At 45.0% G+C, this 72,089-nt stretch overlaps 1 protein-coding gene across 1 annotated transcript; it reads left to right on the plus strand.

Moving 5' to 3' along the window:
* The first annotated feature begins 7,403 nt into the window (after positions 1-7,403).
* Suclg1 (succinate-CoA ligase GDP/ADP-forming subunit alpha) lies at positions 7,404-36,761 on the plus strand. Its single transcript, NM_053752.2, is given in 9 exon segments — positions 7,404-7,512; positions 15,011-15,114; positions 19,967-20,083; positions 23,466-23,678; positions 23,922-23,979; positions 28,707-28,790; positions 30,017-30,168; positions 35,020-35,208; positions 36,546-36,761. Coding segments are annotated over 9 exon segments (1,041 nt in total). The 5' UTR covers positions 7,404-7,415; the 3' UTR covers positions 36,573-36,761.
* The last annotated feature ends 35,328 nt before the right edge of the window (positions 36,762-72,089 follow it).

Consider the following 72,089-nt stretch of genomic DNA (forward strand, 5'->3'; position numbering starts at 1 on the left):
CTAAAAAATGGGCACTGGAAAAAATTTCCTGAACAAAAAAAACACCAATGGCTTATGCTCTAAGATCAAGAATCGACAAATGGGATCTCATAAAACTGCAAAGCTTCTGTAAGGCAAAGGACACTGTGGTTAGGACAAAACGGCAACCAACAGATTGGGAAAAGATCTTTACCAATCCTACAACAGATAGAGGCCTTATATCCAAAATATACAAAGAACTCAAGAAGTTAGACCGCAGGGAGACAAATAACCCTATTAAAAATGGGGTTCAGAGCTAAACAAAGAATTCACAGCTGAGGAATGCCGAATGGCTGAGAAACACCTAAAGATGTTCAACATCTTTAGTCATAAGGGAAATGCAAATCAAAACAACCCTGAGATTTCACCTCACACCAGTGCGATTGGCTAAGATCAAAAACTCAGGTGATAGCAGATGCTGGCGAGGATGCGGAGAAAGAGGAACACTCCTCCATTGTTGGTGGGATTGCAGACTGGTACAACCATTCTGGAAATCAGTCTGGAGGTTCCTCAGAAAATTGGACACTGAACTGCCTGAGGATCCAGCTATACCTCTCTTGGGCATATACCCAAAAGATACCCCAACATATAAAAAAGACACGTGCTCCACTATGTTCATCGCAGCCTTATTTATAATAGCCAGAAGCTGGAAAGAACCCAGATGCCCTTCAACAGAGGAATGGATACAGAAAATGTGGTACATCTACACAACGGAATATTACTCAGCTATCAAAAACAATGACTTTATGAAATTCATAGGCAAATGGTTGGAACTGGAAAATATCATCCTGAGTGAGCTAACCCACTCACAGAAAGACATACATGGTATGCACTCATTGATAAGTGGCTATTAGCCCAAATGCTTGAATTACCCTAGATCCCTAGAACAAACGAAACTCAAGACGGATGATCAAAATGTGAATGCTTCACTCCTTCTTTAAAAGGGGAACAAGAATACCCTTGGCAGGGAATAGAGAGGCAAAGATTAAAACAGACACAGAAGGAACACCCATTCAGAGCCTGCCCCACATGTGGCCCATACATATACAGCCATCCAATTAGACAAGATGGATGAAGCAAAGAAGTGCAGGCAGACAGGAGCCGGATGTAGATCGCTCCTGAGAGACACAGCCAGAATACAGCAAACACAGAGGCAAGCAGGCCAGCAGCAAACCACTGAACTGAGAATAGGACCCCCGTTGAAGGAATCAGAGAAAGAACTGGAAGAGCTTGAAGGGGCTCGAGACTCCTTATGAACAACAATGCCAAGCAACCAGAGCTTCCAGGGACTAAGCCACTACCTAAAGACTATACATGGATTGACCCTGGACTCTGACCTCATAGGTAGCAATGAATATCCTAGTAAGAGCACCAGTGGAAGGGGAAGCCCTGGGTCCTGCTAAGACTGAACCCCCAGTGAACGTGATTGTTGTGGGGAGAGCGGCAATGGGGGGAGGATGGGGAGGGGAACACCGATAAGAAAGGGGAGGGGGGAGGGGGATGTTTGCCCGGAAACTGGGAAAGGGAATAACACTCGAAATGTATATAAGAAATACTCAAGTTAATAAAAAAAGAAAAAGAAAGGGTGGGGAGATAGCTCAGTCAGTAAGATGGTTGTCTTGCAAGTGTGAACATTTGGGTGCAATTTTCCAGAATCCATATTTTTAAAAATCCATATTTTAAAAAATTGTCTACATTTCTAGCCCTTTGAGGGACATTTTTTGGTATCACAGAACTTAAACATGACAGCCAATGTTTCCTTAATTGATATTGTCAAAAATGTCAGGGATGTCAAAACCTTGCTTGACATCCAGGGGTGAAGCCAAGGTAGGCAGTGAGGTGTGGTCTTGGTGGTTGGAGTAAGTGTTGAGAGCAGCTGACCATAGTCAGCACCCAGAGGGGCTAACAAGGGTTGGTCCAGATAGCGACCAACATGGGCTGTTGCCTGGGGCAACCAGAAATTAGAGAAATTACTCAGCAGACTTTTCTCTGAGGGAACAGTTTGATTCACTGGGGCTGGCATTCACTGTAGCCAGTGAAAAGCTCAGACTCGTTTAACTCTTAAGGACTTGCTAGAAAGAAAAGGAGAAAGAAAATTCTTACACATACACACAGAGTGGTTGCAGCAAAAGGCAGACTCCAATAACTTCATACATACAAATACATACATACACACATACGTACATACATATGGATGGACAATCATTCAGACATTGAACGGATGGAGCAAAGCTCTAGCAAGCAGGCTCAAAGCATTTTACATATACACATATACATATATACACAAATACATACAGTTAGATACATAGGAACATACATACATACATACATACAGTTGGTGGATGGAGCAAGCTCCAACACTATTTTTTTCTTCTATAGCTTATATATTCCAGCAAAATCTTTCAAGTAGCGTAAAATTACAATGTGATTACATTCTATTTTCCTTCTAGTGAATGGCTATGAAAAAGCAGTATGTTCACCAATGCCTTTACAAGAAAAAAAAATTACATAGTACAGGTAAAGAAGGCAAATTATTCCCAAGAACCCATGAACATTTATGACTAAGCAACTTGATACAGATTAACAAAGTGTGAGCAAGAGAGGTAGTTTTCTCAGCCAGTTCCTCTTAGTAGCAGGGAGCAATTTGTTGTTACAAAGAAAGGAGTAACTATTTTATTATTTATCTTCGAAGGTTCTTATAAGAATCTTAAATTTAAACTTTTCCACAAAAATCAGTCATATCTACTTTTAAAAGTTCCTCAGGATGTGTATCTACTTATCAGCACTTTTTAATAAATCATAGCAGGAAGCTGAGGGCAAACATGGGTCTAAAGAATCACTCATCAATCCAGCCATAGTGAGAGCCACGTCAGCCAGTGAGGCCACCAGCTCTGTTCCCTGACCATAAAGGGTCCCCAGCTTAACTATTAAGAGTGTGCTTTCTAAAGTTCAGATTCTGCCTGGGATTTTCTACATCAGAGTCAGTAGCGAAAACATCTTAACCTAGTCTCGTTTGCAATTTAAGTTTTCCAAATGCTTTCTAAGGGTGGTTGGTCATTGCTGACACTCTTCATTTCTAAGTTCTTTCCTAAGGTGGTGGTTAAATCATGGATCCGCTCCAGCGGCAATGTCTGAAAGAGATCAGGTATTATTACTGTGAATGACACAGTCCAGAGAGGGGCTGGAAGCCCCCTTAGAGCGTTCATGTAATTCTTACATGAAGAGAGATATGAAGGCAGCAAGCAGAGCAAAACTCCATAACAGCCTGAAATCCTCAGGACACATGGTGCACAGGGCAGGGTCATGCCTCTGCGAGGTGCTCCCACTGTGACTGTGCTAGCTGGTGGACTGAATTCCATGAGTTCTAAAGTCATTTGTCATCCCTCCTGCACAGCCCTCAGCGTGATATTGCATTATCTGATAAAGAAATTGAGGAAAGAAAATACAAACATCTGTACAAACTCATTCTTAACAAAATACGTCAGAAACACTCATGCCAATTATAACCCTTGCTTCTGTAGTGGGTCACGTGGCTTTAGATGGTATTTACAACTGCCTTCCTCTACCACCCAATCTGTCTTTTCTCGGCCCTCAGTAAGCACCTCATCAGGTCTTAGTTGTTTTCCTGGAGGAGTGACCCATACCTTTATCCCCCATGGGTCTGTGCCCTTTGTCACCCTGCCTGGATTGGGCTGTGGTAGTTTCCTTTGACTTTAATCTCAGGATATGGAAGCACCAAGAGATGCCCTACAGGATCTTTTGCGCTCCAGGCATACTTTTTCTTACCTCTGTTGTGGAGACACGATCCAACTTTCTCTTGGTAATCTGGGTTAATCACCCCTCCTAGCACTGCGTATTCCTTTCTTAGTCTGTTGTCTTACAGGCTTGTTCTATCTCCTGGCAGGAGTGCTCCCCTCTCTGAATCCAAAACTTAGAGGTCGACAGAACTTACCTTCTCCAGAACAAACTACTCCAGAAGTAAAAATTTTCCTAGTGTGTCACTAGGGGTGATAGCAAGTGGAACCATTCCCTCTCTGCTCTTTGATTCCTGGGCCTGGGGATCCTAGCTATAGGAGAAACCTAGATTATATTGCACATTGATTCAAAGCATGTACTTACTGTCTTCTGGAGAACCCTGCCCCGTCTTCCAGGCTGCTGCTACCTAATTGGCATTGTAAATTTGTGTCTTCAAAAGGTGTCTTTATTTCATTTTTCTACCAGACCAGCTGCTTCAGGATGGCGGGAAGCACAGTAAGATCAGCAGATTCCATAATCATGGGCCCACTGTCGCACTTCTCTGGCTGGAAAGTGAATTCTTTGGTTAGAAGCATACTGTGTAGAATACTATGTTGATGGATACAACATTCTGTAAGTCAATGGATGGTGGTTTTAGCAGAAGCATTACATGAAGGAAAGGAAAACCCAGAACAAGAATGAGTATCTATTCCAATAAGGACAAAGTGTTACCTTTTTCACAGAAGTGGTTAAATACAGTCGACCTGCCACCAGGTCCACAGACTGGTCACCCTGGGGAATGGTGCCATATCTGGGGCTTGGTATTGGTCTCTGGTATTGGAAGGTCTGGCACTAAATAGCAGTTGAAGCCAGGTCAGCCTTGGTGAGTGGAAGCCCGTGTTGTTGAGCCACTCCTAACCTTCATCTCTGCCACCATGGCTGCTTTGTTCATGGGCCCATTGTACAATTACAGCAATGGCTGGGGAAAGCAGCTGACTGTCCACAGAATGGGTCATCCTGTCTTCTTGACCTTTGGACTTCTCAGATGAAGTCACCTTTTGGCGAGCATTAACGTGGAATACAAGTATCTTCAAATCCTTTTATCAATGTACTTCTTACCCAGATGTCTTTCCACTAATTTTTCAATCATCTTCTTTCCAAGTCTCTGACCATCTAACCAAACCACTGGCTACAGCCCATGAATCAGTGAACAATTGAAAAATCTGGCCATTTGTGATGTTTTGTATATGCTTGGCCCAGAGAGTGACATTCTTAGGAAGTGTAGCCTTGTTGGAATAGGTGCGTCACTGTGGGCATGAGCTCTAATACCACAGTCCTAGGTGCCTGGAAGTGAATCTTCTCACAGCAGCCTTCAGATGAAGATATAGAACTCTCAGCCCCTCCTGCACCATGTCTGACTGGATGCTACCATGCTCCTGCCTTGATGACGATGGACTGAACCTCTGAACCTGTAAGTCAGCCCCAATTAAATGCTGTCCTTGTAAGAGTTGCCTTAGTCAAGGTGTCTGTTCATAGCAGTAAAACCCTAACTAAGACACCATTTATCCTTCCAAACAAACTGTAGTACCATGTATACTGCCCACTATGAAGACTTCCCTTCACTCGTGTCTTTCAGGGTTGTCTCAAAAAGTGTTTGTAATGCTGCAGCTGTCCTCTCGTGGGTGATGCCTGCATAATGTACAGAAACATCAATAAACCAGGCCCTAGTCTTCTCAGTCAGCTGATCATAGGTCTACAGCCATGAGGCTGTAGGTGCATGCTTGGTGGCAGACAGCATTGTAATGCAAGTGGAAACCATAGGCACTTGGAGAACTTCTTCATGTAGTTTGCTCGTGCCTTCAGGACCCGCGCAGGCTGGATCACATATACACCACTTGCATTTATTAATAAATTGCCACTGTGCACATCCTACTTGGCTCAGATAATTCCCAGCTCATGATGAACAGGTCAGGTTATGTAGTAACTTGGTGTCCCATTGTCAAACTTAGTCCCAATAGCAGGCCAAGAGCTGCCTCTCAAAGGGAGAATAGTCTACAGATGATGGTAGAGCCTTCCTTCAAGATCCAAAGGCCTCTTCTGAGATTCATCTAGAGGGGCCTGCCAAAGGCTCCAAGCAGCATCCCTGACTGCCACTGACACCTCAAGTACCACTGGGTCTGCTGGGTCACGTGGTCCAAGTGGTAGTGCAGCTTGTGCAGCACCTTGATCCTCCTGAAGAGCTTTCTCCTGCTCTAGGTCCACTCAAAGTTAGACATTTTCTGAGTCACGTGGTACATGGGCTGCAGTCACACAACCAAGTGAAGGGGATGCTGTATCCAAAATCCAAACAGGACCAGTAAACACTTCTTGGTGCTGCTTTCTCGGTGGTGGGAGGGACCAGGTGAAATAATTCACCCTTTTCATTAGAAGGAATATCTCTGCATGTCCCACACCACTGGACTCCTAAGGATTTCACTGAGGTAGAAAGCCCTTGCAGTTTGGTTAGATTTACGTGTTACCCATGAGTTCAAACTGGCTGCTACCCACTACTCACTGGGTCCAACCAATCAGCATAATGTTGTCAATATAATGCACACACACACACACACACACACACACACACACACACACTACAGATTTTGTTAAATAAATGAAACAAATGCTTAATTATTAAGAAAAGATTCGTTGAAATTTTCCTCCTTAAAATCATTGTTTACACTGGACCTATTTGAAAAAAAAAAAAAACAACTTTCCCACAAGGGTAGGATCTACAGGACAAGTCGACGTCTACAAGGAGCTTGTAGACGTGCCCAGTCTTAGACTGGTGCGAATTATAACGACGACCTTATTGAGCTAGAATAACTTTATTGATTATAATGATAAGGAATCTTAGGAACACGGTTTTAGACGAGAAACTTGGTGCTTTGGCTCCAGGACTTGCTGAGGTTTTAAAAAAGTGGAGTGAATAGTTTGTTCCAATAGGGCAAAAATTATCTTTGATCTCGAGTTGTAGTTAGGATTTTAGATAGAGGCATGCATACATTTAGCATTGTCGAAGGCAGTGAGTCAATTTGTTTAATAAAGAGATTCCTGCTTCTGGAAACTGTCAGCTAAGGGGCTTTAAGTCTCACTTTTTGTCCTTTCTTTGGCCTGCCGCTACTGCGAATTCGATCCCTATTACCAGGGGTAATTTCCGGAAGCTTACAGGGAAGGCAAGAGGAGTCTTATCTTCTCTGTAACAGGTCAGAAAAAACAAGGTGCAGGACCACGGTCTGGCACATAGCACTGCTCAGCGTTTGTCACTGCTTTTCCTGTGTGCCCACGCCAGAGTTTAAATCGCATCCAATACCTTCCCTTTCTGCATGCTGCTTACTCGAAAAATACATTTCCCACAGCACCACGCGCCGGCCGGGCCTCGCATGGGCTGTCCCTCACATTGCCGTTATGTTTATGGTTACCCAAACCCACATTTAGAGAAGAACAGAGCTACTTTCTGCTTTTCGAACGGCATCTTTCCTTTTCTTTTCCACCAGTGACGTTCTTTGTTTGAGAAGAGATTCCGAGAAGAACAAAATATTCGGGCTACTTCTCTAGACACCTTTCTGCGCGAGCCTGAGCCCATGCCGAGGTCCTGGGGGGGTCCTGAGAGTGTCATTGGGGGAATGACCGCAGCGGTAGTTGCTGCGGCTGCCACTGCAACCATGGTCTCCGGCAGCAGCGGCCTTGCCGCCGCCCGCCTGCTGTCGCGCACCTTCCTCCGTGAGTCGTGCCGGCGGGGCTCTGTCTTCCATGCTTCCGTAGGCCTCGGGCTCCAGGTCCTGGCCCCTGCGGTGCCCAGGCTCTTCCGGGCGGGCCCTGGAAGGAGGGAGCCACGGGTCCAAACGCTAGTGGCAGACCTCAGGGGTGGTGGGGGCTTTGTCCAATAGGGTTGTGGATCGGCCTAGGCACTGTCTGCAGAGCGTCCTTCAGACCCGGGAACATATTGTAGTCCCCACGGTGACGAGGGGTGAGGTGGAGGTGGCCTCTGGGCTGGCCCTTACTTGGAGCCAAGGGTGGACAGGTTCAGGATGAACTCTTCTGGGATAGTAAGCCTCCGGTTGAAGAGGCTGTATTTTGTAAGGAAAGGTTCTACATTTGGAGTTGACCGTTCTGTAGAGTGGTAGGGCCAACGGAAAGGTGGTTTCTACACCCAGAGTCAGCGTGGCCCCTTGCAGGAGCGTAGAAGCTGTGGGTTAGCAAGCACTTTCACCAATGATGTGTCGCTCTTTACGAGGCTCCAATGAACACTTAAGTTTCTGAGAACTAACCTCCCAGGATTGCTACTCTCTCAGCAATGCTGACACTTGAAAATTATTGCTACGTTCAAAGTCTCTGTTAGGTATGTTAGGAAACAACTAGAATCGGCCACGTCGTGTTTGAAGTCTGGCTAACCATTCATACGTGTATACATTCATTCGTGTATAGTAGTCTTTTTTTTTTTTTTTTTTAATGATTTCTTGATGGATGTGGTAGCCCAGGCATTAAATTCCTTCATTTGGGAGGCAGAGGCAGGTGTGTGGGTCTTTGTGGGCCTGGTCTACAAAGTAAGTCCCAGGATAGCCATAGCTGTTACACATAGAAACTTTGTCTCAGAAAAAACGAAACAAAAGAAACAAAAACCTACTAAACAAACAAACAAACAGCAAACACATCTCAGGTAATAGTGATTCGGAGACAGCGTGGTTTGTGAAGCACAGCATTGTTAGGCCTATCACTTACAGGAGAAATGATTGCCAATTAAAACTGTGATGAGTGATTGGTTGTCAGATTTATCCAGATCTAAGAGATGTTAAAAAGTAATGAGTGGCTTGGTTTCATTGTGCAGAGTAAGTGAGTCAGTTTACAACTCAGGAAAAGACACTCAAGCACCACTCTTTTCCTTGTGACATCTTGCTTCTTCTTGCATCAAATAGTAGGCGAGAGTATCCTAAAGTGTTCAAGGATAAGTGTGCACCTAGTAGCTGTACCTCATCGCCAGATCATTTGAGGACAAAGGTCTGACTTGATAACTTTGCCAATGCAAAAGCGTTGGGTCTATTTGGGAAAGTTTTTCTGGAGCTCCTTCTTGACCGATTAAAAGGATACTTGAATGTGTTCTAGATAGAAGGGAAGAAAGCGACTAGTTGTATCAGTAATTATGTGGTTGGTAGAGTTTGAACACTAGTGTGTTGGGTATGGGCCTAATCCAGCGTATTTGGAATCATTTGTGGGTTAAGATGTAGAACACCAGGTGTGCACACTGGCCAGTTTAATGGAACACCCATCGAAGAGTGGCTCACCTAGGCACCAGTGTCTTTCTCTGCTGGGGTCTTGCTGGTCCAAGACTCTGAACGAGCCTAGCCTCCATCCATAGGGTCTGCTGTTTTAATAGAATTTTTTTCCAGAAGAGTGTCTAGATGATTTGGTTCCTTAAGTTCATTCTTAGCAAAACTTGGCAACTGTCACTCCACAGAACTGAAGGTCTCTCTTCCTAGACTCCAAGATTGGAAGCCTAGAAGAGATTTAGCTTTCTGTTGCTGGAGTCATCTCAGACCTGAGTCATGCTATTAAAACTCTGAGGATCTAAGATCTAAACTAGGGTATTTTTGTATTAGTAATATTAGTTCTAAGGTTACAAGTGACTGTTTAATGTTTAAAAACCTCGAATTTGGCAGACCTTGGAATTCTCTCATATCTGCAATATTTCCATGCCACAGCAATGGCCATGTTGCCTTGCAAGTTGCTGCCTCCTCCCCTCCTCCTCCTCCTCCTGTTCCTCCTTTTCTTCCTGTTCCTTCTGCTCCTCCTCCTGCTCCTCCTCCTCCTCCTGTTCCTTCTCCTGCTCCTCCTTCTCATCCCCTTCTCCTTTTTCTTTCTTGTCACAAATTATTTAGGCTCTTAGGTTAAAATAACTAGAGATGATAGGGAATCCCACCTCCACCCCGTTCTTAAATTTTAGCTGGTGGCACATAATGTGTTGAAGTCCCAAGTTTTGCAGTGTTGATTTGAGTTAGAAAGATAAAAAGACAAACAGCCCTAGATACTACAGGGCTCTATTGGAGGGCAACTAAGAAACTGCTAAGCTGTCCTCCACCCCACACATTAATGACTTATGAAAGAAGGGGACAATCCTGTTGACATGGGAAGAATAGATAATGAAAAATGAGAATAATTTCTGATGAGAAAGTGTATGAATTTTATAAGCATCATTGAGATTGAAATGAAGTTTTAAAAGAAACCTAAAAGTTTACTAGAGTCTTTAACAAATATCAACCAGGAGTTACTGTAAATCACATCTTTCAGAATGGTTAATAAGAACAGGTATTATTTTGATCCTTAGAATTAGGATAGATGATGTCAGAAAGTAGATCTTATAATTCAGCTAGTTCTTCTGTTTTGCCTGGCAAATGAGGAAACAAACCCAGAAAATTTCCCAGGTGCTGTCAAGAATGCTGGAAGCCAGGTCTGCTGGTGTGTGCAGTGTCGTCACATGTGTGCAGTGTCGTCACATGTGTGCCTTGGGAAGCTTGAACCTCCATGTGAGAAGCAGGACCTTTGTACTCTTAGTGATCTGTGGAGGAAGCATCCGTCAAGCTGCTACTTGCCTTTCTCCTGTCTCTGCCAAGTTATACAGGCTTATTTGCAGACCCAGGGAGTGTGTGGAAAAGGAGACTCAACAGCGATCTTTCCCTTTCTAGTCTCTGTTGCTATTTACACCAAGGAACTCAACGTTTAAGAAATGGAAGCCTGTATCCAAATGCATTGATGTACCCCTGAGAGAAGTGACTTGATTTTCTGGCTTCATAGAAACACTGAAGTTTAAAATGATTTCTCCTAGGTGTAGCAGAATAATTTTGAGTTTGCCACAGGGCAGGTATTTTGTTGTTTGACCAATTTATTGATTTTTACTTTATAACATTTCTAAAATCTTGATAATTTCTCATTGGTGATACACTATAAAACATTGCATACACTATTTTCATACTTAGTGCTTAAAAACAGGAGTGCTTTAAATTTCACAAAACATAGTGCGTGTGATCAACTAAGCCAATAGTATGGAATGCATCATCAATATGAGTGAATATATAGTTTAGTATTTGAATAGTCAATTGGGGGTAAGTAGTTGCTGAGGTACTCCCATGTATTTAGGTCTATTATGTAACAGCTTCTTCTGCAATTAAAATACTTCATCTTGTAGGATGAAACTCCTTAAGCAGGAAGGTAAACATCTATGAGTAGTTTCAGGAAGTCCCTAAAACTGACCAGATTTACTGTTAGAGTAAGCAATAAAAGCTGAGCCTTCCCCTCAGACAGAAGGGAGCCAAGCCACAAAGACTCTCATACCTGGAAGAGGCAGAAACAAGCCAAGCTGCTTGGAAGAGGTTTAGACCAACTGAAGCTCCAGAAACGGGCATGCGCCAGCCTATTGAGCTGCTGCAAGTTGTGCAGGTTCCCAGCTTTATGAGATGTTATCCATCTCGGGTGGCCTTTAGTGCTGCAGCTATCTGAGAATCAGGTCTGTCCGGTCAGTAACCCCTCATCCGTTCTCCTGTAAGTAACTCCAGTAAACTTAGTGGTTCACCACATTGGACTTTGTTAGTGTTTGTACTTTGCTCTGTCCTGAACTCCCTATCTGGGATAAGTAGATGTGTGTGTTACATCTCCCCAGGAGAAGTTTTGTCACACAACAAGGTCTCTTCACTTGGGGACCACAATAGCCTATGTTTTGCATATGTATAATTCATGTTAGTGCTATGATAGAGCAGGTTTGAGTGTTCCCCAAGAGTTCCCATGCTAGGAGCCTCCAGTGAGGTGGTAGAACTCTGAGAGCACTGAGATCGCCGTACCTAGAGGGGATTATTGGTAGTCTGCCCAGGTCACTTCTCAGTGAGTTACCAAGCATGGCTGTCCCAAGAACTTGACCAGTGCCTTGGCATCCTGTTATTTCCCTTGGTTTTCTGCCATGTTATATATGGGCAGAGGGGTCCTCACCAGAGCTGGACAGATAAGGCTGCCCTAAAGTGTGAGCTGAACAAACTGGCTTTCTTTTAAATTCGTTACTTTGTTAAAAGTCAGTTGTTTTGTTAAATCAGCTGCAGGTGGGCCAATACAGCTAGTAAGTTTATATTTGTTAAATTCATGAATGCATATACATCAGTAAAGGAGGGAAAGGGGCATAGTTTTCAGAGTTGAATTGAGAAGTGTTTCTATGACTAGAGTTAGGTCATGGGTAAACTAATCTTAAAAGACCATGGTTCCAGTCCTACCTGGCAGATACCTTTTTCCCCAGTATTTACAGACCAGCCATCTTCTACGTGGTATAATTGTTACCTATAGGAGTTAGGGCTGACTGACAAGCCTGGCTCCTCTGTGAAAAGACCTTTCTTAGTACCCAGTCCCTTTCCTTGAGCATCTTATTTCAGTTTGTCCTTTTATAGTTTGTGCTTCTGGCTGTTTCAGAGGCAGGAGGTGTCTGTGGTGTAGGACCTGACTCTCTTAAGCACTCATGAACCTGTCAGAGCGGCCATTGATTTCTCACAGTAGTTGCTCTGCTCACACTGCAGCGGTGATAATGGAAGTAAGGAAGTGATTAGTGATACCCCACGTACTGTACCCTAGCCACTGATTTCCACGTTGTATATAAACTTTAATCTCACATCAGCTGGTGAGGTACATACTGTGGTTTTACTTTGAGATTACCCCATGCAAATGTTCCTCTGTGAAAAGATTCCCAGTTTATTTGTGAATGCTGCACAATCTGTGTGTGTAGAGGTCAGTTTATTTGTGTATAGAATGTGTATGAGGACAGCCAGTGAGATGATTCAGTGGGTAAAAGCACTTCCCACGAAAGCCAGCTGGCCTGAGTTCCGTCCATAAAACCCATGTAAAGGCGTAAGGAGAAAACTGACTCAACAAGCTGTTCTCTGACCTCCCATGCTGGTGAAGAACCAATCTCCCTCCCTCCCTCCACTCTTTCCTTTCTGTCTCTCATTCTCTTTTTCTCTTTCTCTTAATGCACACGGAAAGCATATCTCGCTGGACTTATTTTAAAGTGTGAGCCTTATACTCTCTCTTTTTAGGGCAATGGTTCTCAACCTTCCTTATGCTGTGACCCTATAACAGTTCCTCATGTCATGGTGACCTCCAACCATAGAATTATTTTCATTACTACTACTTCATAACAGTATTTTGCTACTGTTATTAATTGTAATGTAAATATTTGTGTTTACTAATGGCCTTAGTCTACTCTTGCGAAAGGGTCACTTAGCCCCTCCCCCCAAAAAAAGATTGGTTGTGACTCAGGTTGAGAACTACTGTTTTAGGGGAAGATTTACCTTTGTGCTAATGAAGGATTTCAGGAATGTAGCAGGCACTTTGATACCTACTGGTGTCATTTCATGTTAATGCCACACCCTTCCTGTGAGCAGCTATTAGCCTGTTTACAGATGGGAAGATCAAAAGTGAGGCCTTGATTGCAGTTCTGGGCCTGTGTAGGTAGGACATACACACCTGCACAGACCTGCTGGTTTCTGAAAGTGATCCCAGTTGCTCATGGGGACAGTTCCAAGGCTACACTGGGCAGTTGTTTGAGCTCAGAGGTGGCCCAAGCTGTGGCCCCTAATAGCTCTCGCCATCAGCATATTCTTGGTGGCCAGCTTCAGACTTTCCGCTGGCCTGCTGTTTAATTTAGCGTGTTCATTTTTTATCTTCATTGCTCTACTGTTATCGTCTACTGTGCTTCTTAGCCTTATCAGTATGTCCATGAGCTAAGGGCAGGGATGATCCGAGTGACAGCCCCATGCTCTGCTGCACAGTGCAGTGCGCTCAACCTTACAGGCTTTGAACCCCAGTGACCTGCTCAGGTCAGGTGCTTGGCTGTTCCCTGTGCCAGCACTGGGCTGCAGAGTGCACCCACAGCCCCCTGCTCAGCATAGTCTGGTCCAGGAGTACAGCTGTCTGTGTATGTGCAGGGCACTTTCTGAGAGGTACAGGCTGACGTCTGTCCTTCCTAGGTCTCCAGATATCTCTTCTGGAAGGTGCTTCTTCAGTTGTGGCCCAGGAGGTCTGATGACTGGAAAGCCCCTCATAATTGTGAGCCCTGTGCCCTTTGCACTAAATTTTGAAGTAAGAGTTGGTTGTAGTAGCTACTTGGACTTTCTCAGTCTCCCTTGAGGTGGGTTGCCAAAACTGACTTAGGTGTGTTGTTTTTCTTCTCAACTACTTTGGAACTCATCTTGATTTCTCTGCTTAATATGTGAGGTTCTGAATCCTACATCAGAAGGGTTCAAACAGAGTGATCTTGGGTTGTGTTGTAGCAAGATTTATACCAGGACTTGGTATTCCCTGCGTTGCTGTTACTGAGTAATAGCTAGAGCGTCTCCTTCATTCCTGAAGTATACCTCCTAGCCCAGCTGGTGTCCACAGGGGCTCATGGCCTAGTGGGGTGAGACATAACAAACATTAGTAGGAATGATTTCAGAGTTTAATTGAGACCATTGAATTTGAATCCCACGGTCCTTTATGGGGAATGAAAATTACAGATTTCAGCTTTTCTTTCTCAGTTCAGATAGTGCTAGAAGATTGTGCTTCGAGGTAACAAAGGGTCCTGGGTAGAGAGCAACTTCTTTATGTTTGTTTTCCTAGTTCACACCCAAATTCACCTGCCTTCATTTAAGACGTGGTTTTAAGTTGGCTGTGATCACAGTGTTGCTCTTAGATTAGAAGACTTTGTTTTTATTTATTTATTTTTTATTTTATTTTTTTTTAACTTGAGTATTTCTTATTTACAGTTCGAGTGTTATTCCCTTTCCCGGTTTACGGGCCAACATCCCCCTCCCCCCTCCCCTTCCTTATGGGTGTTCCCCTCTCAACCCTCCCCCCATTGCTGCCGTCCCCCACCAGTCTAGTTCACTGGGGGTTCAGTCATGGCAGGACCCAGGGCTTCCCCTTCCACTGGTGATCTTACTAGGATATTCATTGCTACCTATGAGGTCAGAGTCCAGGGTCAGTCCATGTATAGTCTTTAGGTAGTGGCTTAGTCCCTGGAAGCTCTGGTTGCTTGGCATTGTTGTACTTTTGGGGTCTCGAGCCCCTTCAAGCTCTTCCAGTTCTTTCTCTGGTTCCTTCAATGGGGGTCCTGTTCTCGACTTTGTTTTTAAAACATTGGGTCATTAAATTTAATTTGTGGTTCAGAAGTGTGGGGAGATTATAATGTTGTCATATTTTCTTTACTTCTCAGTGCAACAGAATGGAATACGGCACGGGTCTTACACAGCCTCTCGGAAAAATATCTATATTGATAAAAATACGAAGGTTATTTGCCAGGGTTTCACAGGCAAGCAGGTATGTGCATCTACTTTTTTATTTAAAGTGCAGACTATAGATGTAAAATCTAATGTCTTTTTTCAGTAACACAGAAATAGTAAAATATGATGGCACAGGACTGTACCGTATAGAAAGGGGATGTGTGTCAGGAAGAAGTCAGGTAGTGTGGTAATCCTGTAAAGTGGACATTGTGTTTAAACTCAGTTTGAGAATACACAGGAACCATAGTGTCAAAGACACTGTCTTTCAGCAAGTACAAGACTCCTGGTTTTCCTCCAACAGATTAGTGTTCCTTTGAGCACTAGGCAAATAGACTATGAAGAAAAGGTTGTGTTAAATGTGGAATCCACATCTCAGTGTGGAGACATACACAAATACAGAGACTCTCCAGAAAAGTGTGGGCAGATGAACCAGCACAGGACTTTTCCCACTGTGTCCTCTGCCTGGGGCGAGTGGTCTCTGAAGAAGCCAGAGGGTTAACTTGCCCTTGAGTATTTGAATTGGTTCTCTTCTCTTCTGTTCACACCTCCTCTCCCTACTTCTGTCATAGAATTTGCATACTTGAAATGTACCTACAATTTGATTTTGCAGTAAAACCATCATGAGGCTCCTTTCCCTCTTTCCAACCATTCTGCCCACCAGGAATCCTCTGTTAAGTTGGCATATGTCCTCCAGATTAAAAATACAGGTTTATTTCTGAGGAATGAGATGGTAAACTTCAGTATTTCTCAATTTAAAAAAAGTTACATAGTTATATAGTGAAGAGGTAGCCCTGGAGAGGACAGGGCTTGTATTTGCTTTTCGGACTTATTTCTTGTGTGTGTGTGTGTCTTATTACAAAGTCATGTACATGTGTTTTGTATTTATACAATGTGTCTCTTGCCGCATTGTACTGTAGGACTGTTCTGATACAATGTAATTCAGCAAAGGAGATGCAGGCAGTCTTAGAGACCAGCTTGTCAAGCCTTATCTGCAGGGTGCCAGCAGATGCCACCAGCTGTTACAGACACCATGTTCAAATACAGGCATCCTGACAAGGAAGATGCACATCCCGAGGTGGACCATGCATCTGCCTCCTCCTTTCCAGCAGGCAGTCTGATTTTGTGTATGTTATAATAGCATATAATTAACCTATAATCTAATTGCTGAGGAAGTTCATTATGCTTGATTTCTTTTTTCTGTTTGTTGAATGACATTTTGTATGACTTTTACATTTTGTGAAATGCTTTATGATATTCTTGTGACACTTTAACCTCTGATATTTTTGTAAGATGTCAGATATCCATGTATAAGCACTATTTGGAACTGAGTCTGCGTCCTAAATTAATGATTTATTAAAGTCTTTGCGTCTGGGGTTGGTCTTGCTATTGTTTTTGCCTCCTCAACCACCTTCTTTCCTTCCTTCTTTCTTTCCTTCCTTCTTTCTTTCTTTCCTTCCTTCCTTCTTTCTTTCTTTCTTTCTTTCCTTCCTTCTCTCCTTCCTTCTTTCTTTCCTTCTTTCCTTCCTTCCTTCCTTCTTTCCTTCTTTCTTTCTTTCTTTCTTTCCTTCCTTCTCTCCTTCCTTCCTTCTTTCCTTCCTTCTTTCCTTCCTTCCTTCTTTCTTTCCTTCCTTTCTTCTTTCTTTCCTTCCTTCCTTCCTTCTTTCTTTCCTTCCTTCTCTCCTTCTCTCCTTCCTTCTCTCCTTCTCTCCTTCCTTCTTTCCTTCTTTCCTCCTTTCTTCCCTTCCTTTTTTCTTTCCTTCTTCCTTTCCTTCCTTCTTTCTCTCTTTCTTTTTCTTTCCTTTTTTGTTTTTAAAAAGAGTCTCCATATATAGCCCCAGGTAGCCTGGAACTCACTATAGTTCCTGTCTTTGAACTCATATAGATTTGCCTACCTCTGCCTCCTGAATGCTAGTTTTCAGATCTTTTAGTTCTCTCCAACTAAGCTGTTTCTCATTCACCTTCCTTGAGTTTTCATTTTTAGTAATTGTGATTTTTAATGGTCTCATTTTTTTGGTTGGACATTGAGCTGAGAGCCACAGAAGCTTGAGGATTGACACACTGGTTGCTTTCTTGTTCACATAGATGAGGAATGCTGTATGGTAGGGTTGATTCTAGCCATGAACATTGCCAGTGGGTGCTGCAGGATTTCTTTTCTGGCTCTTAGGGGCTGCAGAAATTATTCCTATTCTAAACTGTGTACTGGCTGGTGGTAACATGAAAACTATGGGAACGAGCTTATTTGGAATGGAAGCATTACTTTTATTTAATAACACAGTAGGACTAAAAAGATGGTTTCATTAGCATTTACCTGAAAGTGTAATCCGTTACCTGGAAGTCTAGGCCATTGCTTCTCAGACTCTCTGGAGTAAAAGGATCTGTTGATCTAATGTGATCAGTACTTTTGTGAAGCCCAGTAAACCTTAAAGAAGTTCCACACTGCTTGCAAAGATTCTCATTATTTCTTAATGATTTTTGTCATTCTCTCACCTTTGGGATCTTTTCCTTCTGTCTTGCTCATCTGTCACTTTTGATCAGCTGCTCTGTAGACTGTACATGGAATAGCACTGGTTAAAGAGAGAGTGCAAAGCACTGACTGACTTGTGGCTCTTTCTAAAACTCCCATCAGCAGCTTCAAACTGGTTGCTTAATTTGAGTTTGCTAGTAAAACGAGAAGTTTACTTGAAAGATTTCTAAAGTCCTTAGAGCCATCATTTTTATGCATTGAATAATTAAGAACTTGCGTAGTTGGCTCATCAGTGTTAGGTCCCTGTCCAGTGACCACGCAGACCTTTTCACTGTTGATCGGTCGCTGTGGAGTGTCTGCTGTATGTAATGTGTTAAATTAGGTGCCATATCGCAGCAAGAACAGTGGACAGACATTACTGTCTTCAAGGACTGTGCCTCAGCTGAGAGAAGGACAAAATCCATGACTAAATGAGGTGGTACACTACAAAGTATGATCACTACGGAAACACAAGCCAAGGGAAGGGACAAGAGTGTCCTGTGTGGAGTCATGTGGTTGGCATGGGGGCCAAGATTTTATATCAGTTGGTGGGGAAGGTTTACTTTCAGAGTCAGGATGGAAAGGATATGTGTGAGTGAATCATGCACAGTGCTCAGCAAGGCCGGCAAGCAGGCAGCAGACGTCAGGCAGGCAGGCAGGCAGGCAGGCAGGCAGTCAGGCAGGCAGGCAGTCAGTCAGTCAAGCAGTCAGGCAGGCAGGCAGGCAGTCAGGCAGGCAGGCAGTCAGTCAGTCAAGCAGTCAGGCAGGCAGGCGGGCAGGCAGTCAGTCAGGCAGGCAGTCAGTCAGTCAGTCAAGCAGGCAGGCAGTCAGGCAGTCAGGCAGGGAGGCAGGCAGGGAGGCAGGCAGGCAGGCAGGCAGGCAGGCAGGCAGGCAGGCAGGCAGGCAGGCAGGCAGGCAGGCAGGCAGGCAGGCAGGCAGGCAGGCATGTGCCATGGAAGCTCCAGGCTAAAGTGCTGCAGTCAGATATCCTTAGCAGTAAATGAGGACTGACAGATATAGGGTCTGCCATGAGGAAACGGTGTGTGTTAACTTTCACAGTTAATGAACTAGAAAGAGATGGGATTTTCCTCAGACGTTATAGTATAACTCTTGCTGCTATGGGAAATAGATACAAAGGGAGGAAGGACACTGAGCTTCTAGGAATTGAGGTGATATCAGCCAACATAGTTCCCAGCAAAAGGTAGGACAGAGACTAGCCGTTTTGAGGATAGTGGTGAGATTTACTAATGGCTCGAGAGAAGTGAAGAGCTAGAGTGGGAGAGAGAAGAATCTAGTGTGATTTCATGTTTTGAGTCTGAGCATCTCCGGGAGTGGAGCTGTCAGCACATAGAGCTGGTTCAGAGGAGAGTGGTCAGGGCTCAGCTTGAAGAGTTCAGTCAGATGCCTACTTGCTCTCCAGAGAGAGAGGTGGGCACATGAGTGTGTGGTTGTAGGCAGAGGTCTTGGCTTGTTGTGTGAGGGGTATGAATGGCGAAGGTCACCATAGAGATTCTACCTGCTGCCTTGGTAAGGGTGGCATCCCAAAAAGCATTGGCTGAGATGGAAAAGAGAACCAGAGGGAACAGGAGGAAACAGAGGCCTAAATGTTAGTGGGAAAGGATCTCCCAGTCTCCAGAGCCATCATCCTTGTTACAGTTTGGTGGGTTTAGGGGCGGGTGTAGTAATGCATGTTGAGGGAAGAACCTTGCATGATGGTCTCCCATAACAAGGAAGCCCCGTTTCCCAAAGGCCAAGTAGACTGTCAGAAAGTGAGTCACAGGGAATGCAGGAAGTAGCAGGGAAGTCTAAAAGACCCACTGAGGAGTGACTGATCCTTAAAGACCGACCAGTTAGCACAGCCTTGGGTTTTCTCTAGTTACTGTTTGGCTGTGTGTGTGTGTGTGTGTGTGTGTGTGTGTGTGTGTGTGTGTGTGTGTTTACATGAGTATGTATGTCATGGTGGTTGGTAGTAAATTAGAGTAAACCAAGTTGTATTTTTGCTATCTATATAATTTAAGGGGAAAGAGCCAGGGTTGGATAAGTATAATGATCCATCATGGATTTGCCATTGGGCAAAGTGGGGTACAAGGAAATGAGGAACAGGAAAAATGAGATGGCCTTTTAAACAAGTAACAGTGTTCCAGATCAGCAGGGAGTGGAAAAGGACTCTCCGGCGGCTGTTTTGGCTTTGCAGAGGCTGGTTTTACTTGAGGGTTGGCAGCAGTGTTGACTAAGTGGGTGAAAGGGCACTAAGTGGGTGGGTTTGGGCTCTCGCCCGGGAGCACTTAACATGCTTGGTTTTCCTTCCCCATGTTGCTGAGAGTGCCTTTGCTTCTCAGCTGCCTTTGTCTGCCTCTTTCATGGCTCTCGTGCTTTCTCCTCACAGGGTACCTTTCACAGCCAGCAGGCTTTGGAGTACGGCACCAAACTCGTGGGAGGAACCACTCCAGGGAAAGGGGGCAAGAAGCACCTGGGCTTACCTGTCTTTAATACTGTGAAGGAAGTAAGTAATGGTTTCTGAGAAAAAGAAGCAGGGCAGAGACAGGCAGCCTCTGGGTAGAAGTCTTTTATTGTGTGCTTTTTGCCTTTCTATCTGGATAACCAGTGACCTAGAGAAATTGTGATTGTGGTAAAATCCAGTAGTGATTTTTGCAAGAGATGTTTATCATCTGTTAAAGGAAGCTTCATGGCCTGGCTTCTGTCTGGCGCCTTAGCTCCTCCTCCCTGCCTTTCTTCCAGCAGCAGTTTCCAAAACTCTGATTCTCAGTGGACTGTCAGGCAGCAGTGGTGTTGGGTGCTTTGTGCACATTGCCCAGCCAGGCCTGACATACCCCCACAGCAGCGCCCTTAAAGGAAGCCCGGGTGCTGCTGATGCAGAGGCTGAGGTCCTGTCTGAGACGGGGCAGGCTTAGACTGTCCTGTGCCATCAAACTGTTTTCAGATTGACACGGTGCAGATCTGCTTCACCAGTTGCTGACTTCTTTAAACTGATTTTTTTTCAGGAAGTTTAAAATGTAGAAGTTACAAATATAGGGTTTTTATATAGGTTTTTAGGTGGATCAGTCTTTTTTTCCCTTTCAGTTTTTAGGCTTTGTAAACTAGTAGTTTTGTTGAATCAGTTCATATGTTATTCATTGTGACCCAGGCACATTTAGATATCCTAAGTTCCTTGACAAATAGTTTCTTACTTTCCCATTCAGCTTCACAAAGAACTTTCTGATTGAAGATTAATACTATTGATTGTGTAATGACTCCCATGTGCACAGTACTTGTTGCCAATGTCTGGAAGTACTTGTAGCTTTAAGATAGAATCTGGGGATTTGTATCTTCAGTGATCTGGTTGGTCCTGACCGTGATTTCCATCTTTTGCTCAACTCCCTTCTATTGTTGCTTTCCCTGCACCACAGGGTCTTCGCATTAGCCCAATATAGTCTTGAAGCCATGATCCTCTAGTCCAGTGGTTCTCAACCTTCCTAGTGCTTGGACCCTTTAACACAGTTCTTCATGTTATGGTGACCCCAGCCAGAAAATCATTTTTGTTGCTACTTCAGAACTATGCAAATATCTGTGCTTTCTGATACTCTTAAGATGACCCCTGTGAAAGGGGTTCTACCCCAAAGGGGCCGTAACCCCCAGTTTGAGAACCATTGTTCTAATTAGTATCCGAGTCCTGAGTGCTGGGATTATAGGCACATGCTACCACAATAGGCCTATCATTACACTGTGAAAGAATAAATTATTTCTAATCCTTCATGTCATTTATAGGTAACTGTCAGTGTCCTTGGACTGCTGTTTGGACACAGTTGAGATGATACTACTTATTGGAGATATAGTGGTCCCAAACTCAGTCTCTGGGAGCATGGACTCATTCAGGGTGATTCTTGAAGACCCTGTCTTGTGGTCTTTCCTCTATGTGTGCCTATATATGCTGTACTTTTGTATTTAAAGTTTGTGTAAAATCCCTTGGTACAACCTTCCAAAAACATTTTGATTATAGAAATCACCTGCTGTAGCTGTATTGAGCAGACACTTTGGAATCAGATATACTCAGGATTAAGTATTGGCTGTGTTCTTTCTTGGCTATGTGATTTAGTGTGGTAATTTACTATATTTTGTCTGGTTTGAGACAGGGTCTCTAGGCCGCCTTGGCTGGCCTTAAACTCAGAGACTGCCTGCTTCTGGTGCTGGCATTAAAGGTGTGCAGTGCCATACCTGTGGGGCTTACTAGGTCGTGATCACAGCATCTTTTTTTTCCCCTTTTAAAAAAGTCTTGGCAGTCTCTTATATATATACATATGCACACACACACACACACACACACGTGTGTGTGTGTGTGTGTGTGTGTGTGTGTGTGCATAATATATGTTGGTCATTTTCATGCCCTGTTCTTTCTCATTGGACAGAACCCTTCTTCCCAAGGAATCTCCTTCCTACTTTGAGTCTTCTTGTGTGTGACCCGCTTAGTTTCATTGGAGTTGCTTTTCTTACCTGGATTGGAGGCAAGGGTAATAACTTATCAGTGGCTACAGCACTGAAGAAATGACACCCATTCCTGCAGCAAACATTAACTGCTGTTAGTCCTTTGGGGAGGGGTGAGGCCTCATTCAGAATCTTGGTTTGTAAACTGGAATATTATCTCCTGAAGCCTGATGATTCCTGCTCAGAGCCTTCACAGGCCTGTTGTGGGACGAACGGGTGCTGCCACTCTTGTAGTCAGAGCATCCGTTGTCTCTGTGGCTATGGGAATTCCATTAGAATAGGAGGCATGGCCACACAGAAAGGTGGATGGGAAGCTGGGCTTTGTGGTACGGGTCTCTAATCCCAGCAGAGGTAGATGGGTCTCTTGAGTTCAGGACAGCGTGGTCTACATAGTGAGTTACAGGACAACCAGGGCTACATAGAGAGACAAATGCCTTAAAAAACTACAACAGCAAAACACCCAAGCCCAAATCAAAGCAGAAGTTGGGTGTGCAAAAGCCACATATGAATCAGGTTATGAGCAAATTAAGAATAGTGGTCAGATGGACATTTGCAGCATGGTGGGTGACAACATTAAAACTTAATGCTTATTTAACCCACATTCTTACTCTGTGGCCATGTATGTATTTGCACATGGTTTGATTTGTTGAGTTCTAGTATTTATTAAGTAAGAAATGTCAAGTAAGAACACTCCACTTAGGCACTGGGGAAACGGCCCAGCATGAGGTTGAGAGCATTTGATGGTCATCTGGGAGATCAAAGTTTGGTCATTTTCCAGCAACCACACTGGACTCCTGACAAGTAACTATAACTCAAGTTCCAGGAAATCCAACATCCTCTTCTGACCTCGGAGAGCACCTGTATGAATGTAAGCTCACACACGTGTGACACACACACACACACACACACACACACACACACACACCCCATAAAAATAAACCTCTATACAAAGGAACACTTACTGTTTGTTGGCAGTCTTTACCATGGATTTAAAACAGATGCCGAAAGGCTAGAGTCTGAAGACTTGGGCTCCCTGGCCCTGGGTCTCCTAAGGAGAAATAGTTTGAAGCTGGATAGGTGCCACCGGATCTTGTGAGTCTGGGGAGGAAGAGTGAAGCTGGGCATAGCCTCAGGGAGGAGGGAGCAGGGGTGCAAATCAGGCAGAGCTGTCAGATTTACCAACTGTTTATAGGGTAAGACATACAGAGCCCTTACCTTCACAGTGGCATTCAGAGGACAGAGAGGAGGCTCTGCTTGGACTCTGCTCTTTTTTGACTATGGCATGCGTGGGCTAGAGAATGGGGGAATGAAGAGAGCCTGCCTGTGATCCCTTCCTAAACATTAATTGAATTAGGCTGTTGAATATATTTTATTCATGATTCCATTGGTTGTGATTAATGTTTCAGGCCAAAGAGAAAACAGGAGCGACAGCTTCTGTCATTTATGTCCCTCCTCCTTTCGCTGCTGCCGCCATCAATGAAGCAATTGACGCAGAGATTCCCTTGGTTGTGTGCATTACTGAAGGTATTCCGCAGCAGGACATGGTGCGGGTCAAGCACAAGCTGACACGCCAGGGGAAGACGAGGCTAATTGGGCCAAACTGCCCCGGTATCATCAACGTGAGTGCAAGACAGGAGGGAAGCCCACATTTTGTGTGTCATGAGGCTATGGCTTTTAATTAAAGCCATGTGTGTATGCGTGTGTGTATGCGTGTGTGTATGCATGTGTGTGTTTGTATGCATGTGTGTATGCGTGTGTGTGTGTGTGTGTGTGTGTGTGTGTGTGCACGCCCACACATGTGTCACTTAGGAGTTAGAATTTTCTTTGGAACTTTTCTGAAACTGAAATTTACTTTCCTCCAGCCTGGAGAATGCAAAATCGGCATCATGCCTGGCCACATTCACAAGAAAGGAAGAATAGGTGAGTGAATTTGTTACTTTCTGATAGATTAAAAAATAAAAATTCCGTTTTCCTAACTCAACTCATAGTCACTGTGACTGTAAATAAATGTGTCTCTGTAATAAATTAATTTTTTTCTTACAATGAGTCAGTGATGTATCTCAAATATAATGGGCCTCTATTAGGATCAGTGGTAGTTCTGCAGAGCCAGTGAGGATCTGGGGGAGGAAAGTCGTGATCCTTTTCTGCTCAGACTCTGGGTTCTTCTGTTTTCTGTGTCCTGCTCAGCAGCCGTCTGCTCTGTGGCTTTAACACCATTTGTTATCCATTTTCTTAGTGGTCATCTGGGCTGTTTTCAGGTTTGAGCGTTAGGAATAAGGCTACCATACAGGCCTTGCTATGGATACATCTTCATTTCTGATGGACATTTACAAGAACATACATGAAGTATGTTTGACTTTTAAAGAAGTTGCCAGATAATTCTAGACATGTCTGTGCTGTTTTGTATTCTGTCAGCAGAGTCCTAGTTACCCTTTGTCCTCCAGGGTTCTTGTCTCCAGCAGACTGGGGCTTGCTCTTTTGGGGATGAAACGGTGTCACATTGGCTTTTATTGTGATGTGCCTGATGTGCGAGGTGAAAGAGAACCTTCTCAGTCTTTACTCTGGATCGGGGTGCACTTGGAGGAGCACACGCACAGAGGCAGGCAGTGACTGTGGCTTTTAGTCTAACTCAGGTGCTGCCTGTCCTGTCCATGTGCTGCCTGGGGTCTGTCCTCACATTCTACCCAGTGACTAGTGAGCAAAGAATGGGATGGGGGATGGGGCTAGGGGTCACCACTCCAAGGAGAAAAGGTCACTGCTCCAGTGCATTCAGTTCCTAGAATAAAGAAAGATCTGGGCCTTTGTATGAACAAAACTTTTACTGGATGGGGAGGATTAAAACAGTCACATAGAAGTTTTTCAAGATGGGAGAGATGAAAGAATTTTAATTTCTTGCCCCAAAATATAAATTTTGTAAGATTTGATTAAAAAGATGCATATTTGACATTTCTTATCAATCCTCGTTTTTCTTTCTTTCTTTCTCTCTTTCTTTCTTTCTTTCTTTCTTTCTTTCTTTCTTTCTTTCTTTCTTTCTTTCTTTCTTTTTGTTTGCTTGTTTCTTTCTTTCTTTTTTAACCAAGACAGGGTTTCTTCATGTAGCCCTGACTGTCTTGGAACTCACGCTGTAGCCCGGGCTGGCCTTGAACTCAGATCTGCTTCCCTCTTCCTCCCGAGATTAATGCATGCACCACCACCGTCCAGCTTTCTTTCTTTTCTGTTTGCTTTTTGTATTTATCCTTTGTTTTTCTTATAAACACCGTTTTCTTAAAACTCATTAAGAAGCTGGCTAAGTAGCTAATCCTGAGGTAGGTTTCTCAGTAGCATTGTTTAAGGTGAGCCCACCTTCCTAGGGGTGGTTTGTTTGCCTGGAGATTTACCTGGCCCCATTGGAGTGTTAGGTCAGCATCCAGGCCAGACATTGCCATTCTCTTTATCTGGAGTGGCTTTCTCTTAATAGGCCCTCATCGCTGCCTTAACATTCTGCTTTTCTAAAGATGTAGTGGGAATCGTGTAGGACCAGATCAGAGATCAGCCCTCCCAAAGCCCTTTCACTATCTTTGGCCTCTAGCAGGCATGAAGCTACCAAGAGGACATCTCTGGCTTTAGTCAATAAAGAAACAGCTTACATGTCCTTGGGATCTTTGTACCCGAAGCTTGACCATTTCTACCTCATGTTCTTATCATCTCTGTTCCCTCAGAAGAAGTAATCCTAACTTCCATTATGGGATTGAGATGACTAATCTGGCTTCTTGCAGATGAATTTGGGGTGTCAGGTATGGTGGTATTGGGGTACCCTTTCAGAGGGCCTATTTAAAAGACTCCAACCATCCAATGTAGGGAGAAAAGGAAAGTTTTGACTGAAGTCTGGAAAGGATTTTAAATGTCCAAATCAAGTTCTTTAGAATCTCTTGTTGAGCTCATAAGAGCCTCCATCAGTGGGACTCCTTGTTTTCCTTTGGCCTCCAATGTTGGTCTCCAGAGTTATGAACCTGCAGTCTGCTTTACATGCTCCTTAATCTGTTGCAGTCAGCTAAAAGGCAGCATGATATCCATCCTGTGTGGCTTTGCACGTATTATAACTGTGGACACCATGCACTTCTGTTGTGTCTTAGCTTTTCCTCTGCCCCAGGCATAGGTTGTTGATGGCCTCCTTTACCCCACTTGAGTGTTTGTTATGTGGCTGAGAGCAGATGGAGCTGTGACTGCCTTTGTAGGCAGGAATTTAATGTCTGTGGGAAACAACTTGTTAAAGTAGTCAATCCTACTTTTACCCAGTTAGAAGAGTAGCAGCCAGATGGCATCATATAAGGCAGTAAGACTTAACCATGTCACAAGACTGGCTTTCTTCCTTCCAGCAGACCTGACCCAAGGTTTCCCAGGTTCTCTGAGGGAACTGAAGATAACCTAGAATTATTTTCCCATCCTGGTTTATGTTGTGCTCAACCCCCTTTAGGGATGTTTCATGCCAAAGGCACGTCTCAACTCCAGGACCCTGACCACCACACGACTACTTTGGTGTCCCCACAGCATTTCTTCCCTTTGCCCTGTGCACAGAGTAGTCCTGGACCCCTGGGGATTTCCTTGGGCTGACTCTCCCGTGTTGTCCAGAGACTTCCAATCTGGATTCTTTTGCTGACTTGGAGAATGCCAAAGGTCCAGTACCCAAAAGCCTCCAAAACAGATTGGTAGGATGTGTTTCCCATAGGAGGGGGCTGAGGCACTCTTTCAGGTGAGCTAGATTCCTGGACTGAGCCCCCAAATTATTAGAAATGAGTTTGGGGTCACAAAGAGAAAGATCACCATTCCATCTGAAGGCAAACGTTACTCTTGCTCAGGAGGTTCACTTGGGAAGAGGGAGCCGGGAACATTTTTGTCAGTACTATTTCTGTGTCCATCTGAGACTTATTTTGCTTCATGGATTTCACAAACTTTGTCAAAATGCTTTGGGAGAACTGTATTGTTACTTGGTTGGTTCCTTAAGGAAATGGGACTGACCGAATTTCCTTATTTTAATCCACATTTCAAAGTTAGCTGGTCTAGTCTTGAATTTGGATTCTCTGCAGCTAACTTTGACTCGGCTTGATTGTTTCTCTATTGTAATAGCTCGGGGCAGTGTTCTATCAATGTTAAATGAGAGCAGGTATCGCAGTAGGACGTCGTTGTTGATACTTGTTCTTACCTGAAGATACTTAGGGTTACACTGTGGTATGTGAGGTGTGACTTCTGGACATCCCACTGTAAATAGGGACAATAGAAAGCAGAAACAGGGGCTGGGGGGACTGAGAGAAGCAGATCCCATCTCATTACTTTGGGACAGTGCAGGAAGGGCTTGTGTGGGAAAATAGCAGGCATGCTTTCTGTGTGGCATGGATTCATAGTTGGTGGGTTCTGTCAGATGATGGAGGTGAGCCCTCCATTTTAAACAATGAATGAAAAAGTAGGGAAGCATGGGAATGTGAGGCCCTTTAGGAGAATCACAGAAATGCATTTAGGGAGTAGGCCAGATCTGTGTCGGGCTAGGGAGTTAGTGCAGTTCCCCACGAGGTGAAGCTGTCAGGGAGCTCAGTGGAACTCACCGAGAAGAACATCTGGGTGGTGTGTGGTGTGTGGGAGGTCCATGTAAGTAAGCTTGCTTCCAGTTTTACTGTCTTATGTGGAGAATCTGCAGCCCTGTGCGTCTGAGTGATAGGATGGAGAGATGCGTTTACATAGATCGCATACACAGTGAACATGAGTATACGGTGACAGCTGAGACACGCTGCACTTGGCCTAGGACTGAACACGCTGCGCTGAAGCTGAGGTCATGGTTAGCTGATGCTCATGGTTTTTGTTTTAGTCAGATAAGAGTTCTCCTAGCCCTAGTAGGAGGGCCATAGGGCTTAGGATGGTCTTATCCAAAGGAGGAGATTCAGTAGCCCATGAACATGCCCAAGCTGGCCAAGCTTCAGTCATGCGCTGATGTCTTAATTAACATCTAAAATTTTTAGTGGCTTGTAACAACTAAAGTTAGTTATGCTCTCCGCTCTGTATCTTGCATTTGCTGTGAGGTAAGTGCTGCATGGACGACTGCATGGGACTAGTTGCCTTGGGCAGGGCAGAGCGAGCAGTACAGGCAGCCCAGTGAGCCGCTGGTTTCCCATATTCCTTGGTTGTGAAGTTAGGTGTTCTCACCACAGGCTTGATGCAGTGAGGAAGTTAAATGGGAGACTGACTGAATCAGGAGGGAGCTTACCTAAATAGTGTGAAAATTCTTAGAAAAATAGTTTCAGGGTGGGTAGATAGTATTGTTAAATACAATTAATTCTGTTTTTTTGTTTGTTTTTTTGTGGTTTAGTGATGGGGTACCTAAAGCCAGTCTGTTTCACTGCCTTAAGCAGGATTATGCCCATAAATATTACCCTTTCTGTAAAAATTCCCAGAAGAGGGCTTTTAAGGTATTTTTGTTTCTTTGTCTTGGCATTGGTTTCAAAGTCCTAAAACAACCCTAACTAATGACATACTTCCTTTTGTGTCTTCATTTGATGGTACTATATTGATAAGAGGCAAACCGTGATGGGAATTGTATATACACTCGTGTTGTTCGTTTCATCACCATCTGGCAGTGTGCCATCCCACAGTCTGAGAGCTTTCACTCTCTTCCTTTTAAGGTATCGTGTCCAGGTCCGGTACTCTGACTTATGAAGCAGTTCACCAAACAACCCAAGTTGGATTGGGGCAGTCCTTGTGTATTGGTAAGTGCTTGGCCAGAGTCTTTTATCGGAGTCTAGCATCCTCGTGGAATGGTACAGTGACAGGGACACCAGATGGCTTTTAGTAGGAGATGCTATGGTCTCAGGGTTAATTTGCTGGCGAGGCACTTTCTGTTTCTCAAGATCTGATTCTAGGTTGAGAGTGCACATTGTACAACAGGTGACCAAAAGGGCGGGCAATGTGCCCAGAGCTTCAGTGACGTCGCTTACTGTGAAGAAATGGCTCCTCAGTTTGGCATTGTGTTACCTCAGTTCTGTTCTGTGTTTTACAACTATTGAATTCTTTGCTCCTCTGAGCCGAGGCTGCAGTGTTTACCTCACTGGGCAGAATCAAGGCTGAGGCTGGCTACATGCCCTAGGGCTTCTCTGTGACACTTTAGAGAGGTAGCACAGAGGCTGGGGACTCAGCAGTGGCCCGTCTACCCCTTGTGAAGCAGAGCACAGACCTGGCCCTGGCTGTCTCCTAATCAGTGCTGTTTCCTCTCCTCAGCTCCATTTCTCAAAGATGCATAGGAGAGTGAAAAGTCACCTTCAGCCCAGTATGTCTGTAATGCAGAAACAAAGCATCAGCAGGCAGGCAGAGTAGGCCACATTTGCCTCATGGCTGTCCAAGTTCTCATTCTGAACGCATGTGCCCAGAGGAGAGGCCTGCGTGTGTGCAGACGCTGCCATTTCTCAACACAGGATGAGGGCCACGGACCTCCCACCCTGTTGCTCACGGACAGAGTCTTCAAACTTAGCAGTCTCTCTGCAGCACCCTAGTGAAGAATTTCTCTGTGCAAAGACATTTGTTCATTGTTTTATCTTTTCCTGTGCTGTACATAATACAAAAAGCTCTCTGTTTCTGAGCAGTGTTTTCAGGTTTATTAAGTACATGTTCAACGAATAGAATCAAGGACGAGTGGTAAGAGGCATGGCCCCAAGCACCCATGTCTTTCGGGGCACACTTATCAGTGTGCAGTAGTTTTATGGGGTACATGAAGAGGACTGGGTTTGTGAACATGGGCAAACCATCACCATTTCCCTGTATCCAGTATCATCTATGAGCCTTTCTGAGAGGTTTGAATGTTGAAGAGCAGTGCTTCATCTGAAAATATTAAAGAGAAATGGTACAGAGAATAAAAACAGAGTTAGAACATTTCTTAATATAAATCCCTTGCTTTATCCTTACACTTTTGACTGATATTGCCATCCTTTGATCTTCTCAGGCATTGGAGGTGACCCTTTTAATGGGACTAATTTTATTGATTGCCTTGACGTCTTCCTGAAGGATCCAGCTACAGAAGGCATCGTACTGATTGGTGAAATTGGTGGTCACGCTGAAGAAAATGCCGCGGAGTTTCTGAAGGAGCATAACTCAGTGAGTTTGTGTTTAGACCGCAGCTGTCTGCCCTGACAGACACTGGCCTTGCTTCAGAGGATCTTTATTTTTCACAGATTTCATTTCTCAAAAAACATGAAAAACTCACTTTAAACCTAGACTTTTTATTCTATATCACTCAGGATATTCTAGAGTCTGAGTTCATTTGTTCCTGGCTTTTCCACTTTGAACCCTCCCCTACAGGCATCACCCAATATTGTGTAGCTGAAATGTTGGCCTCTTACTGAGTGGAGAGAGTTCAGGCCAGAAGCCAGAAGCCTGAAGCCCAGAATTCATTTGAGGCTCACATCCGCTGTCCCTAGTGTTCTTTCTCTAGATCCCAAGGAAAATAAATGTCCTTGGCTTTCTCCTTTCTCTTCTCTCTTTCTCTGATTTTTGCCTCCTGTTAGCATTAGTGTTTGCTTATAGAAAGCCCTCAGCATCAAAGATCAAGTAGAAAAGCTCTCTGTGTGCTCCTGGGGAAGTCTTCCCTGTTGCCTCTGCCTTGAGTTAAGTATGTGCTGGAGTGATGTGCTGTTGTATTACTATGCCAGTTAGCTGAGGGACCTACGCTTCTCTGCTGGGAGGTGAGGCTGAGGGAGGAGGTGCCACAGTGCTGGGATCCCTGCTCTGGCTGTGCCTTGGTAAATGTGCCCGAGAGCTGAGGAAGGAAATGTCCAATGCCTGAGTCAAGTGTGCTTCTCTGCTGACGATGGTGAGAAGAGCTCTTCAGAAGGCCTTCCGGCGGGGGAGGGGACTGGAGAGGAGGTCAGTCAAGAGGAGACATGGGACTGGAGAGGTGGCTCAGAGCTTAAGAGCACTGGCTGCTCTTGCAGAGGTCCTGGGTTCAGTTTCCCACACACACATGGTGGCTTATGTTGATCTGCAAGTCCAGTTCTAGGGGATCTTGTGGGTCAGGGCTGTCTTTGACTGCTCTCACCCTCTGTCTGCACACTGATCACTTCAGATCCAAGGTCTCAGCTCGAGTGCCCTGCGTCCCTCCACACTGAGCCTCATCTTGCTCATTTGAACAGTCCCAGTCATGCTCTCACTGATGCCTCTGCTCTCCAGCCACTGGCTTCTCCCCAAGGCCTGGGTGCCTTTTGTGTCAGGATAAAGCCAATCAGGATTTCCCACTATGCATATTACACTTTGGATGTAAAGTGTCTGCATAAGCTCATAGTGGAGGACTTGGTCCCTGGCTGCTAGCACTGTGGAGGTTCTGAAACTTGAGGAGAGGAGCCCAGTTGGGGGAAGCAGGTCACTGAGGTAAGTCCTTGAAGTGTTGTCTCGCCCTACTCCCCCTTGTGCTTACTGCTTACTGGCTACAGTGATGTCAGCAGAGTGCACTTTGCTTGTCCAGTGGAGGAGCATGCCAAGTGTGTACTGAAGGAACCCCCCGAAACAGTGAGTGAAAATTCATCTCTTCTTTTAAGTCGTTCGTTCACGGGGTCACGCTGGAAGGGTGACTGCAGGCCCCATTCAGCACATGTTCTAGTTCTTGCAGACTCTGCTGCCGCCTCTTCAGACCTGTGCTCCATCTGATGTTCAGGGCGTGGATGTCAGGGAGCTGGTCCTCCTTGGCACAGCCATAGAAAGCACCGATGAGTGCTCATAAGAGAGGAAGGTGGATTGTTAGTGGCTGTCTTTTTTCTTTTTTTAAATTGTTTATTTATGTGTGTTTCACATGCATTGGTGTTTTGCCTGCATTCCTGTCTGCGTGAGGGTGTCAGATCCCCTGGAACCGGAGTTGCAGACGGTTGTGAGTTGCCGTGTGTGTGCTGGAAATTGAACCCTAGGTCCTCTGGAAGAGCAGCCAGTGCTTTTAACCTCTGAGCCACCTCTCCAGCCTGCTGTCTTAAGTTCAGAAAAGTTTGTAAGCTTAAGTAAAAAGTGCTTTCTCTTTAGGAAAAAAAAATCAGATACTATGTTACACGGTCAAATTGAATACTAAAGTGTATTAGGGCCCAACTCTGAATTCTTTAACTAGTTTATAAGTTTAGTGGACAAACACGCATGCTTGTTTCACTTATTATTTCTGGTTGGGTTTTACAGGGCTAGTGTATTTCATTTTAAGGCCCTGATGTGTTCATGGTTGAAGGTTAAGCAGCTTAAGACAAAGTGTTACATAACAGCCAACGGTGTCTGCTGAAGGTTGGAGCAGGCACACTGTGAAGGATGTGATAGCGGTCCCAGGCTGTACTGAGTACACTGAGCCCTCAGAGCCAGTCCGTGTGCGGCTTTCCGTATTTCTCATCACTCTCTGTCCTGTTCTCGCCCCACACTACCCTGCTGTGTAATTCTATTTTTTCTCACTTCAGAAATCTCCATTGACTCCGTCTGACACTCTAAGCTTATGATCCTTTCCTTCCCAGTGCAATAGCATTGTCACTTTAGGGGCTTTAGGGAAGAGATGAGTAGAAGTGAATATCAGTCAAGCTGGAGATTCTCGTCATCTGTGCAGGGACCATGAGGGATGAATGGCTGGAACCTGTTGACTTTTCATTCTGTTTCTGAGGCACTGCAGTGGTGCTGGGCTTAGGGAACATAGGGAAACTTTGATGTTCAAGGAGCTCTTTGCTTGGTAGGAGAACATGGGAAGCAGACCACACAGTGTGCCGTGTGTGTGTGTGTGTGTGTGTGTGTGTGTGTGTGTGTGTGTGTGTGTGACAGACGCGTGGCAAGAGGCAGAGCAGGGCCTGAGAAGCCAGTCAGCCCAGGGCATTGGTGAGGTGTGGGAGGGGCAGGATGAGACAATCGTAGGTGAAAAAGCTGCTTATATGCCAGGAAGGCGAGAGCATTTTGAGCAAAGTGCCAAGTAGGAGAAGTCCGAGTCCTTTCATTTCCAGCATGGAAGAGTGTGGGGGAGTGGTGGGCAGGCCAGAGCAGCCATATCAGACCTGCAGAACCTGCTGGACTCAGCACTGGGATAGCTGCAGGGGTCTGTGGTTAAAAAGAAAGTCAGCTTTCCTTAAGAATCTTCCTAGGGAAGCAAAAATTAGTCATTTTATTAAATCGTGAGCCTTTAGACTCTTGTGATGATCTGGGAGTGCTCTCACAGCTGGGTGAGCTCAACAGCCGCCTCCAGTGAACACTAACTTGAAAGAATGACTGTCTGTCTCCAAAATATTTACATTATGATTCAGGACAGCAGCAAAACTACAATTATGAAGTAGCAATGAAAATAATGTTATGGTTGGGGTCACCACATGAGGAACTGTATTAAAGGGTCTCAGCATTAGGAAGGCTGCATGGAAGATAAGTTTATCTGCTGAACTGGTGTTTTCTGATTTGACAGTCTGTCTTATAAAACCCCTGTGGATCAAAGACCCACTGAGACCCCGAGGCAGGTGAGGGACTTGAGAAGGAGAAGGACAGAGGGTCATTGCTGCTGCTGTAGTTGGCAGCATTGCTTGTGACCACTGAAGAGGCTTGTGTGGTGTCAGAGAATGGGCACAGGCTCCCGGGAGGCAGCTAAAGCGTGCCATCCCTTCCCATCCCTCTGTCTGAGGCTGGGTTTCCTCGTATGTCAGCTCCACAAGCTTCCACAACAGGGCAATTGCAAAAGCTTTTAAGTTAAACAGCCAGAGTTGTAGAAGTGAGTTGTAAAGTGTTACTTGTCTCACCGGAATATTTTAGACCTTTTTTAAAAAGTTGGATTTTTTTTTAGTGAATTCATAAATATCTACTGAACTTGGTTTTAGGTTTTGGTGTGTGAGTGTGTCCCCACATACTGTAGCATTCATGTGGATGTCACTGGACAACTTTATGGAGTTTCCTTCCACCTTTATATGGGTTCCAGGGAGTGCACGCAGATCATCAGGCCCACAGGGCAAGTGCCCTCAGTGGCTGAGCCATTTCCCTGGCCCTCAGTTGTAATTTTTAATATAGTAAGTGTTATAGGATATTACTTTTTAGAATAAATAGCTCAGAATTAGTGCCATGGCATTGATATTCAGAGGTTTCATATTCAGATGGACTTTGTTCATTTATATGAACAAAAGTGCTTTGAATCTTCAGTAACTTTCTAAGTATCCAGGGTCCACATCCCAAATGACTTGAGAGCTGCTGCTGTGTTCATGTGTGGGGCAGTTAGGAGACAGGAGTGATTGAATGAAGCTCTGGATTCCATGCTGCCAGAGTTCTGCCTTCCACAGACCTGTTCTCCCTGGATTCATTGTGAAACCTATCATAAATAGTCTTGTATTGCTGTGTGGCATTTTATAATGGATTGATATGTAAGCTTTTATGTAAGTTTGTGTGCTGGAATGCATTTTTGTTGCATAAAGTCAACCTTGATCATTTTTCTTAGTGTAGAATTTTAAAGTAAAGAGAATTAGTGACTATCGCCCATACTTCAAATTTAAGGAAGTCCAGGTCTGTGTCAGTGATGTGTGTGGTCCATGGACTTGCAGCCTTAGTGGGAAATTGAGTGCAAGTCTTGAGTCTTTCCCTGTGTCCCATCACCCCTGGTCTTTTTCTTTGAGGACATTTATGAAGGATGAGAATTATAATAACAACTCAAGATGTGAAGTAAAATAAGCTGATTGATCTTAAGTTATTGTCACAAGTCGTAAAACACAATTTTCAGGTAAAAAGCAATGTATGGTTTTTATTTATCAAAAGAAAGGTTTGGGTGAGTGTGTGTATAACAGTTCATGGCGTGCCGCCTGGCTGATAGGAGGGACTTCTGTGTCGGTGTGGAGCTTGAGTCTCTTGGAGGGGAATACTCAGTGTTTGTGTTGAGTGATGGTTGAGCTTTCCCTTCCCAAGCCACTTACTGCTTGCCAGCAGTCACAGATTTGACTTACTCTCCAAGCATTTACAACCTCCTCCCCTGCCTCTCTCCAGGGTCCAAAGGCCAAGCCTGTAGTGTCCTTCATTGCTGGTATAACTGCTCCTCCTGGCAGAAGGATGGGCCACGCAGGGGCGATTATTGCTGGAGGAAAAGGTGGCGCCAAAGAGAAGATCTCTGCTCTTCAGAGTGCGGGTGTAATTGTCAGCATGTCCCCCGCACAGCTGGGAACCTGCATGTATAAGGTGAGCACACAGTAGCTGGGTTCCTTCTCTCTCCGTGGCTTACTGTAATGAGGCCCTGATGTACAGGTAGATATTTGCCACTTTGTCATTGACAAGGCATGGTGTACACAGCATTTCAGAGGTAGCGGGCACCCTGATTTGCAGCCTGGGATGTGGAAGGAGCTGTACCCTTGCGTTTCATGTTTGGGTTGTCCAGGGGAACCCTTGGGATATAGTCATCCTGACTCCATAGGCGTCTGTTTCCAGAGAGGGTCTGCAGTTCAGCAAAGAAGCAGGCAGTAGAGAGGTGCTGGGGGTGGGTGCCTGAGGAGGGCAGGGCTGTGCTGTGAGTGGCTGTGTGGTGCTGTCCAGTACCCACAGGTGAGAGGAGCTGCACCTCAGCTGTGTCTTTGCCTCTCCTTCTGATAGGACACTAGTGCACACTCAGTTGACGTGCTCCTGTGGTCTCTGTGGTGATGTCAGTATGTCTGCTTGAGGATCACGGTCTCTCCTGTTACATTCTGCTTTCTTCTCTACTCTATGAGAGTTCTAACCTGGACAAAACAAAACAAAAGGTTTCCACAACAGCTCATGATGATATTTATCGCCTAACAACAAAACCCTGTCTCTTAAGCTGAAAATAGGCACCAATTATTTTCCTGGGTGGGAACAGTTTCCAGAGAATTCAAGAACTCTGCTTTGTTGTGAACTTTGCCCTCATCCTAGGGATTCAAAACCAGACTGCTTGTTTGATCAAGTCCTTGCACATCTGCTCTGAATAGCATATTCCTTAGTGGTTGGAGGAAGTGGGTGGTTAGTACAGTTTGAGGACGTGTGTGTGTAGTGCTTTCTGTGAGCCTCACTGCTTTGCTCCAGTGAGCGGCAGTTGGTGGTTGTTAGTGCAGCCTGACTACTAACCTGTTCCTTCTCTGTAGGGCATTTGTTTGTTTCAAGCATTTCTAAGCTTCTCAACATCTTGTCCAAATGCTAAATGAATTAGTGTTGCGTTTTAGTCCCTTAGGAAGTCTTCATTGCCTTATTAAAGGACCGTTTGCGTATGGGTGCACAGCATTATAGGTTTGCAGTATCGGTGGTGCCCATCAACCCCGAGCAGTGACTCTGCAGTGAAGACGTAAGGGATTGCAAAGCCTCCCTGTTGGCTTCGGGGGTTAAAGGAAAAGGGGCTATAGCTTAGGCTGACACCAGCAAAGGCGGATTGGAAAGTAGCTGGTTTTGGACAAGATCCCTGTTCCCACGCATTTTACCTCTGTAGAGCTGGGGTCCTCCAGGTGACCTAGAGTTTGAAAATCACTTTCCTGTGAGGGACATTTGCATTGTTTTCTTTTCTGTTTGTGAAGGAATTTGAAAAGAGGAAGATGCTTTGAAGGACACGACATGAATTTTAAGGCTGTGGAGGAAATCTCACAGACTGGAGAGCCCGTCCAGACTGCAGCCCAGGCACCTGACCCTGGTCTCTCAGTACAGGGGAAGTCCAGGCATGTTTTAGAATGTCCTAAATTGAGCTATTTTCACTTACTGTGTAACAGAGACAGATAATAAATCTATCATTTGATTTGAACATGATTGTGAGGACTTGTTATTGTTCCAGTAGTGGTGGTGGAGGTGGTGGTTGGTGGAGTGGGGTTGTGGGGCACGGAAGGTTTTGTGTGTGTGTGTGTGTGTGTGTGTGTGTGTGTGTGTGTGCATGCTATGGCTCTGTGGAAGACATGCAACTTCAGCGAATGAGCCTGTAACAACCTTGTATGCATTTGCCTAATTATTCTAGATGCAGCCCTTAGGCCTCTGAATCAGACTTAACTCCTATGTACGTGTAGGCCTTCAGTGACCGGCTCACCAGAAAGTCGAGATAAGTGTATGTAGTCCGTAGTGTGTAGGCAGGCAACCTGGCTTCCCTCAGAATCCTTCCCATCCCCACCCCCAGTGTTGGCACTGACGTGTTTCCCTGTGACTGGGCATGGGGTCATCTCCCCATCCAGAGCTCCCATCTCAGCTCGAAAGCTGGACATTTGCTGCAAGAAGCAAGAAGGCCATTGACTGCAGCCTTGTGTGTAAAAAGAGCTTGTTAACTGGAAAGTCCAGTGGGAATTTGTCCCTAAATATGACAAGCCCAACCCAAACTTAGATTCTGGAGTAAGGAAGACAAAATATTCTCAAGTCGTGTAGCCACCCTGAAAAGAAGCAATAGCTTTCAAAGGTTGGAAGAAGCCTGTGAGGTGGAGTCTTCCTGCACGGGGCACCTAGGATCTGGAAAGGGAAGACGAGCACCCCGGGGGGAGGGGAGCTGGTTGTACAGGGGCGGGAAAGAGTGCTGGTTTGAGGTTTTAGAAGACAAGGGAACAATGACCTGAGCTCACGGGACTGCTCGGGCTGCTGCTGAAGGCACAGAGGACCCCGGGAGGACTGGGAGTCAGCTGGCAGACATGACAGTGTAGGCTGAAGCAGGTTTGCTCTGTAGCCTAGGCAGGGCCTAAAACTTACCATATAGCCCAGGCTGGCATTGAACTAGTGGCAGACCTCCTGCCTTGACGCCGTGAGTTCTGGGATTACAATCAACAGCTAGGACACTCCACCTTAACTGTATTTTTCAGTGGGCTGAGATTTTTAAGTAAAAAAGCAAGAATCCTTTTCTTTTTTTACTGCATTTTCCCCTTGGGGACTGGGTTGCTGCCCACGTTTTATATGTAAGATAGTAATAGTCTTCTTTTCTCACAAACATTATTTAAGAGCCTATACATTTAGCTCACCTCACTCTTAAATTGAGGTTTCTAAATAGCATGAGGTAGAAGCCAGGGCTGACTTTCTATAAAAAATATATTTGTTTGCTTGTTTAACATGAGTATGCTGATGCTGACACACCAGAAGAGGGCACTAGATTCTACTTCAGATGATTGTGAGCCACCATGTGGTTGCTGGGACTTGAACTCAGGTCCTCTAGAACAGCAGTCAGTGCTCTTAACCACTGAGCCATCTCTCCAGCCCCCTGTACTGACTTTGATTCCTTATGGTTCTGTGCCTGGCCTGGTGTTAACAGTTCTGCCCTTACTATTGGCACAGCCTGACTTTATCGCATCTCCCAGAGGCCATCTCCAGCCCTAAATAGAACACAGTCCCCTCTTGAATTTTGTACAACTCAATGTTTCTTTTCTTTTTTTTTTTTTTATTGTTAAAGATATATTTTTTATGTGTGATGTTTGTGTGTGGGTTTGTGAATGTGAGTGCGGATGCCCCCAGAGGGCAGAAGAGGGCATCAGATCACCTGGACCTGGAGTTACAGGAAATCATGAGCTGCCTACAGCTCTTTCTTTTTATTTATTTTTTTCTTTTAACACAATTTTTTTATTGATTCTTTGGAAATTTCACACCGTGCACCTTAGTCCCACTGATTTCCCAGTCCTTCCGTATCCACCCTGTTGTGATAATAAATAAAAAAGGGTGTGCACTGATTGTGATCAGTTCCTGTGTGCACCATCCATGCCCTCTCTGCCTGGCTCCCTCTGACCTGGGCCATCTTAGCGTGACACCCTGCCAAACCACCCTGCCCTCAGCTCACAGCTTTCTTGGTGGGTCGCTGCCACACCAGTTTCATACAGAGACCGCCTATCTCACGGCTCTCTTCCTGTGGACTCTGCTCACACCTCCAGCATCCACCCCCCTGGTTTCAGCAGTTGCTACCCTCTTGTAACTCCCTGCCACTGCTCTGTTTACATTCCCAACATCCGCCCCTAATAGTTATGGTATAAACTCCAAACAACCCATTAAAATTAATGTCCCATCCTGCAGGACAGTCAACGAGGGTCCAGAGGGTACCTGGAAGAGAATGGGGACAAGAGACACAAAGAAGGACACCAACAGTCTGATCAAGGCGACAAATTTTATTTTTTCCCAAGGCTGAATTTATACCATAGCAGGGGTAACAGAGGGAGGGGCAAAGTGGTAAACATCTACGCAAGCCAAGGGCACAGCTCCTGTGGTCAGGGAATTGGCTGATGTCAACAGGATGTCAGAAAGATCACAAGTTTGTCATATCACTGGGCATCCTATCCACCAGGTTTGTATTAGGATTCTGCAGCTGGCTGGGGATTTTCCATGAACCCAGTCATACTTAACTCTAACTATAATATTAACATCAATAATGGAGGGTTTTAAGGGCATCACTCCCAACATCTCCCCCTTCCTTTTAATCAAATGAAAAGGTGACCAATGGCCATGCTGTCCTGGAATGAGCCCCTTGGGAACTGCGTCTGTCTTAGGTTAGAGTTATTTGTCACATGGCCAACAGAATCTCGTGGCCAGGGTCCGTCATGGGATAAGGCAGCAGCTAATGGCAGCCCTCCTGTCTTAGGCCCTTTATTTGTGAGTATATCACTCTCTTACCCGTCATTGACTGTTCAGCTCAGCACGCAGGGTTGACGATTCATTGATGTTTCAGCAAAGGCAAGAAAAAGAATATTGGCCTCATTTGGCCCAAGGACAAAAAGATCCTTGCCTGGGCTGGGAGGAGATATGTAGGTGAGCTTGGCCCTCACCAAAGGCATCCTCCATAGCTAGCCTATGAGAGGGAGTCAGAGAGGTCATCAACCCCTTGTTGGAGCCTCTGGACATCAGCATTGATGGTGGCACTAAGTTATTGATATCTGGGGTTAGATAAGATCAGGGAAGAAATGCCTGTTCCTGCACCCACTACCCCCAAACCGAGGAGTACAGAGATGGTGAGTGGTGAGATGGGTTCTCTGCGCTGTCTAGTCAGCACAGCGGGTGGGGACTCAAATGACTGTTCCCACAAATGGAAAAATTCTTCAGAATGATAATACACAAGACGGGGAACCAATTGAACCAATACACAAAAATCAGAACTATCGGTGAAAAAAGCCTCAGTAGTCAAATGGGGTGAGGCCCTCAAGGCAAATCCACGAAGTATCGTTTTGAGGTAATGAGGTAATAAATATTGGGAATATTTATCAGGGGCTATGGTTTTATTACAAAGGTGGGAATACATAGTGGGGAGATGAGATCCCCAACACAAAGTCCCAACCCTGACATCTGGGACAGGGACAAACCATTCCATTTCCCTGGTTGCCATCTGCAATGGCGGGAATCATTCGTGGGGATAAAGTCTCCAACCACAGCTATTCCTTCATAAAAAGGGGGTTGGGAATAATAGCAAAGCCAACAATCTTCAACTAACTTAGGATCTGTAAGGTTTAAGATCAAAAAGGTTTGATTGATCAAGGTAAGAATCAAATTTTTGGTATCGGGAGGGTTGGTTAATCTTTGGGGGGTGCTAAGAGGGCCCAAGGGAAATAAACTGGGTGGGCTGGAATCATTGTATATAATGGGGGCTGTCATGGGGCTCTGGAAAGTTTTTGGAGGGGCAGGAGGAACCAAGACTGGATTAGGGCCCAAGGGTTCTGGGGAGGAGGAATGTACAGGTTCTTTTAACAATTTCATGGTAAATATAATCCCTGTATTGGCACCCGATTGAAACATTCTAAGGCCCCAAGTATATCCATCCACCTGTCCAATCCTGCTTTCGACATGAGGAGATAAATTTAATATTTAGGGGGATGCACCATCCCCTTGTTTTAGAACCTTTACAACAGGAATCTGGGACATGCATATTAGTAGGATGGAAGGTGTTATAAGTCACTGTAATAAAGTCCCGGGAAGAGGTGAGGTGCCAATAGGACGCCGGTGGTCTCACAGTCCCATGAACGGCAGCGAAGAGCATCAAGACTGCCCCACTTATGCAAAAGGGACCCACTGCAGCAAACTGCAACCCAACAATCAGATTTATATATTAAATTCTCGATCCACAATACATCCACACAATAAACTCACAACCAATTGATAAAGATATAAACCACCTACCTAGATAAGATAAATTTTCCTGCAGAAATCCATCCCAACTACCTTGACAATTCAAGAGCACCTGGATCTAACTCATCCTTCTCCCTCTCCATCTTGAAGGAAACGATCCCGATGAAGGCCGGGGCAAACATAAAAATCATGAGACCCCAGAACGTTGTGGCGATAGTGATTATCACAGCCCAGATCATAGACTTTTGGAGCTCTCTGGGCCGGCCTCGGAGGGGACATGGCAGAAAAGGAAATACTAGGTAGATTATCTTCAGGAGCCTGGGTCAAGCCAAACTTATCTTCTAAGCTCCAAGGGGTGGCCGAGCCCTGGGCAAGTTTGCACAAATCTGGGGTCAGACTGGGGGGCCACTGTGGCATGGTGGAAATCTTATAGGTGGCCCGAACCGGGTCATGTCTATCAGAAAGGACAACCCAGGTATAATTCCAGGGGAAATGCCTATTGGTGGTAAGGTTAGGGAGAGGCAATGATGGGTTGGTGGTCACAATAGTCCAGGCAGGGGTCATCAGGAGCAATTGGAGGAGCAGCATCTGCAAGAGAAGAAGAAGTCTCAGGAGGAGACGACTGCTCCTTTCTGGACAAGGGTGGATTAATAGCATTCATTGCAGTGGGTCGTTGGTCTGGGTCAAAGCCTCTGGTTTCTGCGACACCATCAATACTGGACCCTCACCCAGACTCCTCTTGGACATCCTGCTGTTGCCCTAAGTCATAGACATCCTGTGGCTTTTCTTCTGTAGGTCTGACCCCTTCTAGTGCTCCAGCTCATAGATGGAGTCAGTGTTGGCAGTGGCTCTGAGCCTGGGTGGTGCTGAGTTGTTCAGACAGCCAGCTCTCCTGTGTCCATGCCATGGTGGGGGAACGCAGCTCTCCCTTGACCACGCTGCCTGGACCAGCTCTGCACTGCCCAGACAAGTGGTGGGCCCAACTCAAGCTCTGCACGGCCCTTCAACATCAACACCCTTCAGGTGGCGGCTCAGATCACGGACATCTTCATGGCCTTTGACGGTAACATGGGCTACGAACACCAGCACAGACCCTGGCTGCAGTAGGGCTCTGAACCCAGACATGGTCCACAGCAATGGCGTGGGCCAGGACAGCAGAGGCCTCACGTCAGGCTGTTCTTCACGCCTGTTGCATCTCCAGTTCTGCCTCTCTTCACAGTGCACAGAACCATTTTGCTTCTCTTCCTCTCCACTACATAGCTGCTCATGGTCATGATACCTGCCTGCCCGTACCTCAAGGCAGTTGGCGGGCCTCTGCCCCAACTCATTCTTGACACGGGTATACAGTAGATTTGCCAAGAGAAACAGCAGATGTGCTCAGGGTGACAGCTCAGGTATACTTTCTTTTGGTCACATCACAGTCACAGAGAAGTCCTGACCGGGGAACTTTGTCCTCCAAGTTCACCACAGTGCTTCTCCCATAGCAGGCTGGCATTTGAGCTTCCCCTCCTCAGCCCAAACTCCCAGTGTGAGTATCTCTGCGTGGAGTAGCTCACTACTCCAGCTGCTGCCAGCTTGGGAAATCACATTTTTTCTGAAGAGCCTGCAGCACTTACTATGTCTTAGTCCTAACTCCTCAGGGGGTCGTGATCTTGAAGATGAAACACATCAACAGCCTTTGGCAATGTCTAAGCAGTCACCTTCCCAGAAGTCTCCTGGGAGAGCTTCTGATGTTACTAGTAGGCGGGACTCCCGTCCTGCTTCCCTGACCTCCCACCCTCCCTTTAGAGTTACATCTTCACACCAGCAGTCAGGGCTGGGTTGCTGGTGTCCCAGAGTTTGGTTCCGTTCTCACCCCACCTGCTTGAGTTAACTAGAGACCCCACAGGTAAGGATCTCCATCTCACGAAGTGCTCCCACTTCACAAGCCAGCTGCAAATCCTGGGATCACCGTACTGCCCACACTTGGCTTGGGTTTAGGTTGGAGATTTCTGTAACTCCCTTCAGATTAATTTGCTGGGGTGACTCAACTCAAACCACAGCCCTTAGGACCACAGTTTTGTTATAAAACAACTTAGGATCAGCCAACTAGAAGAGAGGGCTTTACCAAGGTCATGAAGGTAGGAGCCTCTGTCCCCATGGAGGTGCTGTGTGCCACACTCTTCTGCTTCAATATTAGTACTGAGGTGCCAGAAAGGACCTGACTTTCCTCTCAGGGAAAGAGAAGGCTGGGAATTGCATAGGCTTCCTGCCATCTAGTCCTTTGGGAGTTGGAGGCAAGAGGATCAGGAATATGACTCTGCTACATCCTGGGCTACATGAGACTGTTTAGGATCTGTGAGAGGTTTGGGAGGGATGGAAATGAGTAAATGAACTAAAAGTTTAACTGGAAATGCCCATTTTGAACTTCTGGTCTCTTGTTTTGGGTCTGATGATTCTGGGCTACAGTGCTTGGTTACAGGTCTCTGAGGAATTTATATTTAACATAGAGCTCTAGGAGAAGGCAAGTTGTACCTGGGAATCAGAGTTTAATGTGTTTCCATGCCCTACTCTATCGATTCATTCTGGCTACTTAGAATGATTCCCTGTGGATGGCCCCTTGGAGGGCCTTTGACCTTATGATTGGGTTTATTTATTCAGAAGTCTGTGTGCTCACCAGGTTGTGAATCTCCTATTAGAACTCTCTCTCTCCTGGGCAATCATTAGTTAGGACTTTATCTCTCACACATTTGTGTTGATTGTCCTTTGAACTTTGCTTTGGGAGCCCCTTTAGTTTGTAGCACCCAGAGTCATGGTAGATAGACAATGGTGTCTTAATACTAGTGATGTCTTAATACTTAAATATGACCCTCAAGTCAGCCACCTCAAGAAGTTTTTACGACCTTCAGACATTAATTTGCAACTGATACAAGCTGTTTGTGAAGCTGGTGAGGTCACAGGAAGGAGTGTGGCCTTCACTGAGGAACTCGACCACTACCCTGGCCAAACCCTGACATGGAGGGAGGGAGACACAGACGCTGACTAACCCTCCTTCCTCTTGTATGTCCTGATGGGAGGACTGCCTGAATGCTACAGAAAGCAAAGAACGTACCAGCCCATTTGATGCCATGCCCAGGACTGTCTCTCAGGAACGCAGAGTCATGGCGAAGATGGAGAATGGGCCCAGATGACCAATTAGAAACTTAGAATTTCACCCTGTGACTCACATTTGTCCAAGATATCAGTTGGTCACCTGGGGGTGGGGTGGGGGGGGTTATGTCTTAAGCATTAGCAGATAATTCAGGATATAGGCTATGTTTGGAGCAATACCCCAATGGAAATGCATGGTAGACATTTGCTTTTTAGGGGAGAGAGGCAGTAAGGACGCTGGGCCAATTCAGTGGCTTCAGAGTTCATGTTTTATTATTTCTAGGAGTTCTGGCAGTGACTGTGGGTCCAGCTATTCCCAGGCTAGTTCCTCCAAAAAGGAACATTTTTCTCAGAACTCAGAGGCAGAATAGGACTGTTACCAGAAGCTCACAGTGGGTAACACTGACCAGACTCAATCCTCCTGGTATCATTCTCAGATGTTTTTTTGTCCCTATTGGTAGAAGAGTGATTTGAAGATTGACCTGAGGTCACTTCTCCCAGCCCTTAGCCTATGCCTCACTTGGCAAGGGGGATGAGGAAGGCACATGAGCCAGTCATTAAAAGGGGAGCAAAGGTGAAGGGAGGAGCTTAAATAGCCAGCATTCTTGGGAATGTCATGGGTCACAGACAAGTTATTCAAAAATCAAAATTTCCCACAATCTACCAGTGGGGTAAATTGGTCCCGGGAGCAGAGTGTAGCCAGAGTGAGCTCTCTGCCCATGAGATAGAGCCCAGCTGGAGGGTGGCGTGGGAATCATGGCTTTGTGTTTTGCCTTAGTGGCTCGGAACACAACTCTTCTCTCTAATGAGGTGAGCACAGGTGATTGACATGGTTAGTTCAGCTCTGGGGGTCATGGCAGATTTAGGAAAAGCCCCCATGATCATTCTCACCTTAGGAAGAACACTGCCAAGGAGACAACAGCTTAGCTGGGAAAGCATCTGCTATACAAACACGAGGACCTGAGTCTGATACCCAGAACCCATGCAAAAAAGCTGGGCATGGTGTGTACACTGGGAAAGGGGAGACAGGTGGATCCCCAGGGCTCCCTAGCCCCACTTAGCCTGATGGGTGACCTCCTGGCCAAGTAAGAGAGTTGTCTCAAGAAAACAAGGTGCACAGCTTTTTAGAGCAACATCCAAGGTTGGCTTGTGGCTTTATATGCATGTGAGCCTGCTCGAACACGACACACGACACACACACACACACACACACACACACACACACACACACACACACACACACACACAAAGCTCTACAGTTCTGGCATCTCTAACATCAACTCTGTTTGATTTGGAGAGATTTGAAATTGCTAGTGATCAAAAGTCCGGTTAGGCTGCCATAACCAAATGGAAAATTGAACGGGTAGTGTTGTAAAGGGGAGTGACTTTTATTCAAATCAACGAGTCTAAACTTTAACAAACTTTAATAATATCGTAACTCATTAGTGTTCTGTTGTGGAAAGGGAGGTATCTTAGCACTGGAAATCATGTTTCAATATTTGAAAATATTAATTTTGCCACAGGGAGTTGAGGGTTTCTCTGCCATGCCATGTAGTTGGGTTGGTGCTGTGGAAATTCTAAGCAGCTAGGGAAGGCGAACCAGTGGTTTTGGTGTGTGTCCCCCATCACAAGTTACTTGCTGTTGAGAGGGCTCCAGCAGTGGGTACAGTCAAGGAAGAGCTGGGTTCTCGCAAACACTCGGTGGGAATCATCCTTAATCACCAACACTTAATCACTTGGCTACAGTTGGCCAAGCCCTGAGACAAACTACATATGCGCTCTCCTTCCCTTGACGGCACACCTGCTGAAAAACCCATCTCCTCACAAGCCTAAGTCTGTCACCCGCCACAAAGCTCAGCATTTGACCTCCTGTGCTCGAACTTTCTGTTCCTAGTGGAGTTTGCCTGGTCTTATCACTTATCTTTCCTATAACTGCCTCGTGCTTCACAAGCAGACTGTTTATTACTGAAGGGCACAGCATGCATTTTATGTCTCTGTGGCTCCTAGAGTCGTGCTGTACCCTCCCATAAAGTTTGATAAATATTAAAGGAATAGGGCCCTTTTTAGACTTCTTTGGCAGGACTCAGAGGGATTGTTTTATGCACAAAGTTCAAGAATAAGAAGCCAAACCCCGGAAAAATCATTTCCTTTTGCATTCTTCATTTTGATGATGTCTCTAAGGTATGGTTTCCTAGATTCTTTATGTCCCTAATCCAGTCCAAATTACCTTATATTTCTGTTTTATCTAATAGGAAGGAGGTGACACATAAGGGTACACGGCCTCCGGTCACCTCCAGTCATAAACCAAAAACTGTTGGAGTAGTCACAAAAACAGACCACACCAGAACATTTTATTAAAGCCTTAAAAACCCGCCTCGCACTAGGAAATTACATCCCATAAAGTTAATTCACAGTGGAAGGAGTCACCGGAAGTTCTAGAAACCTTGACTGTAACTCAGGTAACCGGGACAAGGCTGTTCTGGGTAAAGCCACAATGCATCATTCTGATGCAGACACTTCTTGGAGGTCATCTGGCAGGTCCCCCTCCTCCGAGATACTCTCAGACCCTAGGGAAGGAGGAAAGGGGAGAGCAGACGTGAGTGATCCAAGTTTTAATTTATTTATACCTCTAAACTCAGCCGCGCACTCCCATGGAGGGACACTCAAGGTTGAACCTCTATCCTGAGATCAAGGTAGCGGATGCATCTCCCTTTTGGTGTGTTTTCTTTCGAAAGAAACGAGGGGAAGGAGAGGTTGCCTAGTGTTTAAGAGCACTCACTGATCTTGCAGAGGACCTGAGTATGATTTCCAGTGCTCAGGTTGGGCTCCTTCTAATCCCTGCTGGTTTCAGTGCCAGCAGATCTGACTCGCTCTTTTGCCTAGGCAGGCACCTGCATGCACACAGTGCATGTGAAGTCATACGAGCGCACACACACAGGCATATAGAAGTCTTAAAGAGAAACGGAGGCTGAGCGTACTCTTAGTTACTCCAGCCACTTCATGGCAGCTCTCACTCCTAGCTCCTAGGTCCCCAGCCTTTATCACCATAGCCAGATCCCACCCTCAGTCTCCTATGTTTGTAAGGACCAACTGCACACTGGGAGAAACCCACTTGCAGAGGCTATGCCTCCTCCTCTCCTCCCTCACAGACTCTGTCTCCATTTATAGGAGAAGGCTAGTTGCTAACTGCAGACCTTATTACGTGGAGGAGCAGACTCAGTGTGGGGCTATGGTGCCTAGCACATGGTATGTGCATATCTTTGGAGATTATATACATGTAGACACACATATACATTCTTATATGATACATTAAGCAGGAGAATATTTAAGATAATGCTCACAGGCTCAACTAGTTCCTTTATATAAATGTCTCTGAAAATCTCTGAAATAGTTCTGTTTTTATAGATCATACTCTCTGGGAGGTTATTATAGTGACCAGATCATTAGCCTAGACTATTAGAGGGGTCCCTAAGCCTCCTCCTACTTAAACACAGCAAGGCAAGTAAATGGGAGATACTCATTTCATGAAACCAATATATGTATCTGCCTTTCAAGGTCCCCAGCTGCTCTGGCTGATGTGATTTAGGACTTGACTATTGGCTGTGTTCAGAAAAAGAAATACCATCAGGAGAAACATAGTCATAGCCATAAAGTGTCATTTTATGTCGCCTTGCTCCTTTGGGTATAGGATTCTAGTATACATTTAGTTCTTAGTTCTGGATGCTCAGCACGACTCCCGACCACATTATACACGCGAGCTGTATGTCCCTGGATGTCACTCAGCCCCCAAGCCTCAACACCCTTGTCTTAGTTTCATTTCTACTGCTGTTATAACTACCCTGTCAACGGAGAAAGCGTTTATTTTTCTCACAGTTCCAGGTTGCAGTCCATCATAGCAGGGAAGTCACTAGGGCGGGAGTTGATCATCAAACTAGCCAGCACAACTAACCCCTTTGCAACTGGACACACAAACGTGTCATTGTTCAGCCACAATCTTTCCTTTCCTGTTCATCCCCAAGACCACACACTGATACACACATCACAATAGAAAACATTTTACAAACTTAAGAAGTCCCATAGTCTTATACATCCAAAGTTCAGTCTCTAAAAGAAAAAATTCAAACTCTTAAAATCAAAAGGCTCTCAACTGTGGGTTCCTATAAAACCAAAATTAAGTTAAATCCATTCTTATTTCTAGATGGAGGAACCAGGGTACAGTCATAATCATCGGAGCAAAACCAAGCTTCAACAATGTAAATCACTCAAATCTAACATCTGTGAGCCACTCACAACCTCTGAACCCCTCCAAAGGGACTAGGCCACCTCCCAGGCTCTGCCCTTAGTGAGGCACATAACTTCTTTCCCAGGCTCCAGCCTGCTCCGCTCCACAACTGCTATTGTTCTTGGTGGTCATCCTATGTTATTGGCGGCTCCAAAGTTCTGGGGCCTCCTGCTCTGCTTTCATCATTAGCTTCTCCCCGGCTCTTTTCACTGTGTTAAGTCTCAAACTTTCTCCATGACCCCTTCAATCCTGGGGCTTCAACTGCTAGCGATGCTTTACTTCACCAGTGGCCTCTCCCGATGTCTCCAGGGCCAGGCCCCAGCTGCTCGTTTTGACCCCTTCATGCTTGCAAAACTAGTCCTGCCTGGGAGGTTCTTACACATGGTCAAGCTCAACTGCCAGCACGAGTTCGCCCATGGCTGACCTTGTAAGGTGGCTTCTGTGTATTGATTGACCTTGAGGAAACCCTTCCCAGGAGTTCAGTCACTACTAACTTTTCAGCTCTAGCTGAGCAGTGTTGATTGTCCCAAAGGCTTCACTTCTGTGGTACCAGTCTCTTGTTAATTAGAGATGACTGTTTAGTCCCAGATAACCACAACCAAAGTGTTTTAACTCAAAATTGAGAAGGGTCCCAATGGAGACTTTAAACTTTGCCTGAGCTTGATAAGCCAGGGCTCCCTCATCTACACTGATCTTGGCATTATCTCCCAAGCTCCCACAGAATAGCTCACCAAATTTTGAACATACAACAGCTTCTTTTTAGCCTGAATTTCCACAAGCCTCCTAAAAACATGGTCAGGTCTTTCATGTCAAAGCCCAACTACTGGTAGCATTTTCTGTCTGTGATGAAACACCATGACCAACTTGGGAAGAAAAGGATAAATATTTATTTAATTATTTTTTTTATTTATAAAGATTCTTTTCTGCTTTTATTTGAGACTATTTCGTTTTCTAAAGATGTACTCTAGTATTTTTGTATCTCTCTCTCTCTTCTCTCTCTCTCTCTCTCTCTCTCTCTGTGTGTGTGTGTGTGTGTGTATGCATGTATGTATGTACTGGTATTGAGGTGCTCAGAAGGGTGTCAGAATTCCTTGAGTTAGAGTTTCAAGTGGTTGTGAGCTACCTGATATGGCTTTTGAGAACTGAACTCAGATCCTCTAGAACAGCAAACAAGTACTCTTAATCCCCGACCCATCTCTCCAGTCCAGGAGGAAAGGGCTTATTTGGCCTATGCTTCCACATCATTGTTCATCACTGAAGGAAGTCAGCATAGGGAATCAAACAGGGCTGGAACCTGCAGGCAGGAGCTGATGCAGAGGCTGTGGAGGAAAGTTGTTTACGGTCTTAGCCTGCTGTCTTATAGAACCAGCCCAGGACTGGCACTAGCCATAATGGGCTGAGCCCTCCCACATCTATCACTAAGAAAATGTAGGCTTGACTACAATTCAATCTTGTGGAGGAATTTTCTCAATTGAAGCTCTCTCCTCTTCAATGACTCTAGCTTGTATCAAGTTGACATAAAACTAGTTGTCCATATATCATATCTAGAATTAAGACTAGAGAGCAAGATAATAGTGCATGCATGCTTGTGCTTAGCTCAATTTCTCCACTCATATACAGTTCAGGATTCTCTTCATAGGGATTGGCGCCACCCACAGTTGGCAGGTCTTCTTACCTCAATTCACATAATCAAGACAGTCCTCTATCAACATGTCCCTAGGACAATTTGATATACAGATTCCCTCACTGAGACTCTTTTTCCAGGTGATTCTAGATTGTGACAAGTTGACATTTAAAGCTAACCAATAAAATTCACATTCCTCTAATGAGAAGAATGGAATGCTCTTCACTGGCTTCTTGGGAAGGCTAAATGAGTAAATTTTGAAAATTCTCAAGCACAGTAGCAGCCGCATGTCAGCCACTTAATAGTGGTGCCTGATGCTAATAAACTCAAATGTTAAGTTCTCTAAATACTCTGTATGTCTGCACTGGGTGTCTTGGTATCAGGGTGCATTTATTTTTCAATGTTCCCATCCCTAGTCTCTAATATGGGACAAACATGTGTGGCATTGAATGGGATGGATAGTGGGTTTCTACTTATACTGAGGTATATGCTTGTGGGAGTAAAACATTTTACCCATTTAGGAAGGATTCTTCTGAGAAATCTACAGAGAACCTTGAACCTACTTTATAGTCTAGAGGATTTTAAATTTACTGTGCACCAGTCGCTTGGAGACCTTGCTATAACAGATGTCTGGGCCCCACTGATGAGTTTTTGATTCAGTAGGTCTGGCAGACAGCTCCTGTACTGGCCTCTGATCATTCCTTCTGGTACTCATGTCCTTGAGCGTGGGTGGAACCTAGTGGCTTGATGTTAATGGATAGAGCATGGTAAAAGTGGTTGAATGTCACTTCCAAGATTAAGTGACAAAGATCATGATTCCAGTGCTGTTTCTTTGAGGAAAGCCAGCTGTCTGTTGTGAGTTATTCTATAGCGAGGCTCCTTTAAAGCTCGTAAAGAAAGATGGACTGCCATCAGCCATGGTAATGAACTTTGTCCTTGAGGTGACCACTAGTACATACTGTGATTCTGCCTTGTGGTAGAAATGGAACTATGGGCATCCTGTGAAGTCAAGCCTAGGTTCCTACCTCTGGTGGTTTGAATGAAAACTGCCCCCACAGGCTCATATATTTGCATGCTTAGTCCCCAGTTGATGAACAGTTTGACAGGATAAGGAAGTGTGGAATTGTTAGAGGAGGTGTGTCACTAGAGGGAGTTTTGGGGCTCACATCAGACCCAGTTTCTCTCTACCTATTGTCTGTATGTCAAGATGTCAAGCTCTTAGCTACTGCCCCAGCACCATGCCTGTCTGCTTCCTGCCATGATGTTAATGAACAAATGTGGGGCAGTGGACCCTTTCAGGAAACTTGGTAAGGTTGAGTGGGTTCAGAAACTCCAGTACCCTCAGACCTGAGGATGGTAGTCATTTCACCTACTCCTGAACAGTTTGTTGTCCCATGACCATGTTACCCCATGGAGAGGACAATGAAAATCAGTCACATGGGGCAGTGCCCTGAAGCCACCCCAAATGCAGATAAGGCATCCCTAACATCTCAGACCAAGCCAATTAAAAGCATCTGCTTTTAGACCCCAACCCATTCCCAAATGTATATAAAACCCTGTCCACAAGGAATAAAGTTGTGAGAGTTACTTCATCGAAGATTGTCTGAGAGCCTCTGTTGTACCAGAATTGTAACACTTTTGGGGGAAGAGAGTTCTCTCCTGAAGCTTTCACTGCTGGGAGCTGCTCGAGTCTACTGAGGTCACTTCCTGACCTTGGCTCCTAGCTCGCCAGCTAGCCCAGTCCCCCCCCCCCCGCCAGTTTTGCTTCATCCAAGGAAGTAGAGTGATATGGGACTTGAGGTCATTAATGCCGATTCTACATAAACAACATTTTCTAGTTTCACCCTTCCCATAGTATCTTTCTTTTGTGAGCAGATAACTTCTTAAGCTAAGAGTTCTGATAAGTGTTAAATATTAGGAAGGCTGTCTTTTGATCTTCAGTTTTGAAGGATGTATGGCATTTGTGTGTCTTTTCCTGGGGAGGCATGGACAAATATCTTCTCTTCACCTCACATAGCATACTGACGGTGGACCAAAGGAAGGAGATCATTGAAATCCTGCTTATTGAGGCAGTGAGTTTAATGGGGCATGGGTGAGGGGCTACTTACTGGAGCATGGGCAACTCAAAGGCAGCTGTTGCGTCAGCACAAGGCTGTCTTCAGTGTGTGAACGGCTCTTGAAAACTGAATCCTTGGAGTTCTCTGCCCAGCGTGCCGGAAGCCCTACTGGATGGTTTCCTTTTCTACAGTAATTGCCCACTGCTCATCTAACCTTGGGGAGGGACCTTGAGAATTGCATAACTCTGAGCATTGGGATCTTCCAAGTTTGATCAGTTTCTTCAGTCTTATGAGCCATGCTTCTGCCAGGAGAGGATGTTTCAGTTCACAGGTAATTATTTCAGAAAAATGACTTGGAAACATGGAGACTAAAGCCAGGCGGTACAGAGAAAAAGACTTCTTCAGTCTCTCCTGGGCCTTCTGGGCTGTGTCTCTTCATTTTTGCACTCCATTTCCCTTCTTCGGTTTATCCATAAACTTTGGGTTTCCCTAGAACTTCAGCATGATTTGGCTTTGATTTGTCATGTTATTAATTCTGCTTCTTGTTCTGCAATGACTCTTCAGTTCAGGAATATTCCTCTAATTGACTAGGATTTGTCGTTCAAGTCCAATGATCAAGACAAGGACTATCTGTTTGGCTCCCCAGTATTAGAGCTCCTTGGGTTATGCTCTGCTCTTCACTATCTTACCTCAACCCTGTATCATCAATGGATCCCCTGGAGCTGGAATTCAAATAGATTCTGGGAACTAAACTCAGGTCCACTGCAAGAGCAGCAAGTGCTCTTAACCACTAAGCCATCTCTTGAACTCCCTTTGAGACAGGGTTTTATTATATGGTCATCCTGGCTGTGCACTTGCTATTCTCCCAACTCAGCCAGTGCTGGGATAATGCTGTGCACCACCAAGCTTTGTTCATACTGGGGAGTCTTCACTGAGTAAACTTCCCATGCTCTCCTGGCTCTTACGGGTGCGTTTATGATGACTTTATCTGGGGCTAGAAGTTGCCCAAACTGGCACTGACTGGGGTGCTGCTGAGTGAGGGAAGGAGTTCTTGCATTAAATTACCTTGTATGGTAGTTTCATTGAGAATGCCCAGTGGCTGGACAAGACAGACGGAGGTGGGACTTTTAGGATTCCCAGGCTAGGGACAGAGAGGAAGGAGGGAAGGAGATTTGCCATGCTGAGAGAGGTGGAGGACGGAGAGCATAGCTCCATGTAGGAGAGTGGCCCAAGAGGGCTTGGCTTCAGGGCAGCCAAGATGAATATAAGATCTAGTAAGTAATAACTCAAGATTATTGGCTGGAGATGGATTAACCACAAGGAGTTAGAAAGTGGCCCAGCCATTGAGCTGATTAAACATATCAAAACATAGAGACTCGATGTATGTCTTTCATTTAGGAATGCAGAACATTCGGGCAGGTAGTGTGGAACTCACTGTGGGATTTAGTAAATAATGTACTACTACAAAGGCCTATAGGCTCATGCTTGAATACTTGGTCCCCAATTGGTAGAACTGCTTGGACAGGATTAGAAGGTGTGGCCTGCATCACTGGGTATGGACATTGAGGTTTCAAAGCTCATGCCAGACCCAGTTCTCTCTCTCTCTCTCTCTCTCTCTCTCTCTCTCTCTCTCTCTCCCTCCCTCCCTCCCTCCCTCCCTCTCTCCCTCCCACCCTCTAACTTATGGTTCTGAATCTAAGCTCTCAGCCAGAAGATGGCATCAGAGTCCTGGATGTGGAGTGACAGGCACTAGTGAATGGCTGAAGGACACTCAGGCTCTATGAAGAGAAGCATGTGGCTTAACTCCTGAGCACAGCACCAGCCCTGGGATTAATTTGTTTTTCAGGACAGGGTTTCTCTATGTAGCTCTGGCAGCCCTGGAACTCACTCTGCAGACCAGGAAGGCCTTGAACTCACAAAGATCTGCCTGCCTACCTTCCAAATACTTAAATTAAAGGTGTGGGCCATTACCACCTGGCCCTGGGATTAATTTTTAACATAAAAAGTTTAAATTACATAAGCACCTAAATCATAACAAATTGTGTTGTGTCGGCTTCAACCTCCCTGAGGCTGTCAGAGGCATCGTGTCTTTCTGAATGCAGCAAGCATTCCTAGACTCCCTTGCCTTTTGGTTCAGTGATGATCCAGCTTCCTCAAAGCGAATCCAACCATGCAATGTTAGATGGAAGAAACGAGTTAACCCTGTGATGTGTAAGCAGTTGTAGGGACGTCATCATCCTCGGTGTCTGTGAAAGATGTCATCTTGTCCAGCTTCAGCTTTGCCGACAGTGAGAAACACACACACACACACACACACACACACACACACACACACACACACACACACACATACACACACAATATGGTGATGATCTTGATGCTATCAGGTGACTTTCTCAGCCCAGCTCCTTGGTCCCAGTGGACTAGATGTCCTCTCAGGAATTTCTGCAGGGCCAGCTCACTGACTGTATTGCCTTTTAAGTCATTTGAGGATGCATCTAAATAAATTTTAGATTAAAAGTTACTGACCTGAATTCTGTGGCATGCTTAACCTAGAGAAATGTAGAAACCGGTTCTAGACAGTCATTCAGGGGTGGGACTCTGGGGAGGCTTCCTGACATGGTTGAGTCTGAAGCCCTCAGGATCTGTAACGTAAGTAGTTATGATGTAGCCGTTAGTGGGAATAGGTGGGCTCCTGGCAGATCACGGAAGGGAGAAAGATACTTAAATCCCAAGGTCATGTGAAGTAACATGCCTTTTAGAACCTCCCCCTATCCCAGAGAACATAGTGGTGTTGTAATACAAAACCACAGAGATGGCTGGCTGCCTATCATGATGCAGGAGAAGTTGACAGAAGACTTGGATTTTGAAATTTTCATTTTGAGGATGTCAGAGAAGTAATGTTTCTTCTGTCCTAGAATAATCTGATATCTTTGTTGCCATGGAGGTGATATAATCAAAATCAGCCTCGGATTTGTGTGTGTGTGTGTGTGAGTGTGTGTAGGAGTGGTCATTACAACAGATAGAACTCTTGGATGAATGATAACATGTGAAGGTCAAGCATTTGGGGCTGCAGAAGAAACCGAAGTTGGGATGACACACTGAGATGATTCAGATGAGCTGGAGATCCTGTAATCCCAACATGACTGTCTCTGTGTGTGCACATACACAGACATACAAGAAGAAGTGGATATCTCCTGTATATACCCTCCTTTCTCTTTCTCTCTGTCTCCTTGATAAAGAGTCTCCTGTAGCCCAGGTTGGCCTTAAAGTCCTTATGTAGTGGGACTGGTTTGGAACCCCTGACCTTCCTGCTTCATTTAATTTCCCAAGTTCTGGGAATATGGGTGTCTACCATCATGGCACCCCAACCCCCGCCGTGAGGCTAGTGCGGCAGGGTAGACAACAGGAGGCAAATGCTCCATTATGCATGGCAGAGTATAGTCCTGGAGCCAGCAGATGTACGGACAGCTTCCCAATTCCTCCGCTTCCTTTCCATCTGTCAGAGGCTCCCTCAGGTGATACCTGCTGTGAAGTTTGGAAAGTTGAAGCCACTATTCTGGTGTTTCGTCAGTCACCTAATACCATGAAGTAGCTTACTTGAATAGATGGAGTGGGCTCTGTCCATTGAACTGAGCCCAGAGACAGAGAGCTTAGACATTATTTCATCGTTCGCTTTTTACATTCTAGCTCAAATCACATTATTAAACTCTTTTTAATGGCCTTGAAGGACTCATTTATAGCCTGAGTAGAAATGACCCATAGCAACTCTAAGAGGAAGGCAGATAGTCTCTGCCTGAATTCCTCTGAAATAAGTTTCTTAGACAACTCATTCCATTTTGAACAAACTCCAAGCAAAGATTTTTTTCCCACAGTCAACTATAATCTATAATTCATGCCCATTGATAGAGTTTCCTGTTAGCACATTGGTTTAGTTTCCCATTATCTCTAACCTAAAATTCTTCTAGGCAATTCCTTCTGTAATTTGGCTCCCAGATTCTTTAACACTGTGCACAGCTGAGAGAGAGAGAAAATGGGAGGAGGGGAAGCACTGGTCTTTGTGAGAACTGTAGAGGGCGTCTGAGTTAATGAAGTACCAGACCAAGGTGTCTTAAGGAAGAAAGAGTTAATTTGGGCACTGGGTTCCTGAGAGATAGAACACATCATGGAGGCGGAAGGCATCACAGCTGGGACAGGATGCTCACATCCCCAGATGTAAGCACAGTGACCTGGAAGTGCTGGAAGAATTGGGGCGACCCCATAGGCAGACCAGCAGTCTCAACTAACCTGGACCTCCGAGATCTCTCAGACACTGAGCCATCAACCAGGCAGCATACACCAGCTGATGAGGCCCCCGGCATATACAGCAGAGGATGCCTGGTCTGGCCTCAGTGGGAGAACTCGAGACCCCAGGGAGTGGGGAGGCCTGGCAGGGTGAGGGGGGGTGGGGGCATTCTCTTGGAGACAGGAGGGAGGAGGAATGGGATGAAGAACTGTTGGAGGGCAGACCAGGAGGGGGATAACGACTGGATTGTTCAAAAAAGATTAAAGATGATGATGATGATGATGATGATGATGATGATGATGATGATGATGATGGTGGTGGTGGTGGTGGTGGTGGTGATGATGTGACGATGATGACGACGATGATGATAAACAAACAAAAAAACAAAAGACAAAAACCCCACCTATTTCCTCCAGCACAGACTATCCCTTTTAAACCTCCTCCAACAGTGTCACCAACTGGGGTCCAACTGCTCAAGGACATGAGCAACCTGGGCCTATTTCTCATTCAGAATACCACAGTGAGATTGTGATAAAGACCCCCCTGCCAGCAGGTGCGGATTTTTCCAGTCCACTGAAAGCTTCCTATTGGTCCAACTCTTTATCATTCATTCATCAGTTCATTTACCCCTGGGTAAATGAATAATCTTTGGATCATGCACTTGACAGCATGAGTTTTATGACTTTGAATATTTATTAATGAATATTCATTATATGAATATTTATTGAATCGCAGTTTTGTTTTTACTTCTCATAGTACCTATTATCAAATGACTGTTTTGTATTCACACTGTGTGTTTTTCTCTCTTAAAGAGAAAATTCAAAGAAGGAAATATTATCTTTTATGGTTTAAAAATTTTTTCTTTATTCACTTTTACTGTACAAATGCTTTTACCAGCAGTCTGCCTATTTAACATGTATGTGTGTGAAGCCTATGGGAGGTCAGAAGAGGGGATCAGATCCCCTGGAACAGGAATTAGAGGCAGTTGTGGGCCGCTGTGTGGGTGCTGTGAATCAATCCTGGGTCCTCTGTGAGAGCAGCCAGTGCTCTTAACCTCCAGGCCATCTCTCTAGCTCAACCCCCTTTTTCTACATAGGGCTTCTCTGTAGGGCTCTGGCAGCCCTGAAAGTCTCTTTGTAGACCAGACTGGTTTTGAACTCAGTGATCCCCCTGCCTCTGTCTCCTGGGCGCTAGGATTAAAGATGTGCGACACCACCACTGGGTAGCATTCTCTTTTGAAAAGACTTGTTTTTATTTTGTGCATGTGCATGTTTCCTGTACATGTGCGTGTGTATACACATGCATACAGTGCCCACAGAGTCCCAAAGAGTTCCAGGTGCTGCTGGAACTGGAGAGAACTCTGGGTCTCCATGTGGGTTCTAGAAACCTTACCTGGATTTTCCAGAAGAGCAACTAATGCCCTTAACCATGGAAGCATCTCTCTACCCCAAGGCATTATTTATTTTAATCCTTGCTGTATCTTTGAAATCTAGTCCAGAGCATTAATTAGAGTAGACTGTTATTTCTGCCTTTGTCTTTGTACCCACCCTTCCATATATATATTTAATATATGTGATTGGGTGTTTGCAGATCATGACAGGAAGAGTCGGTGATGGAGAAGGAGGAGACATTTGTTTTCTCCTGCTGCACACCTGACACCTCAGGCGCTGACAACAACGTGTCTTCATCTTACAAGGTCCCTCCCCGCCTTTTGGCATGTAGTCTGTGCTGGGTCAAATCTGGAGGCTCCTCTGGTTTATATCCAACCCCAGGTCATGTAAACCTTTGGCAGAATTTGTTTCCTCACAATACGACCCGAGACCTACAACTTGTTAGTCTGCTAGTGGCAGAAGGCAGCTTTCAGTGTCTCTAGGCAACACCAAGTCACATGGTCCTCCCATCAACAGTTCACACATGGTGGTTTGCTTCTTCCGGGTGCAGACGACTTCTCTCTCTAGCGTGTTAAGGTAGAGCCTGAGGTAATGAAACGTTTGTATATGTACATGTGTGCATGTGAATGTGCATGTGTGTTTGGAGGCCCGAGACTGATGTTAGGTCTTCCTAGATCATTCTGTAATATGTATGTATGTATGTATGTATGTATGTATGTATGTATGTATGTATATATATATATTGTACTATGGTTTTTTTTTTTTTTTTTTTTTTTTTTTTGGTTCTTTTTTTCGGAGCTGGGGACCGAACCCAGGGCCTGCCTTGCGCTTCCTAGGTAAGCGCTCTACCACTGAGCTAAATCCCCAGCCCCTGTACTATGGTTTTTTACAGTACAATTTTTACTAATAATTTTGTTTACATTTCAAATATTACCCCTTTCTTGGGCTCCCCTCAATGAAACACCCAGCACTCCCACTCCCCTTTGCTTCTAAGAGGGTGCTTCCCCACCTACCCACCCGCTCCCATCTCACCCCTCTTTGATGTCATATGTAGCAGGAACCATGGGCCGGCCCATGTATACTCTTTGGTTTAGTCCCTGGGAGCTCTGAGGGGTCTGGTTAGTTGATATTGCTCTTCCTATGGGGTTGCGATCCCCTCCAGCTCCTTATCCCTTACCCTAACTCGTCCACTGGGGTCCTACTTTTAAAACAGGGTCTGACACTGAACTGGTTTGGCCAGAAAGTTCCAGGGAACCCCCTGTCTGCTTCTCCCCAATGCTGTGATGCTCAGCTTCTTATGTGTGTGCTGGGGAATCTGAATTCACGTCCTCATGCTTGCGTGGCAAACACTTTGCCAACTGAGCCCGCTCCCCAGCCCAGAGACTTTGTGTACCACCATGTTAGAAGTCCATCATAGGGCTTATATTATACACACATGGGACTGACTAGGAGTAACCCTGGACTGGATCTGCCAGCTGTCTCAGGAATAAATTAAAGCAGTTAAGGAGAGAGTGATACAGATTGTAATTTTGCCTTTCATGTGCTTTCTCCTTCTTATAGACTCTACCCTCCAGTCCACAGGCACCATAGCCCACTGCTTGCTCGTAGACTCAGCCTGGGAGGGCTCCAGGTGGATGCGTATCAGAAATTCTTGGGGCTGGAATCTGTAACTTGGTGAATGATCCACACCATTTGAAATCTCTCTCTGGACTCCAATTTCTCCTCAGTGAAGAGGAAATTCAAGAGAGATTGAGGCTGGTTGCAGGCCCTTGACTAATGGCTAATTAAGAAGTAAGAGTTTTTCTTTTCTTTTTTTTAACAAGATGAATCAAATTCTAAGCCAGAGTGATGTCTGTGAGTGATGCCGGAGGACTTACCTGGTGCCGGCCTTCGGAAGAGTTCCAGTTAGTGACCAATGAGCCTAAACGGCTCAGAGAAATGACCGTACCTTTACTAGGAGGCTTCCACTGCATACGGGAGAGGTGTCTTCTTCCTGCTTATCTTTCTTCCAAGTGGTTGAATAACTAGAATTTTAGTTCTTGCCGTAGTCAAACAGAAAGAAGCTCGCACACAAAGCCTGTGGGTAATAGCTAAGAGAGCGGCTCATATGCATTTGAAAATCATAGGATAAAAGAACAGATAACTGTATTTGCATTGAAAGAGCCTGGCAAAGGCCTAATATATTCCAGTGAATCTAAGGCCTCAAGGACAAGGACGAGCTCCTGATTGTAAGACACATAGTCATTTCAGGGATATTAATACATACCAGAAGATGTGCTCAGCGTGATTGGCTTCCTACGGCAGCTGTGTCTGGAAACGGTGCTACGTCAAGAAGCCCTGATTCTCAACAGAGACAGAGACAGAGAAACCTCAGGATATGACACTGATTACTCCACCGTTGCTAGGGAAATGAAATAGTTTTAGAGTAAAAGTGTCCTTAGAGGCCATCTAACCCGACCTCCCCATGAGAAAATAAATGGCATCCCTCTTTTTGATGAGTTTTTTTTTTTTTTTTGGCTTCTTCCCAAATATTTTGAGTGTGGCCTTGTGCTGCATTTTCTAGTGCTCAGATAGTGAGGGCTCAATTTGAAGTGAACCTCTCTGCTTTACCAGTTTCATTTCTGTCGGGGACAAATACCAAAAGCAACCGTGGAGGATAAAGCGTTTATTGGGCTTACAGTCCCAGGTTGTAGTCTGCCACTGAGGGGAAGTTAAGGCAAGAACTCAAAGGAGGAACTTGAAGCAGGGCATGGTTTCTATTCCATGCGACATTGAAATGACAAGGAACTCACAACAGGGGCAGTGGGGGATGCAGCTTGCTGAATGACAGGCTGCTCTCACAGCTGCCTACATAGGGAATGTTGCCACCTGTAGTAGTAGCCTGTGTCCTCCTACATCAACTAACAATCCGGCAAACCATGCAGACATGTCCACAGGCTTATGTGATCTAGTCAATTTGAAAATGGAAATTGTCTTGCCAAGTAATTCTAGGTTTGAGTCAAGTTTCTTGATAAAGTTAACCAGGACAAGTTCCCTAGACTTGCCTGGCAGTGAGAAACTGTGGGTGATTAATGGAGCAGGTGTTGGGGTTGGAGAGATGGCTGAGCGGTTAAGAGCACTGGCTTCTTTATAGAGGATCCGGGTTAGAGTCTTAGCACTAACATGATACTTATATAACCATTTATAAGCCCAGTTCCAGGGGATCCAATGCCATTTTCTCGCCTTTGTGGGAACAAAAGTGGTGCGAAGACATACACACAGGCAAACACTTATACACATAAAACAAAATTAAGGGATGTGACTGGTAGAATGAGAAGATGAGAATTCTGTAGAGAGAAGCCACGACAAGGGAAGGGAATGAGGCTTACGGCATGTGCCGATAATCTTCCTACTCACGGAATGTGCCTATCATTTGCCAACATCCAGTCAGTGAGGGGCACAGGTTCCCAGAGTCTGCTCTTCATAGCTCTCAGATCTAAGGAGTTGGTGAAGCATCGGGAACTCCCGAGATGAAGAGAGCAGACAGGGTCACCTCCAGGAGGCAGGATCAGTCAGGATAGTGCCCAAGTCACCCAACTTTAGAGATATTTTGCTGGGTACCTTATGATACCCAGCTCCATCATCAGTGTTGCTGGGCGTCTCCATCGGTTCTGGTGTAACTTGGCAAAAAAGTGCCTTTCAGACCTTGTCTGGTCTTGCTGAGGTCTCAGTGACCAGATCTTAGAACTCTTGGCCTGTGTTAACCGATGATGCTGGAGATCACACCCCTTTTCAGCCAGCATCATTCGTGTCTCACGCTCCTGTCACCTGCCCGCTGTAGAGGTCATTATCTGCACACAATGGGCTACTATTATTTATGGACACACCTCATGCATTGGTCTCTCATGGCTCTGTACTGCGTTTGACCAGGTGTCTCCAGGGGTTCACCCTTTGTTACCATCCCCCACCTGATCACGGCCATCCACAGAGGAGTTATAGATTAGCTGGGTTGACTTTGTCAATGTCCTCCCCCCTCCCCCCAGAATCATCTGCTCTAGCCACATGGGTTTGTACTCAGTCATTTCTCCTCAGCCTGAAGCTCAAGCTTGGCCGGCTCCACTTCAGATGGGGTTTCTCTGGACCTCAACCAGGAGAAATTCAATATTCAAACTCTTAAGAGAGCTATTCATAGGTGTCTTTGCTTAAATCCAATTTTAGGAAAGTATTAAGTAGATTTTCTTTCCAAGGTCAGTGCCAATGAGTTGTGGACGGTCATGGGGAACGCTAAATGAGAAGGAATCTATTTTCTCTTGAGTTTGAAAGGTATATTTTTTAATCCTTAGTGAATTTAGATATATAAATAGAACAGTATCTAAATCCATGGCAGCGTTTAATGCTATGCTTCCTAATTCATAGTCTTCCAGATCAACTTTTATTATTTACTCGTTTACAATTTTCATCCTCAATAGTTTCTTTCTTTTAAATTAAGAGAGTTAGCATTTCTCTTAATTTAAAAACTTATATTGTTTGTTTGTACAACAAGATTGTGTCTCTGGACCTAGGGGGCCCAGAGGGTAACATCTGGGAGTTAGATTTCTCCCTCTATCATGTAGGTTCTGGGCATTGAACTCAGATTGTCAGGCTTAACGGCAAGCACCTTTACCCACTGAGCCATCCTGCTCCCTGTAAGCACTACATCTTAAGTTAATACTCTATTTTACGACTTTTGTTCTGTTTCATCTTCAGGTTCTTGAGCCCCTTTATGTTTTTGTCTTAAAAACTTTAATCCCTTTCTAAGTAAAGGAACACTCAAAAAAACAAACATTACACAAGGGAATGAAAACCCACGGAGGCTGGAGAGATGGCTCAATGGAGTATGTGATGCTTTTGCAGAGGGCGTGGCTTACTTCCCAGCACTCACTTGGTGGCTTACAACCATCTGGAACGCCAGTTCTCGGGGTTGTATCGCCCTCTTGTGGCCTCTGAGGGCACTGGAAGCATGTGGTGCACAAACATACACGGAGGCAAAAACATTCAGGCACATTAAAAAAATAAAATAAGAAAGCACATAAGCTACAATTTAAACTTTTAAGTTCTATTTTATTATAAGAATTCCATATGCTAGAGAATATGCATAACATCATCACAGACACCCAAGCTTCAGAAGTAGAGCGCAACATGACTGGAGCCCCTTCCTGAATGCATTCCCTGAGCCGGACTCTCAGAACCAGTTGCTGAATCACTGTTTGCTGTGCTTCTGGGTCTTTTCTGGTTTTAATTGCAGGATGATTTGGATATTGCATATTGCTGTGCATATTTAAAAATAACCCAGGGCTCATACCACTCTGTGTGAACTGTACTATGGTTTAGTTGGTCCACATATTTGTACACATGGTTTTCCCTGTGCAGATGTATTCATGTAAATTTGAGTCAAATAACCTTGCAGTGTAATTCATGTAGGCAAAAGCTGTTCCAGCATGGCTGGGGTCAACCACGAGGATAGAAGCTGTTAGCAGTTGATGGCTGCTGAAGGACGTGACAGTCACCCTCCCTTGGGGACATGATCGTGCTTCAGCGGATTTCCCCTTGTGCATAGGCTTATGGGTGTCACTAATTAGACTAAACGGGTTAATAATACTAATAAAGAGAAAGGAGATGAAGCTGGGAGGGAGATAGCATAGTGACCCTCAGGGTTAGGGCCTGAAGAAGTGTAGTGGGAGATGGATATGGTCACAATAAATTCTATGAATGTATGAAATGGTCAAAGAAAAAAATAAAAATAAAAATATTTAAAAAAATGTATGACTTACATTCAACATAACTCATAAAACATAACTCATTTTAATGGAGGTGCATTATTCCAAAATAGTCAACTCATTATCATCTTCCTCATAGTGGGTATTTATGTGATTTTTTCAGTATTTTTGGCTTTTTTACCTGTTATTATGGAAAATGTAATTAAGATGCCATGCAGATCTCTTTATGAGCACATAGGTGAGTTTCTCTGAGGAAACTCTGATTGGTGCGTGAATTGTGTCTTTCCATAAGCCATATATGGAAACACGAACTCTCAGTCCCTCAGATACAGAGATGATTGTTAGCATCATAGGTTAGCATCAGCGTTGCTTGGGGTGGGCCGCAGGCCGGTGACTGGCGTCTGTAGAAAAGGAGGGGGGTGGATCACGAGTCCTCAGAGATGAGAGTGCCCAGAACACTGGCACCCATATAACAGCCTGTGGGATCACCATGGGAGCAGGTACCAGGAAGCCATCTGTGGCCATCTGTGACAGAGAGAGAAAGGCTCCAGAAAATAAAACCTGGGGACACCTTGGCCTTGTACTTCTGGTTTCCAGACTGAGGGAAAATTAATTTGTTTTAAAACCATCTCATGTGTGGCTGTTGGCTATGCCATCGTCAGTAAATCAAAATTCTCAGTTTGAAGGGAATGTGTTGGGTGAGGAACATTTGTAAGCTTCAGCCTCCGACACTCTTCAAAATGGTTGAAATATTAAGTTTTATCCTTTGAGCGTCTTCTGGCTTTCCAGCTTCCTTGATACCGCAGGGAGGTCTGATATAGCATTACATCTTGACTTTAATTTCCACTAGATTTTTAGTGTGTTCCAACAATTTTTCTGAGGCAGGGCTGACTGTAGCCCAGGCTGGCCTTGGTCTTGTAGTGATTCTCTTGCCGCAGCCTCCCAAGTGCTGAGGTTGTAGGCTTGGGGCACTAGATCTAATGTGAGCTGAAGACTTTAGAATGTTTCCAGCCTGAACTGAATGCTTCGATTCAGTCTTCAAAACTGCTAGGCACAGCATTCTGTTAATGTCGTGAGTTTAGATTCTTTATTTTGTTTGCCTCAAAAGTTTTCAGAAAGCAACTCTTTCATTCATTTTCTTTTTAGTTATTGAAGGAACCGCTAAAATTCTATTCTTTCATCGTAGTTAGGTTGAATTCTCTTGCATTTATATATTGCTTTATTTGAGACTGAAGATGTATGGACCGCATGTTTTGTTTTTCTTTTTCTTTTCTATATTGCAGATTGGCTTTAATGAAACTTACCTTTTAATTCAGAGTTTCTTCCACTTACCTACTTACGTTTATCAACAGTATGATGTATTTGTACACAAATTGTTGATCTTAGTTTTTGGGCTTTTTTTGTATTTCTTGAAAAATACAAGTATCTATTATCTATATCTATCCATCTCATCTATCTATCTATCTATCTATCTATCTATCTATCTATCTATCTATCATCTGTCTGTCTAATCTATTTATTTCTACATGTATGTAGAGCCATAGCACACGTGTCGAGGTCATTCCTCCAATCATGCTAGTCCTAGGGATCAAATTCAGGTCAACAGGCTTGGTGCATGCACCTTACCCTCCTTGCAAAAGTAAACTATTTAAACTGTATCAAATGCCTTTCAAACACTGTATATCCCATTAGCATTCCTTCTAGGCTCCACCCAACAGTTACTTGGCAACAGCCAGGTAGACCCGCTTGCTATAAAAGGGGTTGTTTGGTCCCTCCTTGCTCTCTGACTCTCTTCTCTCCCTGAGCCCTTTCTCCCTCTCTCCCCTCTCCCCCTCCCCGTATTCCTGGATGTCCCCCTCCCTCTCTTCTCAACTACCCTTCTCATACCCTAAAAACTATACTATACCTGTTGTATGGCTGGTACCCGGGGGTGGGGGGGAAATGCCTTAGCATGGGCCCGCCTAGGCACCCCCTCCCACCACACCGCACTCTACAAAACACACCCAGATCTTTTTATAAAACACAACATCTCTCCCCACCGTCCCATACAGTATCTTTGCTACCTTTATGATAATCTAAAAAGAACTTATTTTTGGATAAAATTTTAAAAATGACTAATGATGCCGATCACATACACGAGCATTTAAAAAGTGTAACAAGTATGTCAGGGGAAGGGGGAAACGGGGCAGCAATAATTCTCTAAGCTTCTATGTAGTGAAATGACATTACAGGAATAGAATGACTTCCCATACCAAGAGAAGGTGCAGAGGGAAACTGAGGTTTAAGTGGTCTTTGCACTGCTTTGTGGGTCTGGAGCTGTTTCTCACTGCCGAGGTGTGGGCTGTCTCTTAGTGGTTAATGTCTCAGTTCGCACGCAGTTCATGTCCTGTTCACTTGAACCGCCATAGTTACATGTGGCAGCACGCACAGAGTATAGACATTAGCACAGAAGTCACACACGTCTACTCACCAGAAAGGGAACCCACTACAGACCAAAGTAACGATTGTATGAAAGTCCAATTTGGGGAACCAATGATTTTTTTCTGGGGTTAGTTACAGGGGCAAGGACTCAGATGATCACCCAGAGCCCGCGCGGCCCTGGGATCTCTGTAGGGTAGCCTGACAGGACCAGAAATCTTGGCAGCTTGGCAGGTCAGAGTCTCCTCTTCCCTAGAACTGTTTAGTGTTTCTACAACCTCCAGAAGGGCCCTGTGAGTCAGCTTCAGACAAGAGAAGTTTGTTTCCTTCTTAAATCTCACAAATCCTCGTCCCCTTCCTGGAGGGAATCTTTCAGCTCAGAGGGAACCAATGGTGGCCTAGAGGGGTCAGATTACCTGGGTTTGGATTTCAGCTTTACTACCTGCTAAGTACCTGTTGCTTGGCAACCTGCTTAGCCACTGTGTGTTTCATTTGAAGCTAAGGCTCCCTACAGAAGCCACTTAATGTAGGATTATTAAGAGGATTAAGCAAGATAATCCATTTAAAGAATTTATCACACCGCCTGCCTCAATAAATGTTTGCCAACACCACTCCGTTGTAGTATTAGAGGGAAACCAAAGGGGGAAAACCGTCCCTTTTTCTTTTCAGTTAATTCAAGAAATAATTATGGTTAAAAAAAAAAGGCAGAGATGCCAGGATGTTTGGTGCAAAGAGATTGAGGAAGTAGTGTTATGAGTACAGACAAAGATAAATAGTTTTTAATATTAGGAAAAATTACATGGCTCTATATTGCAACATTTAATATCATTCCATTAAATATAGCACATCTTCCAATGAACTGACCACATACCACCAGGTGGACCTTTCTAAGGAACCACAGCATGATGCGCTTTTGGGCAGTGGCCTAGTTTATTACTGTGATAAAAATGCTCTGACGAAAATCACTGTAGAGGAGAAAGGACTTATTCAGACCACAGTTCTATGAGGTAGCCTGTTAATATGGGAAAGTCAAGGCAGGAACCTGAAGCAACGAGTCATGTGCACTGCCAAGAACAGGGAGAGGACAACTGTTCTGGGCTGTCCTGGATGGGAAGTCATCAATAGCCTGCACCAGGCTGGACTTGGAGGCGTCATCATCCTGAGGCAGCTGCCCCCAGTCCAGCTATGAACACCTTGACGGCAGGGAGGATGTCTCTAGTTTTGTTCTCCCATTCCAACCTAGAACTTATCCCCACTCACATTTACTGAATAAGTTAATAAAAGATTCATACCGAAAAGAAATTTTAAGCATCGTTCTCACTTCTGACATTTGGCTTGCTGTTATATTTGAACGTGAAGTGCCCCCCCCCCCCACAGGAAGGGCTGCTTTGAGAAATCTTGGAACCTTAAGGAGATGGGGCCTCCCTGGAGGAAATGGGTCCCAGGGGTATAGGCCTATGGGCTATAGAGCATCCAGAACTCTCTGTTTTTTGATTCTCCAGGCAATGTGTTGCTGCCTCACTGTGTTAATTACTTTTTTGCTGTTGTGATAAAATACCACGACTAAAAGCCACATAGAGAAGAAAGGGTTTATTTTGACTTGTGGTTCTAGAGGAATAGAGTCCATCATGGTAGGAGAAATATAGACATAATCAGGGTGTGCATGGCGGTGGCAGCTGGAAGCTGAGAGAGAGGAGAAAGTGGGCCAGACTGGAAAATCCTTCCCCCTCCCCCGCCTCCAGTGTACTTCTTCTAGCACCCTGAAAGGTTCTGTAACTTCCTCAAAGAGAAACACCACCTGGGACCCAGTGTTCAAATAGATTAACACATGTGGGTGCTGAACGTATATTAAATTAATATGATGGCGGCAATTATTCCTTAACCAGCTAATTCCCCAATAACCACACACAGACTACGATTTATTCAAATTGCCCCGAGCCAATACTGAGCAATCAGTACTCCAGTCTAAACGTCCAAGCTACCCAGGCTTCCTCCCAGACAATATCCTCATCTTATTTACATTTTAAACCCTTTCTTGATCCAGCTCTCTAATCCTGATAATTATCTCAATCTCTCGTTACTTCCTCTCTCTTTCTCTGCCCCTCTTGGAATAGGAAGCCTTACCTTATTCTCTCTAAAGCTCCATATCGGCTCACTGGCTTTTATTGGCAAGGCAGAGAATGAATGGGGAACAATGTTTATACAGACTCGAGACAGGAGCATCTAAGAATAAACATAATAAAGCCATGTCCAGTTTGGAACAAGATACAGGGGCAGAGAAGTCAGCATTTGAATAACGCAAAGGTGAACTTTACCCAGTGCACAAAAACATCATGCCCACACGTGGGTACATTGCTCATTCAAACACACTCGGAGTGCGCTGTTGCAGCTGCTTGCACTGCCAAAGTTGCTACCAGGCCTCCTCTGCCATGAAACTGTCACAAAGTAAAGCCTTCCCCCCTTAAGTTGGAATAAAGCCTTCCCCCCTTAAGTTGTTTCTATGGGGTATTCTGTCATAGGGTGAAAAAAATAACTAGTACATTTGCCTTTCCAGCTACACCATGAGTTTCATGTGGGTAGTGGCTGTACTTTTATACCGGATGGCACTGTTTTGGTTCTGAGCAAAACACTGAGTGTATAAGCAGAGTCCCAGACAGTGAGGTTGGAGAGGTGGCTCAGTGGTTACCAACACTTGCTTGCAGAGAACCCAAGTTCAGTTCCCAGCACCCATGTCACATGCCTTTAGCTCTAGGGAATCTACCACGGTCTCCTGGCATATGCAGATAACCATACCCATGTGCACACCTCAAACAAAGAAGTAAAAACAAATACATCTTCAGATATAATCCCAAACAAGGAGTGTTGAAGAAGAGGCTTTGGGAAGTTTTGAGAGGAAAGACAGGGTAAGGAGCTGCAGAACGCTCTTGCAATCATGAACTCGTGGCAACTGTGATCACAGGTGCTGGACCCACAGAAGACTGGTCTTCTTGTCACCAACCAGCCATGGAATGGCAGGGGCTCGGCGTCACCATTTTCCTCTGAACTATTGATAGGCTTTTCGAGAAGAGGGAAGCTCTGTCTTCCTTTGTGTCCCCATTGGTGAGCCCACCAGTCTCCCATCAGTGCGCATCCTGGGGATTTGAGCCAGGTCCTCATGCTTGTGGAGCAAGCATTCTTACTCTCTGAGCCATCTCCCTCAGCTCTTATTTATTCTGTAGACACAGTCTCATTTATCCCGGGATGGCTTCCTACTCACCACAAACCAAATGTCTTAGGGTTTCTACTGCACAATGAAACACCATGACTGAAAGCAAGTCAGGGAGGAAAGGGTTTATTCAGCTTATACTCCCACATTGCCGTTCATCACCAAAGGAAGTCAGGACTGGAACTCAAGCAGGGCAGGAACCTGGAGGCAGGAGCTGACACAGAGGCCATGTTGCTTACTGGCTTGCTTCCTGTCATTAGTTGTCTTTTTCTTATAGAACCCAGAAATGATAGCTCAGGAGTGGCACCACCCACAATGGGCTGGGCCCTTCCCCATTTGTCACTAATTGAGAAAATACTTATAGCTGGATACCATGGAGGCATTTCCTCTACTGAGGCTCCTTTCTCTGTGATGACTCTAGCTGTGTCAAGTTGACACACAAAACCAGCCAGTACAGTAACCTTGAACTCCTGATCCTCTTGTTTCTGTCTCTGGAGTGCTAGGATTGCAGGCACGTGCCACTCTGTGCCAGGTTTGTGCCAAGCATGGTTTTTGCTGCACTGGGGATTGGACCCAGGGCCTCTCGTGTGCTGGGTAAGCACTCTACCAACTGAGCTATGTCTCTAGCTCCTATTTTTGTCCTTTTAATTGACATAAACGTTGCACATATTCATGAGGTAAAGCATGGCGTGCCTTGTTGCGCATACTTTACCTAATGATCAATCGGGATATTTAGAATATCGCTTCCCCTGAAACATTTAGTATGCCTTTTAGTTACTTTGAAATATGTAACATCAGAAGCTGCAGAGCCCGGAGGCATGGGGAAATGGAAAAAGAATGGCCTGATTTAAACTGTTCCAGGGCAATGCTAGAGAAGATCATGACTCAGCTAGAGGATGGTCAGAATGATGTGTTGATGATATTAGAAACTGAACTTCGAAGCCAGAAGTGAGCTTGCATTCACACCGTGTGTCCGCCACTCACTCACGGCTTGACCTGGAATGCTGTATTCAGCGTCTCTGTGCAAGCCCTCAGCTATAACATTGCCGTCTCAGACGTACTAACTGCGTGAGGGGGAGACTGGTGGAGGAAAGGAATGAGTGCTGCCCGTAAGGGCTTAGAACAGTGAAGGGAGTGGGCCACCCAAGTGATGGGAGAAGCCAATAAGTGAACTTGAAGCTGAAGGTTTGGGAGGGCTGTGGTCCAGGACAGGCGCACATGAGAACACAGGACTGGTGGGTGGAGAGTGCTGCACGGGATACTGAGTGGCCTCTGCTACAATCCACTGGTGACCAGTGTCTTAGGATGCTGAGGTAAGAGATGGAGAGCGCAGGGATCTATATTTACATACACAGATGACACCCACGGGGGAGGAAGCAGTAAGAGAAATTGTTATGACTAGGCTAGCCAGCGTGAGGCAGGCATCCTACGATTTGGCTAAAGCTTAGAATTTAGAGCCTTCATACATTTTTCTTTCTTAAAAAAAGAAAAAGCAGCCACATGATCTAGTCACTAATATCCGTTCCCATTAGTTGTTGGTAGGTCCCCCGCTGCTGGGCAGATTTGATATATTTTAACCCAGTTTCCAGCTTTCTCTAATCTCACTCCATCAATCCCTCTGTGCCCAGGTACGTCTGCCTCCATTTGGCAGATATGGCAGGTTTTTCATTTCCCCATGTAAACGACTTGTTTATTACAGTAGGGGTCCCGAGTCTTCGGAAAGGAAGCTTGCAGACATCCTCAAATAGGTCTTCATGAATAATAATGCCCAAGAAAACCTGAGATGAGTTTGGATGTTGCCTCTTTGAAATTCATACATCATAAAGGATATCATTTAAACAGAAAGTGTGGACGGCTTCCTGGGAAGACTGAGTCTGAAATATACTTTCTTTACAAAACCGATCCTCTCGGCTCAGAACAAACACAAGCAGCCGGCAAAGGTGGGAGGAGGTGATTCCCAGGATGTGTTTTACTTGAGCATACAATTTGTTTTTTTTCTGATTGTATTCCGGCTTTTTACGGTATCTGGTTCTAACTTTTTAATTTGCAGCTCTGTTTCTGGTAAACCTCTCTCAGCTTGTTCACTTCTAGATTGTGTATTTACTACAAAAGGCACAAAACTGAGGGTGAAAGTCAACTTATTCACAACAAGTTAACTCAGTTTTATTTGTTCTGGGAGACCAAACAGAAATGCCAGGAGCATTTATATTAGGGACTTCATTTCCTATCCAGGCCAAAGGTCCTGCGGCTTGACTGTGCTTGTAACTACTCAGAGTTGGTTTAAACACACGGACACCCAGAACGTGCTTATGAGTTTCTGTTTGGGGTGTGTCCTGGAGATCGGCACTCTTCAAAGATTCCTAGGTGATCCCTATGTGTGGTAAAGGTTGAGATTCACTGGTATGTATTGTGCCAGTCACAGGGACTTGGACATTTATGGAGAACAAATAGGATGATCCAACAGAAGCCTTCCTACCCAGAGGTCTGAGTGGGCTCCTAGGAGAGAAGCTACTGGAAACTGGAAGGAACCATGTCTAGAAGTTAGAATTTATACAAATTCATTTTGTAGGTTATAGCTCAACCCATAACAATGTACATTTACATTTAACTCAATCTGACAAAACCTTTCCGTTATTCTACCTACTTTTATTAATCTATTCTTCTAGTGGATCAGGTACAGACATTTACTGTACAGGCTGTACCTGTGGTGTTTCAGCTTCTGATGCTGCTCCATTCTTCAACTGTTCTCCAAAACACCATGGGGTCAAACTGCCTGTGTGTCATCTGGGATCTCACTTACCGCCTGAGAGAGCCTGACGCCTCTCTAACTGCTTTCCACATTCACAATCAGCACTGGCTCCTCAAGCCATCAAAACATTCTTCTGTATAGAATTTATAGTCATATTTCAGAGAGATGCTTAAATATTTCCTTTGACAT

This window comes from Rattus norvegicus, chromosome 4, assembly GCF_036323735.1.
Source record: "Rattus norvegicus strain BN/NHsdMcwi chromosome 4, GRCr8, whole genome shotgun sequence".
NCBI classification, from domain to species: Eukaryota; Metazoa; Chordata; class Mammalia; order Rodentia; family Muridae; genus Rattus; species Rattus norvegicus.